Consider the following 72,089-nt stretch of genomic DNA (forward strand, 5'->3'; position numbering starts at 1 on the left):
TCTATGGGTACCTGGATTCCTGGTATTCCTGATATTGAGACTGTAATCTTGACCCAACATCTGTGGTAGCTCATATAGTCATAAAATGTCCCTTCCTCAAATAATATGTACTTAAATTAGCATATTATGGATTAGTCTCCACAGTTCTATGCTAAGACCACTTCTACCCCTAGAGATAGTCATCTTAGCTTTTCATAAGTCATGTTTTCTGCTCATCAATCTTAAACAGCAGGGTATACAAGCTACAGACAATAGAATGCTACTGGCCTTGCTCTCTTTGCCCTGTCTGCCCCAAGTATCAGGTTCAGAATTAGAAAGGAATGGGCATTGGAGAGTAGCCTAAGTGATATCGTGGGACTTTAAAAGTGTGTGACAGCACAGGGCAAAGCCTTGCTCTGTAACTAACAGTGAGAGGGTACACACATCCTCGCCAATGTGTGCACATCTGTGCACCACCAGGAGTGCTCATGTGTGCTAAGACAAGAAGAGTTTCTTCCCCTCAATGTCAGTTCTTGGTTGGGAAGCTGAATCTCCATATCCTATGTCTACTGCCATATAAGTCACTCTATGTTTATTGGCTCCCTCTTCCAGAGTAGACACTCAGAAAATAATTTGTTGTGGCCTGAATTCAACCATTGATCACAGTGTCCCATGTCTATTTCCTGAACTAAATCTTCTTTTGCTATGGTTCCTTGATAGTTACTGTCTTGACCCTGCTTGTAAGATCTCTAATTTACTTTTGATCACTCTTCCTCAAATTGTCAAAGTTTTATACTCTTTCCCTCAGCTTACCCAAAATACATTTTTTGGATAGTCTTCCCATTGGGGTGTCTGGCACATTATGCTGAGTAATCTGCCTGACCAGATAAACAACAGTTAAGCAAATAATGACTTTTATGCCAGTGTGAAGAACTTCAGTTTTCCCCTTCTTGGAAGCTGATAATTAATGTTATATTTGAAGACATTTAGTTTGGGGTCCAAGAAGTATGGTAACATTGTATTTTGGTCAATGATCTTCAAAACTATTTGCTATTTCTTTGATATCAATGTATGTTGTACATTTGAATAAATCCCCAATGCCAGTTGCTAAAAATCACAAACTGTATTTTATGATCCCTTGAAAATGAAAAATGCTTGCATGTGTGAATGTGGCAAACTCATACTTCATCATTTTCAACCATTAAGCTTTTTCTGTGGAGGATTTTCCCAGGCAGAGTTTCAGCTTTCTCTGTAAGAATATTGATTTAACAAAGGGGGAGAAAGGTTGGCATTTTTAGTCAGTGCTTTCCACTTGAAGACTGATCACTGGCGGATAGTGATCCCCCTGAGCCTAGCATGTCTGGACTTATTTAAATAAGCAAAGCCAGGGTCGGAGGATTGCAGCCCTAGACACAATCTGCTGTTTTAATAACACAATTTTCCTTGCCACTTCCCTAAATCAAAATTAAGCGAAAAGTGTAGATAATGATTAAAGTTTAAGAATGAATTTAAAGCAAAGGATTTCTATTTAAGTTTTATAGAAGATTTTGCATTGTTGATCAACTTTGTCTAAATGGTTTTCAAGCTCTAGTCAGCCAATTCTGATTTTACTAATATAAAAATTCTTTTCAAAGGTCCTGAAAAGAAAATTGATAGGAGTTTAGCATGAGAAAATTATCTCACTAAAGTATAAATGACAGTATTTGATAATATTTGTTGTTTGGTTTTAAGAACAGTGATAATTGTAATGAAATTTTCATAAATATTCCCTTACTGATTCTTTGGGAAATGACTTGTTTCTAGATTATTTGCTCACTTTGAAGAAATCATTTTTTATTTATTTTATTTTATTGTTGTGCTGGGTAGGGGGACATTGTGACATTTACAAAAGTTCCTACAATACATTGAATATATAAAGTATTGTTTCTAGATTTAAATTGCTATTTAATAAAGATTCAGAAAAAACCTTCAAAATACACAATATGGAAATAGACAAATGTCTTAAAAAGCCATTTGAATTGGCTGAGTGATTCTGATAAGGTATACAAATGACCACTATTCTTTTTTGTTTTGGTTTAAGATTTAAAAACAAGCTGGGAATGAACAATAGCACACTATTTCCAGTGAAGTGTATCAAAGCAATAAGAAACCAAGACAAGTAGTAAAATATAATACTGCTTAATGTTCCAGAAAAAAAGATAAGCCAGATTGGGAATTCTTTACCTTGCTTGGATATATTATATCACACAATAAGAAATCTGCTGTGAATGAAATAATACAGAAAAGCCATTTAAGCCTGTGTATTGTTGTAAGCATATAACAAATGAACTTTTATTGTATCCTCCCTTCAAGGTGGTCCAGGAATAATAGTATAAGAAGAGCGTGTCAATACCAATGGCACATCATTTATCTTCACTTGGAGAAAGAGGATAAAAAATCTACATAATAGATGTATTTTAACAATGTAGTACTTTTATATCCCAATTCTCTTAGGCCATTTGGTCCCAACACAACACAAATAAGAATTAGTTGGCAGCTATCCTATGAATTTAGGTTTTACAAAAAGCTGATCTGGATTAATTGAGGTAAAAACTGGATTTTCCCTAAAGAAATTGAAGTATAGGTAAATTTATGAAGAGAGTTACTTCTCCCTTCCTCTGGTTCAGGCAACGGTGTCCCTTGTGAAAGGCAGACTGCTCTCATCATATCTTAGTAGGAATATTTGAACCGAGGTGCTCATTATGTGTATAGCCTTCAGCAACTTCTTTGAGATGCAGCTTTCCCATGAGTAAAGACATAACTCTTTTGAGATTGTTGTGAAGCTCAGACATTACTTATGCTATTTTATGCAAATTAATCTGTAATTTTATATTCTAGGCAGAGAATACCTAGAACATATTAGCAACTAGGTATAAGAGAGTGAAAATAAATACAGATGTTGATAGATAGCTAGACAAATAAAGGCATAGATCACAGTGGCTATAGCATGTTTGTTATTGAAACTTAAAATATTTCATCCAATTTGGAAGTTCAACTGTAACTTAAGGGTACGATTTTATTAATGCCCACATGAATAGTACTACATCTCAAATTGCATGGCTTTTAAAACCCAACTTTGAGGGCTGCAATTGTATCTCAAGGATAGAGTATTTTCCTAGTACACATGAGACCCTGAGTTTCATCCCTAGTACTTCAAAATAAATAAGTAAATAAATAAATAAATAAATAAAAAATTTAAAATCCAAGTTTCCATTTATTTGATATATTTCTGGGTAAGTACACCCATATTTCAAGAAAGATAGGCTGTGTTAAAGGCAGCCATCCATATAGTCCAATAAAAGAGTCAACTTTAGCCAGTCATAAATCTAGTCAAAAGCCCAAGAATTAATGTGCAAATCTGTCCAGTGTAAAGTACAGAAAAGGGTATGCAGTTTAGCACTGAAAGACATTTTTTCCTTAGTCTTTGCATTGATAGGAATGGGATGAATGTCTGTATGTGATTTGGCAGCTACTGACTATACAAACAACCAAATTACACATATTCATTATGTATACTTTAAAGCAGAATAGTAACTGATGCTTTTATCAATATTTTCCTCCCTCTCAATTTTTCTCCACTTGTCTTATCTCCTCTGCTTCCCAATATCTCAAAACTGTAACAGAGTGATGGTGTCCCTTATTCTTTCTACAAAGAATATTCAGTATGCACATTTGAGTGGTCTGAACTTCAGCTCATACTTAGCAAGTGGAATTTACCAACAAAGTGACCTTTGAAACTTGGGCAATGATTTTCACTGCCATACACAACACAATCAAATGATCTCTTGAACAAGCATTCAGAGTATACTTGCTTTCCATCATCTCACTTTTCTTCAGGGCTTAACTTCAAGACCTTGCCCCTTTTAGGCTGTACTGACTCACTGTACTTGATCAGGCTTGACTTGGGTAATAAATGTCTAATATGCTAAAGATGTGTGCTCTTTCTAACACAAAATGGTTAATGATATAACTAGACTGAAGCCCTCCCAAAGTCCCTCTAACTGAATCCCAAATTCTTTGCATGAATAAAGAAGTAATGGGCAATTTATAATGAAACAAGAAAAATACAGAATTTGTCTTGGCTCTTCACTAATTTTCAAAACATCTTTTTTAAAGAGGAGAAGGAGTGTTTTTGTTTAGGTAGTAGGACACATTCATGAAAGCCCCCCTCTCAGGAATTGCTGGGAGCTGCTGAGTACAGAACTCAGAAACTTTAGCAGATGCTAAATCTTAAATAATGACTTCAAGTCATATTTAGTAATTTTGTCTATCTACCTTTGATTTAAATGCCAAGATGTTTTCATTATGTTAAAGAACAATGTGATATGGACACAAACTTGCTATGGTTTGCTATGCTTCTGATAAAGCCTAGATATTTTCTTTACCAAAAAAACCACTGACATCAATTCTTCACTTGAAAGCATGTCATAGGATGAATTTGTAGGATTGATGAATCTTTTATCAGATTTTAATATTTGTTCAAGGATTTAACTTCACAAGTAGAAAAAATACATCTTGTTCAAAAATCATATTCACCTTGCACTACTTTTATCTTCACTCTGTCATCTTCATTATTTCATAGATTATACATCAAAGTTACTTTAAACATTAATTTTTATTGATCTTTATTCACTAGCATAATCTACACCTTACAAAAACACATGGCAAGCAGAATATAAGAAATGTATGTTCTGCATTAACTATGAGTGGTTTTAGAAGTAGCAGCTCCCTTGCAAGGTATAAAGAAGAAGAACAGATCCTAAGCCATTTGACACAGCTACACATTTCCTTGGGTATGGAACAAAGGCTCTGAATATAAATCTACTTGATTTCCTAGTACATCCAGAATTTCTTGATTGTTATAGCTTTCATGAGAAGCAGTTTGACTATTGGTTTAAGTCTGGATTTAAAAATTCTTAAATGAGATGCTATGGGATCTAAGATGTTCTGAAATCCTAGGCATGGACTCTAGAAAGTATTAACCACTCAGCATGAATTCTGTTTTCCCATAAAAAGCAGCTTAAATACATCACTGATCGAGCCATCAATATCTTAGTATTTGTTCAAATCTTCTCCATCTAGAGAGTCAGAAATTTAGAGTTTGTCTTTACCAGATAACCTGGAATTAAATGTAATGAAAGGGTTTAAATCATGAAAGATCAAAATAATCCAAATTAAACATCATTCATTGTGACACAGTGAAGATGATCAACTAAAATGCATATACATATTCAAGGGCATTGAAGCCTTGAAACATTCTCTCTCTCTCTCTCTCTTTCTCTGTCTCTCTCTCTCTCTCTCTGTTTCTTACCTGCAATATTAAGGATCGAACCCAGTATACTGTACTACTTGAACAAGGTCCCCAGCCCTACTGAAACCTTTAACAGATACTTAAAGAACACGTCCTTTTAATTCATGTGCTAGTGTAGAAGAGTTCCTGAGAAATTGCCAATGAAAAGAAGAAAAACCACAATGTGAAAATGGATCAGCTATTTTTACTTCTGCCAAAAATATTTATTTCCTCATAGCTACCCTCCAATAAATCAAACTTTTGGCCAATTGCTCCCACAAAGACTACCTCCCCAAGTAGTGCTGCCTAATACTTTAATTGAACCCAGATGCTATTCTTTTAGGTTTCTTTGTGTTGCCAAGCATGCTTCATAAAATTATTGAATGAATACTTTAATTCGGTGAAGTTGCCCTTTAACTTCATAGGCAACAATTTTCCTATCATGTTTAATAATAACAGAATCCTTTTACTTTTAGAACAGTACCACTTGTGCAATTCTACCATCCCCTCCTTGTCCACTGCATCATCTTTTCAGAGACCATGAAAGTTAGGAAACCAAAGAAAAACTCAATGTTCACAGAGTATCCTCAGGACTTATATTAATTTCCTTTTTCAATTAGGCTGTATTAGAAATGATTTAGAAAATGATTGAGATCTGACTAAAATCAAGTTGTCAGATTTAGTTTGGACGCAAAGATTTGTCAAAAGGATTTCCAATATTATCTAAAGTTGAGGCAAAATAAGTTTCTCAAATTTATGCTGTAGTTACTATGATTCAATTTTGTGTGCTGTGTTGGGGTAACCATTTTGATTTGGTGGTAAGCAGAATAATGCTTGCCTTCCACCAAAGATTCCCTTGCCTTACTTCCTACAACCAAAGAATACATTTGGGTACTATTATTACTTGCATCTTGAATGTTCCCAAAAGATCTATGTATTAAAGACTTCATCCCTATCCTGTGGTGCTATTGAGAGGTGGTGGAATCTTTAGGAGGAAGGGCATAGTGACAGGAAGTTAGGTCATTGGGGGAATAAACTCAAGGAATATATTTGAACCTTAGCTCCTCCCTCTTTCTCTTTACTTCCCTGCCATCATGACTTGAGCAGCTCCTCTGCCATGTGATCATGGCATGATATACTGTCCACTGCTACAGACCCAAAGCAATATTGTAGAGCAAGCATTGACCAAAACCAAGAAACAAAATAGATTTTTTTCTCCAATTAAGTCGATTTTCTCAGGCATTTTGTCACAGCAATGGGAAGCCTTTATTACACAGGTATGTAATAAAGGACATTGAAAGTTACAAGGGGACTTAAAATTTATAATCATTGACCTTGAAATAGGAGATTATCCTGTATCATTCAGGTTGTGTTGACAAGAATACTTAACGAAACAGGGATGCATAAAAAGAATCAGAGTAATACCATGTGAGAAGGATCATGGTCACATCATAGCTGATTTTTAAGGGAAACATAAGTCAAGGAAAGTGGGATCTATTTAGAAGCTGAGAAACCATGGAAATGTTTATTTTTTTCTAGGATTCCATAAAAGAACAAAGCTTGATTTTATCCCATGAAAGAATTTCAGACTCTGACTTCCAAAACTGTAAGATAATAAATTCATGTAGTTTTAAGCCATTAAAATTGTAAAAACCAGCCAAAATCTTGTAGCTCAGTTCTACAATGTTATATAATTATGTCCTACATTATTGGTATAGTGGGTGTCAAAATAGTGTGGCATGGTACAGTGGTAGCCATTCCTATAAAATTCTATGAAATGTTAGCTTAGAAGAAGATCATGTCATTTAAGGAGCTGTCTCCTTGAAATTGTTCTGTTTCTACATTCCTTTTAAAGATTTACTATGGCAACAGATTAATATCACATAAAATGTCATTTAATTTTGGTTTCATCCAAAAAAAGACTCTAATTTTAAATATATTATTTTAATGTTTTTTTCTTTTTACAAAATAAGAAAGTATTTCCATATACCATTTTAATAAAATAAAGTGCCATTTTAAACTCTTTTTCTGTTGCAGATTCATCTACAAAATGTGTGTCATAAAAACCTGCATTTATATACTATAAGTAATTTTCCTTGTAACTGTCTCTCACTTTATATATTAAACTTCTTTCTGGTTTTGTTTTAACCAATTTATAAAAGAATAGAGAACCCTGTGTTTCTACTTCTGAGTTAACTGACTTTTTATGGATTCTGTGTATGATTTATTACCTTAGTTTAAATATCTGAAGACTTATCTTAAAAGAGATGTACTTATTCTGAAGGTTTTGCAATTTTAGTCTCTGGAAACCTGAATTATAGGATTGGAGAATAATTGAGAATTCACTAACTTCTCTTTATGTAGACATCTCCATTAATGCTCCAGATAGATATTGTCTCTCTCTTTTTTTTTACATCTTCCTGTTTTCCTGGGAAGATATTTTCACAGCACATTAAAATAATGTGAAGTTGTATTTCAAATACATTGCACTCTGCTTTGTTATGTCCTATCTAAGTTCCTCCTGATCCATTTTAAATCTACCTATTTACCTCCTATTCTGGTCTTAATAGCATGTGACAGCGCTGTATCTCTTAAGTCATCCTCTTTTATTTATACTTTCTATCTTAAGGAGTAATACTCATCTACTCATAGTTTTGTTCTTTCTAGGCTTACTAGAGGCTAAAGTGTTTTCCCAAATGGTAAGGAAAATTTAAGTTAATCACATCACCATTTCTCCTTGGATGCACAATCCTAGACCTATTGTGGAACCCAAATGAGGTAATACATCCTAGTTCAATTGTAACCATTAAGAAATTGAATGATAATAAAATGTATCAGTTGGTATCATCTGTGTCATTGTCACATTTCTTACAATATTATTAAACTAAGGACTCAGCTTAACTCATGGCTTCCACAGCCTGGTTTTCTAAGAAAATTAAAATCAAACTCTATTTCTACCCAGAAACTAACTTACTTGCCCTTCATTAAAGAAAAAATAGACCAAAAACTAATGAACTCTTTACGAGACTCTTCTTTTTAGTTGGGCCTCAGTTTACTCTGTAGAACTAGACAATTGAAGTAAAGAAATATACAGTCTGATGTTTTGTTTCTGGGATATTTTCAGGTTAACTGGTATATATTTGCTCCACATGGATCTCATGAACAAAAATATTACAATGATTGCTTTTATTTGCTACTTTGTCTCACAAAAGCTATTGTGTGAGTCTATTAAAACTAATGAAGTTAGTATAAATAATCATAAATCTAGTGTCCTATACACTATAATCTTCTAGTCATTTAATTTTTTTATTTGATCCTCAGAAGTTGTAACTCATGTGTCTAACCTCTTAATTTCTCAGGATATTTTTCTTATAACTTAGAGACAGATTTTAAATTTATTAGTTGTGTGAAAATATCTATCTGAACTTCCATAAATGACTCAAGAAGATATATAATACACATGTATATATGTTCATTGTGATATTATCCATACTTAGGAAAAATGGAAATTAATATATTTTAGACAAGGTGAAATATTAGATAATCCATAAAACAAATGTGAGGAAGTGTTAGGAATAAGAAGAAATGTTTAAAATATAATGTGAAGATAAACTAAAGCAAGGTAAAAGTGTCTAAATATTTTTTGATGCACTATTAAAAGTATAATAAACATATTTGTTAAATATATTAAAAGAAGAAATGATAATTTGTACTAGCACATATCCTTTTTGCCTTTAATTATACTATCTGTTTGAAATTATTATAGCTAATAACCTAAAGGACCTCAACAATGCTTAAATAATAATAATGGAAAAATATTTTATGACATGAAGTTGAGATAGCTCAGTGTATTTAGCTAAGCAGAGTCAATGTTTCCTCCCCAGAATGCTCATCTTAGCTAGTCCCAACCTACTGAAATATGCAGTGCTAAGTTTAGGGTTAATAATTATGTCTTGGAGTAGTTTAAATTATATCACTTTAATCTATTTATTTCTTTACTTTCCTTCCACATATATTTTGCTGCCTTAGAGATGACATAATGGTGGTTTTCCAACAGTAGTTAAAATTGGCTACAGTTATATCCCAGAACATGATTTCTTTCAAGGAAATTTGTCTCTCTTAGCAATTGCATTCCTTTTCAAAGAGAACACCCTAAAGGTTCAGTAGTAGTAATTGATGAAGAATGAAATGATTTTAGCTAGCAAAATTTACTTCTGGTTACAAGATTTAATTAAATATAGTTTGTACCTCTTCAACTATTTGTATCCAATACTCATAATATCAGCACTCATTCCACTAACAATTGTCAACCCATTTGTGCTAAAGTGGGTAAACAAAAGTGGAAGGTTCTTTTGTGAATTAGGGAATCAACACATAAGAAGTGTATATACACGTAAGTAAATATTTTGTTTCTTTGAGCAATGGTGGCTCTATATCATTCACTATCGTTTACTACTTGATAAATTAAGAGATTCTTTTTGGTTATTCTCAAATGCAATTGCATCTGAAAATTGCCAATATAGTATATTAGCATATAAGTGATGAAGTAGCTACTGACAAATTCAAAAGACTTTGTTCCAGGATATATAGTTGAGTAATTGAAAGATATGATCATCTTTCTTCACTCCCAGTTTGCATGAAAATTGTTTCAGAAAAAAAAAATGGGCTTACATATAATGGTGCCTGTCAGAGTATTCCCATGGGAAGTATGGATTCTCAGTGACACACTGATAGTGAGGAGACATGGAGATGGATTGCAGTCAGATCTTGAACTTCAAATTAGTGGACAATGGCTCTGTGGAGATACCAACTAATTTTCTCCCTACAGGAATACTATGCAGGCTGACAGGCCAGTATCATCCATTATTTTTAATTGGAGAGAAAAATGACACAGTTAGAGTGACATACCACATAGTCATGGCCTAACTTCATGATGGGTAGGATATTTGCTAGCAAAGTGGACTTTCATTTTGCATTCAGCTCCTTTTCACACCAACAGGAAGAGGTGAGGGGAGAAATGTCTAAATGTCAGACAGTCAGTGAGAAGGAGGCTGCTGGTTCTCAGGAAAGGTAATTAGGTGGACCTTTCTCAACCCTGGACTAGAGAGTGAAGGCTCTTTCCAAGTAACAGTGCCCTTTGTTCTGTTTTCAAGAGTCACAGAGTGATGTGTGCTCTTATAAAAGAGCTTTCTCTCTGTGATTAAATATTTATCACAGCCAGAAGCTAGCAGTAGGTCTAAGTGCCTCCAATTAACCACAACAGAAGGTTGTAAGTGACTATGGAACAAGTATCAATATTTGAAAAGGGAGGGGCAGGTCAGATCATTGAAGTTGCCAATCTTTGTTTCCCCCTGTAAGCCCATTGCAAAGAATATTGTGTATGACTGAACATGAGTACTCATTAGCTTTCTACTCTACTAGGGAGAGGTTTTCTTGATGAGTCTGTCTCTCTATGTCAATTAGAATTCACTTTAGTCTAAACTCTCTTGGTTTCCAGATAGCCTTATAAGCAAAAGAAGCCTCCTAAGATGAATGTGAATGTTAAAGTAAGAAGAAAGTTAGGTTTGGGCACAGATAAGCTCCTTAAAGGTAGAGTCTGTCTTTTCTATGGGTTCCATAAATACTCATGGTTTGAATGAACCAGTGTTTTCCCTGCAGGGAAATCAAATAAGAAGCCATCTTTATATTCTTCCAAAATACAAAAGTAATAGAAATATAACAAAATGAATAGATCATATCCAGAGAAAAATGAATATAACATAAAGCCCCTGAAAGAAAGATGACAATTTAATCATATTACATTTCAGAGTTAGGGTGCAACAGTGTTTACATGATATGAAGTCAATGAAGACATTTTTAGTGAGAAATACAGATGTTTCATATCACATGTCAAAAGATTTTGAACTGAACCTTACAGTATAATTAATAAAGTATAATCTTAGAGTATAATTATTTGATGCTGAGTAAGTAAGTGTATCTAGTTAAAGTCATAGTGTTTCATCATTCATAAACATGAGAAAAATATGCCCCACCTCAAATACATAGTCTGAGCAACAAAACAGATAATACATGCTATCACAAGTACCCCACCTCTACCATAATCATCTAATGAAGCTGTGTTTTCTCTCTGTCTCCTTCCTTAAGCTCAGATTTGCTTGCTTGGATTGCTGGTTTATTATGATTATTGTTCTATAAAAATAGCTAACATAAGTGACATGCCCTCTAATTGCCAAAATATCTGCATGACAATTTATCCTAATGTGATAAGTCAGTACATAATTTCTGTTTCCTGAACTTTTGGATATAATGCTGGGCCTGCTGTAACCAAATTAGAAACAAGAACTCACTTTTTCATCATCATCATCATCCTAAGTTTTATAAATGCTCAACCTTTATTAAAGTGTGTATGCTTTAATAATATTTATAAGAATCCTGGCCATTTGAATTTCTTCTTTTGAGAAAGTTCTGTTTAGTTCACATGCCCATTTCTTTATTGGTTCATTAGTTTTGGGAGAATTTAGTTTTTTAAGTTCCCTGTATATTCTGGTTATCAGTCCTTTGTCTGATGTATAATTGGCAAATATTTTCTCCCACTCTGTGGGTGTTCTCTTCAGTTTAGAGACCATTTCTTTTGATGAACAGAAGCTTTTTAGTTTTATGAGGTCCCATTTATCTATGCTATCTCTTAGTTGCTGTGCTGCTGGGGTTTCATTGAGAAAGTTCTTACCTATACCTACTAACTCCAGAGTATTTCCTACTCTTTCTTGTATCAACTTAAGAGTTTGGGGTCTGATATTAAGATCCTTGAAGAAGAACGAAATGTTATCATTCGCTGGTAAATGGATGGAATTGGACAACATCATTCTGAGTGAGGTTAGCCTGGCTCAAAAGACCAAAAATCGTATGTTCTCCCTCATATGTGGACATTAGATCAAGGGCAAACACAACAAGGGGATTGGACTATGAGCACATGATAAAAGCGAGAGCACACAAGGGAGGGGTGAGGAAAGGTAAGACACCTAAAAAACTAGCTAGCATTTGTTGCCCTTAATGCAGAGAAACTAAAGCAGATACCTTAAAGCAACTGAGGCCAATAGGAAAAGGGGACCAGGAACTAGAGAAAAGGTTAGATTAAAAAGAATTAACCTAGAAGGTAACACCCACGCACAGGAAATCAATGTGAGTCAATGCCCTGTATAGCTATCCTTATCTCAACCAGCAAAACCCCTTGTTCCTTCCTATTATTGCTTATACTCTCTCTACAACAAAATTAGAGATAAGGGCAAAATAGTTTCTGCTGGGTATTGAAGGGGGGAGCGGGAGGGGGTGGAGTGGGTGGTAAGGGAGGGGGTGGGGGCAGGGGGGAGAAATAAACCAAGCCTTGTATGCACATATGAATAATAAAAGAAAAATGAAAAGAAAAAAAAAAAAAAAAAAAAGAATCCTGAATCCACCACACTTTCTTTTTACTATCATCTCATTATTTACAACAAAGACAAAACGAAACAAAAAACTAGTCTTTTCAATGATTCTTGAACCAGCCTTGATGCTTTTTAGCTTTTTATCTGTGTTTAGAATCTTTTTCTTCACTGTAAGACCAGCTTTCCTCTTCTATGCATGTTAACGCCTCCTTAAGTGTAAGTTTCATGATACCGTACAAACTCGGTTCAAATTTAAATAGAAAAAGTTGTTACTGACTGTTCAGCTGCATTTACAATCACCTAATTTCAGTTCCCAATAGTAGCTGACACTATAGTCTTGTGCCATATTCCCTTTTATTATGTTGTAATTCAAGATCAATTTTGTTATGACTAACAACAACCAGAAGAGTAGGTTGCTTTGCCATTGTACTGAAACAAAACATGAAGATATTCACATTTTAAGGAAGTTAATTTTTATTTATTTTCACTCTAATATACTTTTTATAAGTGAGATGGCAATTCCAGGCTATGTTCTACATAGACCAAAAATGCAAATTTTCTATTTGAGTTTGTTACATTTATTGAATAATTTAGGTTAAAGTAGCTGAGCATTTAACATGTCACTATAAAAATATGTTAAATAAATGTGCTAAAGAGAGACATGTCAGTTAATACTAATCTAGACTACAGAGTTAGTTATTGTTCTTAGTGGTGAATGTGTCTGAAGAATGGTCATGCATTTGAGGTACAATTCTATGTGCATAGAAACAATTCTACTACAAACTGCAGAGCAGTTTCATGACTCCTATGTGACTGGTATCAATACATTTGGGAAAATTTGTAATGAGAGGTCCTTTATAACATTCTTCCTTCCTCCTTTTAACCCTGTAGAGTTTATAAGTGTCTATAAAAGCAGAACAAACAAAAATAAAACCAATCCTGATATCAGCTGAATGGTCAAACTGTTTGTTTGTAACACAGACAAATACATGTTTCCTAATTATGATTACTCATGAAAGTTTTATCCTGCTTATCCTTTGTAAAGAGCATCACAAATATGGTTACAAAAGAAAAGTTAATATTTGTCCTGTTTAATTGACACCACAGTATGCTTCAAATCGTTCCAACAAGCATGCCTGTAAATGTGTACTTGGCAGCAAGGCAGTGAGTAGAGGAGGGGCCACATAACTAAACTGCTGCATCCAGGGGGCACATCAAAGGGACAGTAGCTACAGGACAGAATCTGAAATAGTTCTTGCTACCAGTCCAGAAGTACTTCTTGTGATTCCTGGAAGAGTAGATGATACTGAAGTGGAGATATCCTTCAAGGAAAGATGTACAATTAAAATAAATTTGATTAAGAATGATCTTCTCAAAGTCACAATACAGTCCATTTAACAAAAAAGTCATCACTGACTAAAAAACAAATGATTATATATGTAGTATTTCAAAAAGTATATAAATTGAACTGGAACTGCAAATATTTATTATCTCCAATGGTGCAGGTTGGGATAAACCTGTAATATTTCACATGTTCCCTGGTTATTTGAAAATGTGAAGGATTCATATGAGTTATAAGATGAGTTCTCAGGCAATTCACATAGCAACAAACTACAGTCACTGTCAGAAGATCATTCATATGGCAACTCTCTCATTCTGTTAGTGCAATATCTAGAAATTTTTTATATTCATTGTATCTGAACAAATTTTTAAAGTAAGTAACAATGCTTGAATTTAGGGACACAATCAAAGTCATATGAGTAAAAGAATAGCTGAAAGACTGTAATAGAATGTAAAAAGTGGAATTTGTTGTGTATGCATATGTCCTTTGACTGGGTGGCCCCATAATAAACCATGCAAGACCTGTGTAAGGCTGTTCCCAAAGATCAATGCCATGACTGTGGCCATCCATCATCTCTAACACAGGCAGGATGCAATCAATGGTAATCCATCTCTTTCCCATTGGATAATTGATTTTTTTTTAAATTTGTGGAATTGATCTTTTTTCATTTTAAGAAACTGTCATTGCGTAATACAGTAGTCTGAAGGGTAGAAGGAAAAACGGATCTTAGTTGTTGCAATAAAATTCTAATGGCATTAGATTTAATCATACTCATATTCACAGTTATCCCTGGGAAAAATTATGAAGCTTTTGTCTTTGGTATTTTCCTGTGTTCCCATCTGGGCTATTTTCTCTACTTTTGAAAATAAGCATAACTCTTTTTAGGTACTGAACAAAGTCCATTTGAATTAACTCATGTTAAATTTATTAACACAATCAAATAGATGTGTTAGTTGACACTAAACCACACTATAGACTTAGTCATTATTCTTAAATTTTGGTTGCCCCTTGAAGGCAACATATGTGTACATATACACACACAAGACAATAAAAATTTATCTATATAAATATATTTATGGTACAGGGCATAGAACTCAGGCCTTGCACATTTTATCTAATTTCCCAGTGTTTAAGGTTTTTCTAGAATCTTATTTTTTGATAATTTATTTTTTAATGCATTACAAACCAGAGAGCATATTCTGTAAGATGGCAAAATTTGAAAATCATTAAGACCTTTTTATGGTAAGCATACTACAAAGAAACAAATGTTGAGCTATACCCATAGCCAAAAAAGGAAGATTTATATATATTATACTACCTAGTGAGGCTTCTCACTGTCTCTTTCCATTTTATTTTCCTAGCACTCAAAAGCATGCCTCATATTCATGTGTTCACTCATTCCAGAAATTTCAATTTCATATCTTGAATGTGCTAGACACTGTTCAATTCACTGGATATACTTTAATTGAACACAAACCATGCTCCCCTAAGAACTTACAATAGAAAGAGAAACAAAAACAAGATGTATACTTATATTCTAGTGTTTAATAGATTATCTATATAAGATATTAAAACTCCTCCAGTCTCAGAGTGACTGGAGACTGCTCTGGTTAGAATCACTTTGAAAGGCCAATTAATGGAGGTAACACTAAAAACGTAAACAGAAAATTCCAAGGTATTATTTAAAAAAAAGTAATTTGAAAGAGAGATAGTTCTGTTGTGGGAAGCTGTTGCTTATATATTTAATATTTAGGCATTTCTCTCTCTCTCTCTCTCTCTCTCTCTCTCTCTCACACACACACACACACACACACACACACACACACACACACACACTTACACACAGTCCAGTGAGTGACTTCTGGCATGGCACAACCAACAGCAACATATCTTTAACACCTACTTGATTATATTTCCCATGCAGAATTGAGACAAGTAATTAAATCATGCTCACAGACACCTCCCAGCCTGATGTCCTATGTTAGGGTCAAACTGAATTTACCATAATAAACACTAACATCTATGAAACTTATTCTTCACAGTGTTAATTTTCACCAAGCAGCAAACACTAATTTTCACAGGAAAAATCACAAAATCAGAGTCTTACATCCTTTGCGAGGGCTGTAAATATATTGACTGACTTTAACCTTTGAATAAGAAGGGTATTTTCTTAAGATACAGAAGTAGAGAAATATTCACCTGCAATACTTTTCCTTTTCTTATAATGTCCTTGTCAGGGTTTGGTAATGGAGTTATGCTTACCTCCTTGGAAAATATTCTATTCTCCTCTTTTTTGTGCAAATGTTTGGGTAATATTGGTCCCTTTCTTTTTAAATGTTTAGTGGAATTATGTTAGACTGAGTCTGAAGTTTTCTTTCTGGGTACTATTTTTACATTAACTAAATTTCTTGAAAAAATATGGCTTCTTATCTGTTTCCATGAGTATCAATTCCAGTAGATTGTTCTCCACTCCCCTTATTTGCTTGTTTGTTTATATATTTTGGATTTTGGAGAGACAGGGTTACTATGCATACCAGGCTGGCCTCAAATTTATGATCCACCTACCTCAGTCTCCTGAGTGCTGAGATTATAGGCATGGATCACCATGCTAAGCTAAATACTTATTTTTATTTTTATAAGATTTGTGTTTGTCATTGTGACAAAATACCCAAGAAAATCAACTTAAAAGGAAGAAAGAATTATTTTGGCTCATGGTTTCAAAAGTTTCTGTTTATAGTCACTAGTAACCATTGATAAAGGCTTGTGTTGAAGTATAGCATCATGGTAAGATGGGTGGGGTGGAATAAAGCCGCATGATAATCCAAGAAGCAGGGAGAGGAAGGAGGCAGAGACAAGAGGTACATCACTAGGGCAAGACCTACTGACCTGACCTGTTTCTCCAAGGCCCCACCTCCTAATTTCCACCACCTTCCAATAATGGCATCAAATTATGAATCCATCAGTGCATGAATCCTCTGAGAAGATTAGAGCCCTCATGATTTAATGACTTCCCAAAAGCCCACCAATTAGCAATCATGCATATAACACTTGAGCTTTGGGGGCCATTTTAGATTCAAACCATAGCAAGATTGTTTTTAATAGTCCTTTATAATTCTGTAACAACTCTAAAATCAGTTCTATCTCCTTTCTTTTTTAATCTTAGCATTAGTGATTTGCTTTTTTCATGACCTTTTTTCCTCCTTTCATTTTATCATTTTTACATTGACTTACATGTGTATACATTGTACACATATATCCCCCCCCACACACGGGCTTCAATCTGTTCTTTTGTTCTTCAATTTTGTTGAAGAGAAAACATAAGAGATAACAATAAAGACATAGCATTTTTGCTAGATTAGGATAAAGATAGCTATACAGAGAGATTCCTAGCGCTGCTTCCATGCACTTGTGTATTGCAATCCACATTCGTTCATCTCTACCAGATCCCTTCACTACTTCTTGGTCCCCTTCTCATAGTGGCCTCTGCTAATTTAAAATTATGTTATTCACTCCTCAACAGAGAGCACATCAACCACATTCAAGTTTTAGATTTCCTTCCCTTTCACTATTCCTCACATGTGTGTTCTCCCCTTAGTGTGTGACCCATGTCCAATAATATTACTGCATTTGTTTTAGGTCTATAATCTGCATATGAAGGAGAACATGTGATTTTTTTTTGCCTTCTTAGCCTGGATAACTTTACTTAAGATGATGTTCTCCAGCTCCATTCATTTACTTGCGAGTTATAAATTTTCATTCTTCTTTGTGGCTGAGTAAAATTCCATTGTGTATAAATACCACATTTTCTTGACCCATTCATCAGTTGTGGGACATCTTGGCTATTTCCATAGCTTGGCTATTCTAAATGGTGCTGCAATAAACATGGATTATACAGGTGCTTTTGTTATTCCTTTGGGTATATCCATAGGAGTGGTATTGCTGGATCATATGGCAGATCTATGTTTAGTTTTTTAAGGAGCCTCCATATTGTTTTCCATAGTGGTTGTACTAGCTTACATTCCCAGCAGCAGTATATGAAGGTTCCTTTTTGCCCGTATCCTTGCCAGCATTTGTTGGTGGTGGTTTTCTTTATGATAAGTGTCCTAACAGGGGTGAGGGGAATCTTTATGTGGTTTTGATTTGCACTTCCTTTATGGTCAAGAATGGTGAGCATTTTTTCATGTGTTTTTCTTTTTTAATCCTAGCATTCATTAGTGATTTTCTTTTTCATGACCTTTTTCTATAACAAAAAAATCCTTGGTATTACTTATTTTGATAGTTATTTCAAAGACTTCCTTTAGTATTTTTTTAGTGTGACCTTATAGGTGGATGACACATTCCTTCATTTTTTTGTGTATCAGAAAATGGCTAGTTAGAGAATTTGGGATTAAAAAGTTTGAGCACCAATATGTTTACTCTATTATTTTTCTGAATTCTTTTCCATTGATTTCTGCTCTTTACTATTTTTTAATCTACATATTTTGGGTTAAGTTTTGCTCCTTTTCTTAGCTTTTGAAGGTGAAAATGTATGCCATTCATATAAATTTTCTTCAATATTTAAACATATAACTTTCTTGTAACCATTTATATGTCTGCATCCCACAAATTGCTCAGCTGCCCTTTCTTTAGCATTCAGTGTGAAATAATTTTAATACCTTTCTGATTTCTCTTTTCTCCCATGAGTTGTTTAAAATTGTGTCATCCAATTTCAGAATATTGGGAGTTTTTCTATATATATTATTGTTCATAATTTCTATTTTAATACATGGTTTAATACAGGTTAGAGAGCATACTCTGTAAGACTGCAATATTTAAAAATTAGTAAGACCTATTTTTTGGTCCAAAATATAGTTTTTCATGGCAAATATAGCACAAAGAAACAAGTTTTCATTCAACTATAATTGGGTATAAAAGTTCTGTAAATGACAATTAGTCAAGTTGGTTGATTAGATTCTTACTATCATTCATATCCCTCTTGCTATTTGTCTATTTTTGCTATTTTGTCTGTGTGTTACTGATCGGAGTTTCTTAAATTTTCTGCCAAATAATTGGAGATTTGTTTCTTTTACCCATTATGTCTTCCTTTTTTCTACATACATTTACAATGCTATTATTTGTTGCATGAACATTTATCATTGTTGTAGCTTTTTTATCATTCTGAATTTTTCCATTTTATCCTACTAATACACCTTTTCATGAAGCTATCTGAAATTAATACAGCCACCTCATCTTCTGTATGCATAGCATTTAAATTATATTTTTCCTTTATTTTACTTTTAGTATACCTGGGTTTGCATATCTAATATGCTTCACTTTTATAAAAGATTTAATTAGTCTTATTTTTTAGTCAGGCTAAAAACTCAATTCTATTCTATTGAATTTTTCTGGGATGTTGTATATATTAAATTATAGGGAATCTGGATCATAATGTATTCCTTTATCAAGTTTTTTCTTCTGACAAATTGCTAATGGATATTCTTGATCCAGTTAGGCTGTGTCTTATTCTTTCTTTGGCCATTTATAGCTATATCTTATTTTGTACTAGGGTATACATCTTTCTCTAGATAGCAAACCTTACAAAATTTGCCTTTTGAATTGCACAATTCAATGCCCAGTGTACACAGTGTGAAATTTATATTGTGACTGAGCTGAACATTCCAAAACATCCTAACATGATGTGACTTTAGGCATGCCCTTTTTATTTTGCATTTCTGTAACACTTTGCAAACTAATTTAAACCTCAGCCAGATACCCAAGACATATCTTTACATGGATATTTCCTTCTTTCTCCACAGTTGCATTTTTCTCTGGTACCCTTTCAGGGATCTCCATAGTCTAAAGTCTGATTCTTGCCTACTTAGCATAATTGGATCCCAGATTTCTCCTTAGACTCAATATTCCTGTGCCATAGCCGAGAACATTTTGCAAGGAAGAAACCTCTGTATTAATTTACTGGCCATTGGGGGCAAGACTATAGTTATAATAGCTGCTAAAAGATAAAAATTCTCTGTAAGTGTTCTGGGCTTTGATTACTTCAGCATAGATTTGGGAAGAAATATTACAACCCTTGGAGGGGAGATATAACTGTTGTATATTTAATATGTATCATATATAAATATATACATTTATTTATAAATATACACATGCATGTATGTATGTATGCATAAACGGGAAGATCTTTGTACACCATATATCAGATACATATATGTCTATATTTTTACATTTCAGATCAAATACATATATATGTAATGCTTAGATTATTATATTTTATTTGCATGTGGTTTGTAAGGTAAGGATAATAAAAATGGGTAGGATATCTTGAATAACCTACAAGGCGTTTGTTTATCTGAGTATAAACAAAAGTCCTGAGGGCTTTGTTGACCACCAACTTGAATCTACTGTGTTGATTATGTATATTAAACTCCTCAAATTTAATTGGAACAATCAAAGCATACTTTTGGGATTGAAAGTTGGGAACCTCTTACCCTGAAGCAGTGATGCCTGAAAGAATTTGAGTACTGTTACAAGTGAGGGTATAGGTGTTGACTTGACTACTATGTCTACTTCAAAGTATTATGGATAAGTTTGTCTTCATATTAAAAATTTGATGATGTAAAAGTGTGGCACTACTGTGAGAGATGAGGGAGAAAAACATTATTGCTGCTTTACGCATTAAAAATAAATAAAATTGTGCTGGATTCAGTAGTACATGCATGTAATCCCAACTACTCTAGAGATGGAACTAGGAGAATCATGATCCCAACCCTGCCCAGGTAAAAGTCCAAGATCCTTTCTGAAAAAAAAAAAACACAAAATTAAGAGGTGGGGGCAGAGCTCAAGTGGTAAAGTGTTTGCCTAGCAAGCACAAGGTCCTGAGTTCAATCTTCAGTATTGGCATTTAACTATAAAATGGCAAATACTGTTAAATACAATATTTTGGTTAATATGTTTAAATGCCCATTTATAACCACCATGAATCACAGAAGGAAAATAATTGCTAACGAAGATTACATTGTTATAGGTGTTTCTGAATTCTTGCAAACAAGATTAATGTTTGTACTATTATAGAAAATACAATGGCATTCATGGTCTCCCCTTTGGGAGAATTCATTTTCAGGTTTTATTCTGCTCAGGAAATTATTTCACTGCCAAAAATAGTGGAGTCTACTTCCATTTTAGCTCCAGGGGCAGAATACAAATGTATTAGGTCAGAAAGCAAACATAGGCACACAGAAATGAGGTAAGATAGTCAAAGATTTTCAGTATGAAACAAAGAGACATGGAAATCCTTCCATAGACGCTAAGCATAGTAGACATTCAACAAAGTAGAAAACATTCTGGAGGGAAAAAAAACTTCCTGAGAAATACAATGAGGATGTATAAACTTTGAACATACTTGTTAACAAATATTGAGAATTTTATGTAAATAGAATAAGGAATGTGACCTGGCAAACTGCAGAACCCAAACACAAGAACAAGCTGCTTAGAATAGTTGTGGTTTGGGGATGTCAAATGATTGAATATTATAGACTGTTGCTTTAGCAAATGTATTTCATTTTCAATTTGTTATTCATTAAAATTAAATAGCTAGAATCTTATAATTCTTAAAGTGAATCTGTTATGGCGAGATTATTCATACATATGTGTATAAATACACTCACTTCCAAATATCATTCCAATAAAGAATTTATTCAATATCTCTAAGCACACATTTCATAAGAAGGATTAGTCAGCTAATTGCTATACATAGAGGAATAACTCCACTGATAATTCAAAATTCAGACATCTTAAATGCTCCAAAATTTGAAATTTTTGAGGACTGACATGTTGCCCCAAGTGGAAAATTTTACACCTGACCTTATGCAATGGGTTGTAGTCAAGACACAAGTTCACCAAAAATACTACATAAAATTACTTTCTGGATATGTTTATGAAACATAAATGAATTCGTTTCATGTTTAAACTTGGGTATCCTCCCCAAGATATCTTATTACATATGTGCAAATATTTAAAGATCTTTTTTAAAAAAAACCCTCAAATCAAAAACATTTATTATACCACATATTTTGGGTATGGGATAATCAATCTATACTAGATCCATTGAGATTCATAGTTATCCAGAAGCTTATAGATACTAACATTATCATTTTTCATTGCAATTATATTTTGAGTTTCCATTTTGAACCTATTTTGAATATTTTCATAATTCCAAGTATCTTTTGGGCCCTGAGGACCTGTAAGATACTCTCTACTCTGCCAAGAAGCTGTATAGTTCTGTTGATGAGCCCTAGATGTTAGTCATCCATTCAGTAGCTGAACCTACTTCTAACCCAGCTGACACCATTCTTCCCTATAAGCATTCATGGTCTTCCTGTGGGAATATTATAGAGGACTTTGTTTAGAAAACAATTGGCATCACTTGTTCAAATATTTAGATCTGTTTAACTCTGGGGGAAAATCTCTTAACACTCTAACTCCACTACTAACTAGTTGACATTAACTTTAACTCTGTTCTCAATTCTGTGTTGGAATTTGAGAAAACCTATCCAAATTCTCTATCTACTGTCCTATACAGTTTTCTTAAAGTCCACAGTTGTGTGACTTCTAAAAGATAGTTGTTAGGCATTCTTTCTCATTTGAGAAATAAAAATAATTTACCTACTTTATAAGGTGTTTCAAAGAAATTAACACATAAAGCCTTACAAATGTTACCAGTCCTATAATAAGTACTTAACAGGGATTGGTGAAGTGGTCATATTAATTATTATACAAATAGAAATGACTTTGAGGGTACAGGGTTACTATTAATAATACACAGGAGCAGCAGACGTACAGTGGAACCACCTAGAACAAAATGTGGATAGATTGTCATTCTAATTATTGCTATTTTTAGCCAAGAAATCATACCCTGTCTTCTAATACAGTGCTTACAATTTAGTACTCCTGATACATTCCCTAAAACCTATGTTCTTTTTCAGTACAAACACTCATAAATGGTAATCTTTTTTGCTTAGCGATGAACCTACTGTAAATGTACATCTATAACATTAACGACCATTATTAGTTGGGGTCATTAAGGTCTCAGGAGTTGTCATCCCCAGAGTTTTCCATCTATAAACAACATCCTCATGAATGCTTGTCTCTCTCAATCTCCCTTCTTTGTGTGATTTAACAAAATCTAAGCCTTAATTTGAACACTCACATCTACATCCTTAAGTGAGTAAATACTCAATGCCCATTGTCACCCATGGCTAATTCCAGTAGATACATAAATGGAAGAGGTATGAGCCAGAAACAAAGCCTCTTCCAATCCCAAAACTTTAAACATACTCTACCAGATCAAACTGTGAAAACTCAAATTTACCACTCCTTCTAATCTACTCTTCCAACTCCCACACTAAGGATCTCCAGAACTCTTGCTTGTTTCAAATTATCTGTAGTTTTCTTAATCTAGTCCCATATGTTTCACAGTTTCTTTATTTATACCTTCTAAGTTGGATATCCCTTCAGCCCACTATCTTGAATCATCAAAATTGAGAATGCATTGCCCTTTTGTCCCCAATCATAAAGAATATTGATGCTATTCCTACATAGCAAAACTTTAGACAAGAGGTAAGAAATCACTGAAACTTGAAGCAGCTGTGGAAAAGATTGGACATAGAGTGATCCTTCAAGGCTGGGCAAACTTTCAACATGTTGAGGGTAAAGAGAAGCATTCCTAGAAAACAGTGTCTTATCAGTTTGATAACAGCATATGTTGTATAGAGTGGAAAATAGACTGGTAAGAATAAATTCTGTATTAGTGAGTCAAGGATATAGGTTTACCTAAGTAAAGTGAAGTCCAATTACAAAAGGACTTAAAAAACTGAATGAGATGGTTCAAGATTTAGTGACAAAGGAGCATGAGGTCTGCGAGTTTTGACTTGGAGAGCAATATCATAACTATGTTCTAAAAATTTTTGTCACTCTATAAGAAGGCAATGATTCACACAAAAATTCTGTTTCTTATTAATAAAGCAATTTGTTATCTCAAATCTTGAATCAAGGATGTTTAACACAATTATCCTGTGCATTTTTTCATAATCTACTTTCTATTTGCTTTCAGCTGGTTATTCCCAGGTTATCCTTTGTGTTTATTTTCATGTGTCCTATAAATTTATATAACACACATTGTGTACTTAGTCTTCTTAGTGCTGAGTGTTCATGTCAGGGAACAGTGATAGAAATAAAAATGGTAATTTTATAAGTCAAATGTAGCTATTTCTTCAATATTCAATTTAGGTAGAGGATTTTAAACAGAAGTACTAATTGAATATCCATCTGGCATGTCTTTAGCATTGATATCTAATTTCTTTCCACTGTGTGTGTAGCTGTGGAGACACCTCGGGGACTGTTCCTACAACATTGTTGCTTCAGGCCATGGAAAATTCTGTGCACTGCTTTCCATACATGTTTGGTTACAGCTGCTTCTGGTTTGTGTGTTTTGGGGTTTTCCAATGCAATTATTGCCTATTTCATATACACCAAATGGCTGTGCCTCTTACCGTTTCAACTGAAAGCTATTAAACTGATGTTTGAAATGTGAAGAGTAATTAAAAATGTTTTAAAATGACCAAATAGACTGGGAGAAACTCAGAAAGTCATATGGAATCTCAGTGCAAGGTTTCTTCATGCAAGAACTATGCAAGGAAAATATTTTTTAAAACCTTTCTTTTCTATATTCAAGGTCCTATTAGAATCTTTTGTGAGTGTACTTTTGTTTTGAGTGTTTCACTGGAGAGAATAATTATTTCCTTTTTCTGTGGAAAGAATTTTCTCACCAAGAGCATGATGTATTCTGCCTGGACCTGACAGATCCATCCAACTCCTACTAGATCGATATGGGTCTCAGTCTTGCAGTCACTGTGGCTTTTGTTCGATCTCAGTGATTCTCAGATTGACTAACCACAAATGCAGTGAGGAGGAGCCAATTACCTGCACAGTCACAGGCTTGTTATTGCCATACACAATTATTGGAAGAGAGGTGTGCAGCATAACCCCAGGGATGGTACAAAGAAGGAATGGCTTTTTCATCATTATAGTCTCAATAAAATCAGATATTATTCCATCAACTGGCTTTTTAAATGAAGGTTTACATCACTTTCCTGAAAAAATGTGTGAAATGCATGGCTATTGACAGAGGATGTCTGTGCCTCCCATGCATGCAAGTAAAACATTTTATGTATTAACACTACTCTCCTTTATGCTGAAGATGTTGCTGACAGTAAGGGAAATAATACCCTAATGTATTGGCCCTTTCAACGCTATTGAAGTAACACCTGTAAATGTGTTGATGGATTTATGCATGGCATACATTCTGTAGTATTTTCTGACATGCATGCGTTTAGCACAAGTGAATGCTAAATACATGCTTAGTGTGTAAGAGAGATCCTATCTTTGAGTTAATAATATGATAACTATATAGCAGGCATTTAACTCACAGATTTGAAAATGAATATATCAATTTAATATTAAGACAAAAATACCTTTGAAATAAGAGAAATATAAATGACAGAAATTTAAAGCATTTCTTCAGGATCCATTTATTCTTGATGAAATTGAATTGAGGAATGGGCTATGACTATTCTCATGGGAAAGAGCTGTAGACTAGGGAAGCAATAGAAGGGAAACTCAGCAGAATTCTATGGATATTTTTCAACAAAGTATCTGGAGGCTTTCAGGTGTGTGTGTGTGTGTGTTGTGAACGATCTTGGCAGAAGCATTCAGGTTACGGACATGACAAAGACAGAATTCTGAGGGAGGACATCCAAGTCCCATCAGGGACTCCGAAAGTAATTCTGGTTCTGTACATACCATCCCTAGGGGTTGTGGAGTTACTTATCACCTATTTACACCTGGTTTGGCTTATCATCCCAGGCAAACATAGAAACTCCACCAAGGCTAGCTTTGGATGAAAAAAGGAAAAGAAAGAACAGGAAAAGAAAAACAGATATCATACTACTACAGAGAAGAAATATTTTAGTACAAGAAAGAAACATATCACTGTGTTTGCCTTTTATTAGGTTTCTTCCCTTCCCTCTCTGCTTCTCCAACTTGCTGGATCTGAATAGAGGAATACTATATTAATTCCAAACTTCTTTCACACTTCTTATATCACCTAGGACTGAATCAGGAAATGACTCTCACTGATTTATGCAAAACCTAACTAAAAACCTAAGAGAATAAAATAAATATTTTTAAGGTGACTATTTAATTCTATGAAACTAAGAGCTCCTGCAATTAAAGAACTTTAAGTACATGGTAGAATCAGTGGCAATTTCAAAAAATTAAAATCACATTTTATTCCATATATTCACAAGAAAATAAATCCAAGGTAGTTTGAAACATTATATATTGAAAAACACCACAATGAAATACCAGGGAGAAAAGGTAGATTCACACGTAATTTGAAGGAGACTAATCTTTTGTTAAGTATAAAAGTGAAAATAGACACTCATTTATATGAAAAATAAAATATCTTTATGTGTATAAATATATGTGTGTATATATATGTGTGTGTGTATATGTGTGTATATATATATGTGTGTGAACATATATGTGTGTATATATGAGTGTGTGTGTGTTATGTATATGTGTGTATATGATTGTAACTGTAAATGCCAAAGATTATCTTTTCTTCTAATAAAGAAATATTTTCAATATTTGTGATGATAAAACAAGTGATTCCATCTCTCTCTCTCTCTCTCTCTCTCTCTCTATATATATATGTTAAGTGAAGTAAGTCAGGCTCAGAAAGACAATGGCTAGAAGCTTTCTTTCATATGTGGGAGACAGACCTAAAATAAATACAAGAAATATTATGAAAAATCAGTCACACTAAGGGGAAATCACTAACAGGAGAGGGAGGGTAAAAGAAGGAACTTAAAAAGGTGAATATGGGTGATGTACTTTCTCTACAAGAATAAATATAGAATTTTTAAACCTGTTGAAACAACCATAAGAAGGGGACTAAGGGTAGAAAGGAGAAAAATAGAGGGCATGAACCAATTCAGCTATAATACACATATACATGGAAATGTCACAATGAAATTCCCTGTATAGCTACCCGAAATAAATAAAAATGCCTTTTTTTCAAAAGCAGAAAACAGAAAGGTTTTTGTCTAGGGAGTTGATAGAGTGGGAGAGGGGACCATATAAGGAAAGGGTGTAGGAGGGTGAATATAGTGAAAATATGTACTCATGTGTGAAGTGGAAAAATGAGACCTGTTGAAACAATTCCAGGATTAGAGAGAGGGGAGATAAAGGAGTATGTTGGAGGGAGTCAATTCAAGAATGATATATTCGATATATTGTAAGGACTTTTGTAAATGCCACAATTTACTCCCAGTACAATAATTTTTTTAAAAAAAGAAAATTTATGGTCATTAGAATTTGGTATAATGTTTCATATTACCAAAACTAGTTTATGAAATTTTCCATTTTCATGCATAAGTACATAATATTTTCACTATATTCACCCTCCTCCACCTTTTCCTTATATCATCCCCCATCCCACCATACCAACTCCCTAGATAGGACCTGTTTTCTGCTCTTGAAAAAAGGCATTTTTATTTGTTTAAAGTAGCAGGTTAAATAAAGCACACTATTAAAATTATCTTCACTTTTGTTTTTCTTTCTTTCATATGGCTACCAGAAAATGTAAAAAAAAAAAATACCTTTGTAGCTTCCATTACATTTTTGGTGAATATTGTGACCAGAACATCCTGCTATTCTCTACTGACCTTTCACCTCTCTCTAGTACCATCCTATCAAATTTGGCCTTGTGCCTTAAAGTAGCTTTGGCCTCAGGACAGGTTCTACAGATTAGGAGAGTGACACAGGGAATTGGAAAGGCAAGAGGTTTTTGTTGTTGTTTCAGTACTGGGTATTGAACTCAGGGCTTCAAAAACACTCTACCACTTGAGCAATGCCACCTGCTCTTTTTATTTGTATTTTGTTTTGGAGATAGGGTATCACTAACTTTTCCTGGGCAAGCCTCAAACTCAAGATCATCCTAACACCTCCTCCTCTTAACTTGGGGTTACAGGTATACACTACCACTTGGCTAGGAATTTTAAAAATTACTTTTAAGACATTTTTACCCTCTGACCTGAAAAATAGAAATGTTGTTTTAGGAAGAACTTGCTCAAGAAAATACCAAGAAAAAAATATTGGAACAGAGAAATAGTGCTAACTGTACCTCTACAGGAAACATCCATTCTAGGTAATTTTATTAGTTTTACCCTTTAATAAAACTGGTGCTGGGAAAGTCATGATGACTTGGGCTCAGTTCTTTTCAGCTCTAAGAGGAGTAAAAACCTCATAGTCTGTAAGAGGAAACAATAAAATTCACAAAGTTGTTTTAAATGTTTAAATGTGCCTAACACATGCTTAAAATTAATATATGACACCAATTAAAATTTGTTAAATATATGAATAATATTTGTAGAAAAAAATGAAAAGATTAGTCAGTTCAAAATTTAAGAACATGTCTAGCTGATCAGAGAAACAACCTAGAAAAGTAGATAATACTACAGGCTGGGAAATTAGACCCACTGGCTCCAAAACTGTCTCTGACTCAACAGTTTTATCTCTGGCAAGTTAGGTAAAATCTATGTACTTAGTCTTCTGTTCTGTAAAATAGAGTAGTACAACTTTGGAAAAATGAATAAATGAACTTAAAATATTTAGGTCAGTGCCTTGAATAGTTAAATACTTTAAAAATGTTATCTGTCATTATTACCATTATGGAGAAAGTTGCTAACTCTTTGGATAAAACCTCCCATACCTTTGGATAAAACAAACAAAAATTAAAAAATACTTTGAAGTATCATATACTGTATCTCCAAAGTGAAAGTCTCGAGGTTAATGACTTTGATTAACTGCTTAGAGCAGTGGTTCTCATGCTTCACAATAAGCAGATGAGTGACCTGAAGCCTTGTTAAAATGCAGACTCCGACTGAGCAGGTCTGGGGTGGGGTCTAATTGAGATTCCTCATATTTAATAAGCCCCGATGTGATGTTGTTGCTCTCAGAGAACCCATGGCTAAAGCAGTATTGTCTGCATTGACAGCAGAAGTAATTAAGGTGCAAGATCAGTGTAAGTGCACCAAACAACAATCCTTTCAGTTTTTCACGTTGACTACTCACACCAGGATAGATTAGCTTCTTTCTCCTTTAATTGAATTCATCTCGTTAAGTTAGACAGGGTCAGACACCATCTTCTTTTAGAGATTATGATGCCTTAGCACATGCAATTCATGACATTTGCTCTGAGTTTCATGACAAATGCATCATAAAGAATAAGTGGGCTTTGTGTTATGTAGTTTCAGAATAAACAATTGTCCTGACACTGTACTTTTAATGGATACTTCTTTACCAAGGTTTTTGAGGACACCATTCACTTAGTTAGGAGAATTCTGTTTTAATATTAGTGAGTAAAGAATTCTAATTGTAAAAGAGCAAAGAGTTATATCAGATGCTTCTCTGCAGCTGTGTGTTTTCCCCTTTAATCTTTCAATGTGGAGAGTCAGATTTATAAGTTTTGTAATACTAAGCCCTCCTTGCATTCTTTGGCAAATTTCAATTTGGTCACAATATGTTTGTGTTACATTTTGTTAGCCAGTATTTTGTTTGATCTGCAATCTATTTTTTTTTTTGGTTTTGATATCAAGATTACAAAAACCTTGCAGAATTATTTAGATATATTTCCACAATTCCTATTCCTGGATAAGTTTCTATAGGACTATTTTTCCTGCGTGTCACCTTTTCTGTGCATTTCTCAACACAGGAGCTTCTTCAATACCTTAGAATACTCTGAAGTTCATAGACTCTTTCTAGGTTCCCCACGTCTATAGAAATTACATTTCTGATAAATTTCAGCTGAAATTCTGTGTCAAGTGCAATAAAAGTTTAAGTCAGGAGTTAGCATTATCTCATGGACTGTGAGTACATGTGTTTCACTATTAGATAAATGCAAAGTGTGTGTCCTGTGTAGTAATTTATAATCATAGAGTTCAAGTCACCATGATTCTGTTAATTTATTGTTTGAAAGCACATGAATGCTGATCTGTCCCCTTGTGGATGTTGAATGCCTGTGCTGTGTCTTAAACACACTATGGCTGGGAGACTCCTATATCCCAATGAACCAGGAGTGCCAGTCCTCAGTGGAAGAAATATCCCTGGAGTCCATGTTCCGAGGGCCTTCTAGTGCAAACATATTTACCGTTATTTATTACGTTGGCAATGACCCTCAGAAATTATACTCATTAATTATCTTATTTAATCCTCACCATTACACCAAAAGAAACCATTTTCATTCCCATTTTACCTAAAGTTCTACTTCAGCAGGGAAATTTTATAGGATTGACGAGTATGGGTAAAGGAGTCAAGCTTCCAACTCAAATGCCTGACTACAAAATACACACACTTTTCACAGTGGTATCCTCTGTTTTGTCATTTTAGTACCCAAAGCAGTGCAGAACTTTCCTTATTATTCTCCAAGAAGTCTAAGCTCCTATCCTGTCCCAGATTCTGGGTCTAAAAGGTCATGAGTTGTAATTTTTCTCAAGCCTCTTCATTCTTCATCTTCATTGTTCAGCTCAGTGTTCTTATAATTAGTTTCCTGATGATTACAAACATAAATAAACAAAGGAATCATAGCAATAGCAATAATCAGGACTATCAGTTTGCTCATTTATTGATGCATTTACTTAGTTGTTCATTTAAACACTTGTATCTGACAAATTTAAAGCTTAAATCTGGACGTCCTTCTCCTTTGATCATATTTAAAACTGTTAAAGCTGAAAAAATGTGTTCCTCTGCCAAAAATAACAGCTATATATAAAATGGTGAAAAAGTAGCATTAGACAACAAAAATAATTTCAAGTATATAAGACTCATTTAAAATATAAGCTTGATCAAAAAGAACAAAGATATTGGTTCTTACCAAGAAAAATGTCTTTGAACACCACAAATATTTAACATGCTTCCTCAGTAATGTGCCTTCTAATTTCAAACACCATTGCATTTGTATTCCAGCCAATTTCCATACTATAAATGTCAGTCAACATAGGCTGATTATTCCTAAGAATGATTTAAAAAGAACCCTAACAACAGTAAAAGTCATGTCCGCATTTTCATTATGCATCTGAGCCTTTGGATTGTAAATATTCCCTCTGAGCTAATATTTTAGAATTCAAGGTCATATACAGGGGATTTTTTTCCTTGCTAATTAGAAAATAGATTACTCCACTTGAAATTATGTAAGTAGAAATTCTTCCCGAAGGAATTTATCTCTTTCAGATGTGTTTGATCATGTTCAATATTTTTTAACTATATTATATTTGCTTTTCCCCTCTCACTGTTCTGATGCACAGAGTGCTTGAGGACTTGATTTATTATTCTGACATTAGTAATAAAGTTATATTAAAAATAACGTACTAGAAGTCCTTCACCTGCATACAATTTTCCTTATTAGATTTGCTTATTATTTCACTTGTCAGACTTCACAACGTCTAATGTCCTTCTGTATATTTATAAAAAGTACTTTGTTGCAGATGAGTCTAATCACTATGTAAATTAGGTAATTATTTGGTGAATATTAACATTCTTTCCTATACAAAATAATACATATATTTTTGAATCTTTTTTCTTTGCTTTTTGGGGGATATAGCAATTAAAATAGTTATTGAATTCTTATTTGCATGCAAATGAGGAATGAAGTAACATATCAGAATATACAAAAGTGTATTTAATTTTCAATTTCAGATGCATTTCTTATTAAGCTGAAGCATTTTCAGTGTAATTTTCTTCTGGCATTTTAGGATCATGTATCATAAAAAAGCCTTTTTGGTAACTACTTGCTTGTATTACTAGGCTTTTAATTTTTCCAGGTACTTTTATATCAAGACACAATAAATTTCCTTTCAGGAAAAAAAACAACATGTTGATCTGATTAATAACCAAATGGCATAGAGTAAGCATTTAATATAGGATTGAATGGATGGTTTGAAAAGTTATGCTTATATTATTGTAAAGAGAAATGCTGATGATCTTTCTACCAAACAATCATAAAAACATCTATCATAGATCTTGATCTAAAAGAAAATAATAGACATTCTCCTGGGCAAATTTCAAGCAGGTAATAACAAACTAAAGCCTTTCTTATAAGGATGGAAACTCGTGTCATTGATAATTCTATAGACGTTAATGACGTACAGACAGTAAACAAATATTTACACTCCAAATGTTATATCTGAAGAAGACTGAGGATACTTGACATCTAAAGAGAGCAGTTATATCAGAAAGAATTTAAAATACCACAACAATAAATGACTGAATGTCATTTTTTTCTTTTACAAAATTGGAGAGCAGGAGTGTGGAACAGGTTCTGTCTGGGAGATTGGTACCAGTGGGGAAAGGGTGCAGGAGGGTGAGTGTGGTGCAAATACTGTGTACACATGTATATAAATGGAAAAATGAGACCTGTTAAAACTACTCCATGAGTGGGGGTAGGGGGAAATTAAGGAGAGTGGTGGAAAGGATAATTGAAGTATGATATACATTGATATGATATACATGTGATATACATTGTAAGAACTTTTGTGAATGCCACAATGTACCCCCACCTAGCACAACAATAAAAAATGAAAAAATAAATGAGTGATGAATTAAGGAATGTCATAACCCAAAATATAGTGAATAGCAACATATGTAACATGGGTGAGATTGTTAGATTTAGCTTTTCATAAATAGTTACTTAGGGAAGGCTTAGGTATGAGTTTAACTCTTTATTGTCATTGGTATCACACACATTCTGATTTAATTACCTTGAGTCTCTGTGAATCCTTAAATCTGAATTCTCCATTCATTTTTGGATACCTGGTTTATAACAGGAAGTCCCTCAACTGATCACAGCCTAGCTAAAAACCCCTACTGTTCATGTCTTCCCATCAGGGACCATAGGGCCTATTGGATCTAAGTTGTATGTGAGGTTTCCAAGCACTGTCTGAAATATATGTTTATGGTAGAGACTCTATCACCTTTTCTTTGTACATTTTTGTTTGCATTTAATCTCACCATGTGGTAATTGAAAAGAAAGGTAATATTGGCATGTTAATTAGCTTTATGAATTATTCAACATTATAGGAAGTTTAATTGAATATCTAGTCAAATTTCCACATAGGACATAGCATGATTTATTTAAAGTATATGACATCTTAATGTCTCTAATTCCTCTCAAAAAAGTCAGGCTCTCTATTGCTGGTTCTCATTGTACCTTCTACCTTTCCAAGTTGCACTTCTTAGGATTGCAATTTTATAGTCTATTTTAATTGATATTTTAGTGTTCATATGTTTCTATCACTTGATTCTGTTCAAAGATAGAGATGTGAGTGGGGCAAGGTGGCACAAACAATGTATACACATGTATGTAAATGTAAAAATGATAAAATAAAAGGAGAAAAAAACCTTCATTTTTACTCCATTAAAAAAAAATTAAATGAATGAGATAGTGTCTGACACCTAGTACATACTCAATAAATAATTCACAATGGAATGCTATGCAACCACTAAAATTCATCTTAGAAAAAAAAGAGATACTGCCTCTTTTTGCTCACCATTAGCATACAGTCAATGTTGAATAAGTGAATGAATAAATGAAGGTTTTTGAATCTACAAAATAAAATATTGTTGAATGAGTGAATGAATAAATGGTTTGGATCTACAAAATAAAATTAGGTTTAAATTTGGTTAAGCTGTGTGATTCTGAACAAGTCATATAACTACCTATGGCTGTATCTCACTTTGCAAAGTTATTCTGAAGAACAACAAAAAGTGCACACCAGAAAGCAATATGCAGATATTCACTATCACTTTAATTACATAGTATTAATGCAGAATATAAAATTTATTGTGAAAGTAAAAGTAATCAAATACAATTTATTTATTTTTGCTTGGTCTTTATATCACATAGCCTCTTTCTCTTGGCACAATGAATTTGAAGAACTATAAACATTAACTGGCTACATACCATGTGTTTAGGCCTGTACTAACTAACAGGACGTTCAAAGGGAAGGTTAAGTGACTGACAAAGCAACCACTCTTGTTTCTTGCTATTGCATGATAAAGACACTGCTTTATCATGCAATATGGACACTATGAGCATGAGTGGAGCAAATAAAAAATTTCATCTCCTACATGGGTACTGCATAGGGCCCAATATATAAATCCACAATTGAAAAGCTAATTATTGTGGAAGGACAATGGATGTGCTATGACAGAGAGCTTATTAAAAATAGCAACAAACCTACACCTTGAGGCAGGAGTCCAAAACTGAGATTTTAAAAACAGGTTGTCCTGGACAGGAAAGTAGAAAGTAATAAAAATCTTTGAGACTGCTTTTGGGCTTTTTCCCAAAATTTTCTGTTCAATAACTAAGTGTGGAAAGTTCAGGGGCAAGTAAGAAAGAGCTAACTTGAGAGGGTGGAGAGAAAATAAGAATGTTTCCTGAAACAAAGAGCCCATAGCAAGCCAGTTGCGGTGGTTCATACCTGCTATCCTAGCTGCTCAGGAGGCAGAGATCAGAGGGATCATGGTTCAAAGCCAGACTAGGCAAATAGTTCATGAGACCCTATCTCAAAAATACCTAACACAGAAAGGGCTGGTGGAGTGTCTCAAGGTGTAAGCCCTGAGTTCAAGCCCCAGTACCTCAAAAAAAAATGGCAGAAAATAACAAATGTGAACAGAAATGTTTTAGACTGAATTGTGTCCTCTCAAACCATATATTGAAGCTATAACCCCAGTACTAGAGTTTGTGACTATATTTGAATATAGAGGCCTTTCAATGAGGTAACTAAGGTTAAATTTGGTCATGAGTGTGATCCTAATCTGATAAGACCTTTGTCCTTATAAGAAGAGACATCAGAGATTACATTCTATTTCTCTCTCTCTCTCTTTCTCTCTCTCTCTCTCTCTCTCTCTCTCTCCATGCATACCAAGGAAGATACAACCACGTGAGTGAGAAGTTGAGAAGTTGACCACCTCATAAACCGAGAAGAGAGGTCTTTCCAGAAACTAATCTTGATGGCTCCTTGATCTTGGACTTCTAGCCTACAGAATTTTGAGAAAATGCACTTCTGTTGTTTAAGTCATTCAGTCTATAGTATTCTTTTATGGCAGCCCTGGCTGACTATATAGGAAAATATAATTTAATTTTTTAAGTTTAAAGAAGAAAAATTCAGGTTTCTGAATAATTCACTAATTATTCTTATTTCCAGTGAAAGTAGGTAATTGAGGTACTATTTTTCAAACCATTTTGTTTAATAATAAAACAATACAATATTAGAGGAAATAGGATTTCTTAAAATATTGAGCAAATATATTTTCCTGATAAGAAGTACAGCTCAATCATTTCACAAAGACTTTAATATAAACTCCCAAGATGCAATAAATTGCTAATCCACAACTAGAGATCTATTCCAATTTTTCACATAATTTAACAGTCATGGTGATATCATTTACCTTTCTGGGTCTGTTTCCATATTTTGAGAGTAATTGAATTTAATTAACATTATCATGTCAATGGGTGAATGAATTTTCTGCCAATAAAATAGCAATAAAAGTCCATGATTACATTGACAAAACTCCAAGAAGAGGATGAAGCAAGTAGTATTCATCAAGTGTGTTTTTACCTAACAACATTGGAAAGCAATGGCTGCTTACTGTGTTTACCCCAACTCTGAAATTATGAGATAGTTTCTTTAACCCTGATATACACAGATACATAAAGAACTCTGCTTGTAAATGGATGGAACTGGAGAACATCATCTTAAGTGATGTTAACCGGTTCAGAAGATGAAAAGCAACATGTTTTCTCTCATTTGTGAAATAAAAGCCTAATATAAATACAGCAATATTGTGTAAAACAGGTCATACTAAGGGGAGGTCATATATGCGAAGCGCAGAGTAAAAGAACGAAGCTAAGAAGGTGAATATCGTTGATGTACTCTCTATACAAGAATGAATATAGACTTTTAAAACAAGTCAAAACCACCATAAGAAAAGGATTAAGGTAGAAAGAAGAAAAATGGAGGAGATGAACCAAATCAGGCTATAGTACACAAACAAATGAAAGTGCCACAAGGAAACTCCCTGTGTAGCTATCTTAAAAGGGCAGAAATGTCTTTTACAAAATTGTAGAACATGAGAGTGAAACATCCTGTCTGGGGGCAGGGGTTACCAGTGGGAGGGGGAAGATGGGAGGGCGAATATGGTGCAGAAACTGCACACATGCATGTAAATGGAAAAAATGAGACCTGTTGAAAGTATTCCAGGAATGGGAAGAGGGGGAACCAAGGATGAGGATGATAGAGAGGGTGAATTCAAATATGATGTATTTGATATATTATAAGAACTTTTGTGAATGCCACAATGTACCCCCACTCAGCACAACAATAAAAAATAAATTTAAAAAAAGAACTCTGCTTATGGTTCTTTGGTTTTTAATACACTGAGAAAGATAAATAATCTAAGGTCAGTTATGATGTTTACCCCCCAGCAAAAATATTTGAAGGAAACACACCTATGTCATGCCCAGTTTTAAGGAAGAGTTGGTAAGAATTTGATGTTATTTTCACACTATAATTTCCATTCACAAGAAACTTTTCTATTATCCCCTAGAGCAACTCATGTTTCAATCAGCTGGTTTTAACATTCCTCCTTTGTAAACATATATTTTATGTCTTAGTCCTGCCTCACTGCCATAATGAAATAAAATAAACTTGGTGCCTTACAAATATCAGAAATATCATTTATTTCTTTTCCTGAAGGCTGGAAAAGTCTGAGATCAAGGTGCCAGTTTGGTGTTTGATGAGGCTCCACTGCTCTCTGGTTTAAGGACAGTAGCTTCTACTTGTTTAGGGGGGCGGGGGAATAAGAGCTCCCTGAAATCTTTTTTGTAAAAGCACTAATACCATTCATGGACAATCCACTCTCCTGACCTGACCATTTCCCAAATGCCCTACCTCCTGATACTATCACTTTAGAGTTAGTTTTCAGCATATGAATTTTGGAGAAACATAAATGTTCAGACCACAGAAATGAGCTTTTTGTTCTGTGTTGGTTTTATTGTTCTTTATCGTGGAAAAGTAAACTCATGTGTACCATGACCTGAAAACAAATGAATATGACAGTGGGCAAGTAACTATTTATAAATAGGAATTCACTAGGATTATCCAAGAGGCAGCTGTGGCACAGTGAGAATTCCCAAGCATCATGAACAGTGTTCTATCAGAGGAATAATTATTGACTTACATCCTCATTCTCATCACAGATGTACTGTGCAGCCATCAATTACTTCTTTAGGATTATTGCTGTGCAGTATAATACAGCTGACTTTATTTAATCTGTATTAAATGGTACACAATTTGCTGGATTTTCTTATATTTTCTTTTGTTAACCTTACTAGCTACCACCTCAGATGCATTGACCATCAATCATAAATCAGCCCTTTATTGGTGAAGAGGTGAGATGGGTTAACAATGGATTTACTTGTAAATTGAGAAGAGATAAATCTTTGCTCCCTCAAGGATAGCCCTGTATTTATAGGTTGGAAGGCAGTACCGCTTTTCAAAAAGCACTTTACAGGAAGGTAAAGTCTTCAAGACCTTGGTGTTTATGATCTGAAGCTTGTGTATCTGCAGAATTGTTGTAAAATACACTAATAAAATAAAATAGGATGTTGCTTTATATTTGCCTGTGTAACCACTTGAAGTACTTGTATGGGTAGAATAGAGGCTCTGTAAAGTAAACTCACAGCTGAAATTGAATTCTTTTGAAAAATCTCTTTTTATTTACAGGTCTATAAGCTTAGCAGATAAAAATAACTAAGAGAAAATATTGCAGATATATTTCATATCACTCTACAATCAAGGTCCCTGAAAGGTCTGTAAACGTTTCCATCCCATAAAACTGTCCAGCAATCATTGTGGACTTGAATTTGTGGAATTAATCTTTTCACTGGCAATAGCCAAAATCTATTTATGAACTAAGAAAAACATGGTATAGGTATAGTCTTTACCTGGTTTATGATTATATTATGATGCCAGAAGTGTCTTCTTGACTCCAAGTTACATAATAATATTTTAGAAAATTGCTATATGTAAATGAAACAAATTTGGCAGATAAAATGGTAGTGAAGATTTCAGAGCAATATTCAAATCTGAATTGGATTTTTAAAGACATGGAAAGTTTCTACTAATAAAGAGCCCATGAACTTAGACAGGTTTAGAAAGCCAAAGGCTACATTTTTTCTCTCATATGTGGGAGATAGACCCAATACGAATACAAGCAATATTGTGAAAAAACAGTAACACTAAGGGGAGGTCACTCCCCTTCTTTTCCAAGGGTAAAAGAAGGAAGTTAAGAAGCTAAATCTGGTTTATGCACTTCCTATATAAGAACGAATACAGAACTTTTAAACCTGTTGAAATCACCACAAGAAGAAGACTGACATAGAAAGAAGAAAAATATAGGAGATGAAACAATTTGGGTTATACATGAAAATATCACAATGAAGCTCCCTGTATAGCTATCTTATACAAACAAAATGTGTTTTTTTTAATAAGTATAAAAGCACTTATTGTTATTTAATATTAATTATAAATTCATCTTCTAAATACTTGACATTATTTGAGAATAGGACATGAAAAAACTTAAATTATATTCTTCAATAGTCTATACATAAAAATTCAAAATGAAAAAATTCAATAATACCATAACAAATAATGTGAAACCTTCTTCTCTAATTTCCTTACCCTTGAACATATGAAACCTTTGACATATTCTTTTCAACATTTATTTTTTTTATTCATTTATTCACCTGTGCATACATTGTTTGGGTCATTTCTCCACCCTGCCCCCCTCCCCCTCAATTCCAAGCAGGTCCTGTTCTGCCTTTATCACTAATTTTGTTGAAGAAAAGACACAAGCAAAATAAGGAAGACAAGCATTTTTGCTAGTTGAGTTAAGGATAGCTATACAGAAAGATTCCTAGCATTGCTTTCATTTACAAATGTGTTACAACCCATGTTGATTCCTCTCTAACTGATCTTTGCACTGACTCCTGATCCCCTTCTCGTGTTGACCTCTGTCACTTTAAGGTTTCTGTATCAGTTCCTCTGAAATGGGGACATCAAACGCTTTCATGTTTTGGGTTTCCTACTTATCCCCATATCTCCCGTATGTGCTCTGCCCTTATCATGTGTCCAAGTCTAACCACATTGCTGCATTTGCCCTAGATCTAAAGTCCACATATGAGGGAGAACATACGAGTTTTGGTCTTCTGAGCCTGACTGACCTTGCTCAGAATAATATTCTCCAGTTCCATCCATTTACCTGTAAATGATAAGATCTCATTCTTTTTCAAGGCTGAGTAAAATTCCATTGTGTACAAATACCACACTTTCTTTATCCATTCATCAATAGTGGGGCATCTTGGCTGTTTCCATAACTTGGCTATTGTGAATAGTGCTGCAATGAACATGGGTGTGCAGCTGCCTTTGGAGTAACCTGTGCTGCATTCCTTTGGGTATATTCCCAAGAGCGGGATTGCTGGGTCTAAACATAGATCTGCCATATAAACAAGAAAGTCCTTCTGGAAGAACTGTATAGAAATGTGGATTTTTAGGATATGTTCTTAAATAGGGTTTTTCAATAGAACTCACAAAAATACTATAGGGGACAAAATATTAATAGTGTACATTGATGGACATAACTATCCTGGTGCAACCAGAAGAAGGGAATATAGGTCTTCTGACTCTCAGTTCTTTGTACCTGTACTGGTTAAGAAGCATGCACTATGCAGTTGTTCAGATCTACATTTCTAGGGAGTTTTAGCACAGGTTTGATCTTCAGTTGAGATAACCTTCCAACCAATTAATGTTTTTACAAACCAGTTTTAAGAGAGTTACAATGGCTCATATCTATAATCTCAGTTACTTGGAGTCAGAGACTGGGAGGATCATGGTTTGAAGCCAGCCTGGGCAAAAGGCCTGTGAAACACCTCCTCATCACAAAAAACTAGTTGAATGTGGTGATGCAAGCCTATGATCCTAGCTGTATGGGAGGGGGAGGCATGAGTAAAAAATATTTTTCCCAATCCATAGATTCTTTCTTCACTCTATCGTTTCCTTTTTTGTGCAGAAGCTTTTTAGTTTGATATAATCCGAGCTAGGTATTTTGGGATCTGCTGCCTGTAATTTAAGGTCAAAAGTAAAAGGATCATGGCTGGGCTGGGTGTGGTGACCCACATGTGTAATTACACATACACAAGAAATAAAGGTAGGGGGATTGTGGTCTAAGGTTACTTTAAAAAAGAATGAGAGACCCTATCTGCAAAACTGTTAAAGCAAAAAGGGTTGGGGCATGGCTTGAGTGGTAGAGTACCTGTCTAGCAAGCCTGATGCTCTGAGGTCAAACCCCAGTACTGTGAAAGAAAGGAATGAAGGAAGGGAGGGAAGGAGGAAGAAAGGTAGGAAGAGTGGAAGGAAAGAGAAAGAAAGAAAGACAAAAAAGAAAAAGAAAAGAGAAGAAATATGATTCCAAAGTGGATGGCATTTGAAGTGTCCATTAATTTTCCCCATGTCCAGATCTTTATACCTTTTTTCTTCTCTGTACTTTCTTTCAGATGCATTGTAAGTAAAAGAAAGTAGAAAAGAGGAAGAACGAAAGAAGACAAGAAAGAAAGAAAGAAAGAGATATCTAACAAATATTTTTTATAAAGGCTTGCTTCTATTGGACAATTGTAAAGAATTTATTTCTGGTATTATGATTTTCCATGAAAAATCTGTCTTCTTTTTAAAGCACTTTTATGAATGATATGTGCAGCATTCTTTTTAAATTAAATAGTATTTATTATTGCAGAAGCCTCAAACCATCTATTTTGTTGGCAGCTACTATATGCCCAGTGTTCTCTCTAGTTAACACTGACTGAACTTGGTTTTAAACCAAATGAAACTACTTAACAAATGAATAAGAGGATAACCTGAGAAAGACAATTCCTATTTCTTTTATCTTTAATGAGTTTTTCCTGATGAGTCTAAAAATTCTGACCTAATTTAATCTTAAAATCATTTATATTCTATTCTGTCTATATGTTGCCAAACATCTGGAATGAAAACTGGAAAAAATTACCCATTCACTCTTTCTCTTCAATTCAGAAGACTAGCACTTTACAAACAAAATTCCAAATAAAATGCAGGAAATTCAAACATATTTGTCAGGTTCTGTACAGATTGTCATCTTAGAATGAAATAGCAAAGCAGTTGTGATGATTTATTTCGTGTGTTATCTTGACTGGAACATAGTGTGCACTGAGAGTTGGTTAAACATTAGTTTTGGATGTATTTGTAAGACATCCTAATGACATGAACACACAAATCTATGGAATAAGTAAAGATTGCCCTCCCTACGTGGCTAAGTAAGAAAGAATTCTGTCTCACTGTCTTTGAGCTGGCACACAGTATTCTCCTACTTTTAGACTTGGACTCAAACTGGTGCTTATACTACTTTTTCTGCCCCTCCTCAGATCGTCACCACTTGAACTGTAACTATACTATTCTGGGTCTAGACTTTTCAGCTTTCGTTAAAGTGCGAGTTGATTTCTCTGAGATACATATATATATATATATCACCACATATATATTGCACGGCATATATAATACATTCACTGGAGAGTCCTAATACATCAATGCAGAGAAAATACATGTGATTTACTGCATTAATGAGACTACTATGTGATTCTGTAGTAATCAATCCCCAAATATCAATACTTTACAACAGTAGCTTCTCTTGACCACTATACATGTCTATCATGGCTTAGCTGAGATTTTGCTTCACAAATTCTCAGTTTTGAAATTCCATAAAGTTAGCCTCTACTTGCTTGTGTTGACGTCATGGGTAAAGAAAAGAAATGAGAGGAGACTACACCATCGCTCTTAAAGTTTCCGTGAGAAGCTGTGTATGTTAGATTCACTGACATTTCACCAGCTGAAGCAAGGGATATGGTCAAGACTGACCTCCATATCTCAAAATGATAATTCTCTCACAAAAAAGGAAGTTAATAGTGGGGGTCATTAATTAATTAATTGGATATACCCCACATTTTAGAAGTTAATGATTATGATTATGGCTTCATGTTTATAAATGGACTTGGAGTGAGTTTCTGTCCTTCAGCTGAATCAGAGAAGTGGGTTCAAATAATTGTGCTACTCCTAAATAATTAGTTAATGATTAGAAATTAAAATTTAGCCTAGGTCTAGTACATTCCATTTAATATCAGCACTTCCAACAAACATATACATATTTCATAGATGACAATACTGAGACTTTGAGATTGCATTAATTATCCAAGGAAATGCAGAAAAATGCATAGTCTCAGATTATACCCAAGCAGCCTACATAATCTGAACTTTAGAAAGTCATGTAACCAGTAAAATAAAGATGCTGAGACAGATAATACCTGAATTTTCATCTGAATTATATTCCTACCGTATTCACAATACATACATATTGTTTTTATTTTAATAATTTTTTGCAGTGCTGGGGATGGAACCCATTGTCTTGTGAGTGGTAAAAAATATTCTACCACTGAGCAACATGCCAGGACTCATATTGTTTTTTAAATGGATGACTATTGAATATATACATGAAATATGTCTCTAGATAATGGCAAATGCAAAAGGTTAAACTGCTGAATCTGCAATGATGCTTATATGCAAACTGCATTAGTGAGAAACTAGCCTAGAGCACTAATAAATGAATAGTCAAAGAAAAATCAAATTATTAAGATGAATATCAATAGCTTTTAGTTTGGAACAACCCCTTTTGTCTATATTTGCTTTTGTTTCAGGTGCTTTTGGAATCTTGTCCAAAAAAATCCGTACTCATTGCAATATCCCAAAGAGTTTCCCCTATGTTTTCTTCTAAAAGTTTCAGAGTTTCAAGTCTTGTTTGTACTAATCCATTTTCAGTTTAGTGTTATAGCTGGTGAGAGACAGGGGTCTAACTTCATTTTTGGACCAATACTATTTATGACAAAGGTGCAAATGTAATTCAATTGAGAATGTATAGCATTTTCAACAAAAGTTGCTGAAACAATTGGATATACACCAGAGAAAAACATCTGACCCTCAGTGTAAGTTTCAAACTTTGCAAATTTTAACAAAAGGAGAACACAAAAATAAATATAAATTGTAAGGTTATAATGCTTTTAGAAGAACATAGATAATCTTCAGTATCCATGGTTAGCAATAACTTCTTACATTTGACAACAAAAGCTTGGTCCAGAAAAGGAAAAAAATGCAGATGGGTTTCCTAAAAATTTCACTAAGAACAAAAACATTCCAGTTAAGCAAAAAAGTAATTGGTATAAACATACCAATTGAAAGGAAAAGATTGTCAGATTATATAATAGGGTGAAACCCAGCTACTGTGTGTCTTCCAGAAAGCTACTGAAAAGGCAAATGCACAAACAAATTTATGATTAAGATAGAAAAGTTGGGCCATTCTAATACTAATCAAACAAAACTGCAGAGACTTTAATACCACCAAGCAAAGTACATGTCAGAGTAAAGAATAGAAATATATTTCATAATGATCAGAGTCACTTTATCAAGAAGACATAAAACTCTGAAGGGCAATGTAGCTAATAAGAACTCTTCAAAATATATAAAGTCAAAACCAGTATAAATACAAAGGACATTTAAAAATCCATATTTCTATTACAAAGAAGTATATTCTGATAATATATTAATAAGTTATTTCAATATACATCTTCCAATAAATGATTGAGTTGGTAGAAAATCAGTAAAATCAGTTGGATGCAGAGTATTAGTCAAATACTATCAATAAAATTGACTTACTATTTACAAAATACTCTAACCTTTATTTTTACTGATTTATTTAATTTGCTTTATTTTACTGATTATTTACCAAAAAAACCTTATTCTGAACCACAAAATAAGCAAGTTAGATCTAACATGACAAAACATTTTCTTTAACCACATAAGAATAACTCTAAAACACAGTAGGAAAGATACTGAAGTATCAGTAAGTCAGAAAGAAAAAATGAAAAAGTAAAAACAGAAAATATTTTGTATTGGATTCAAATGAAGACAATGCATCAAAATATGCTGTGTGTCACTACAAAAATATTTTGGAAAATTTTATATGTCAGTGTTAGGAAAAGTATCAGTATAATCATTGCATTTTTACACTAAATAAAAATTTTAAAAGGAGCAAATTCAACCTAATGTTCCCAGAGTTGATGAAAAATATATCAAAATAAAAACAAAACAGAATCATGATAACAAAAGAGAAACAAAAAGCTATTTTATTTGGAACATGAATGAGAATGGTAAACTTCTAGCCAGTCTGATCAAAACCAAAGATCAAAATTACTGATACCTGGAATGAATGAGGTGCTATCACTGTAGATTCTGAAGATTTTAAAAGAATATTAAGGGAATTTTATAAATAATTTTATGCAAATATTTAAAAATTTTTAAGTACATCAGCTAATTTACTTCCAATCATAGCATTTTTACTGATGTAACAGATAATCTGAATATCCTTATATCTAATATAGAACCTGCATATGTAGCAAAAAATATTTGCACAGAAAACTGGGGAATCAGATGGGCCTGATGTTGTATTTTACCAAATAGTTATAGAAACAGAAACATGATAAGAAAATTACAATCTTCATAAACATAAATTTGTCAAAAATTTGTAAATGGAATCACACAACATATATTTGCACAATAGACAGAGACACAGAAACAAAGAGACAGACAATGGACAGAGAGGCAAAGAGAGAGTAAGACAGAGACAATGAAGATAATACATCAAAGGAGGTATAGCCAAGGAATGCAAGATTTAGTGAATATTAGAAAATCAACTATACAATAATAATAATTCACTATGCTAACATATTCCAAAGAAAATCTATGGGATAATCTCAATAGATACAGAGAAGTGTTTCACAAAATCCAACATGCATCCTGATTTTAAAAGTTCTAAGCAAATCACAAATTAAAGGAAAATCCTCCCTTATAAGGATATTTATGTAAAACCTTCAACTAACATATTTATTGGAGAAATATTAAATATATTTGGTTATAGATCAGAAACATCAGTAAGAAAAATCAGAACTTGAATATAAAATAAATTTAATACAGCATTAAGATAACTGTATATAGAAACAATAAATTTATTTTTAGATGTAACAAATGCATACACTAAAACTACAAAATATTTTTGAAAAATTAAGTCATCAAATAAATGGAAATTCAATATTTTTAAGTTGCATTAAAATCAATAAAGTATGATGAAAATTCATTAATTGAACATTAAAATTTTTTTAAATTGCTTTTTTGAAACATAATCATAAAATTAAGTTACTGTCCAAAGCCTGGAAGAAAATATTTGTTAACAACATATCTGATGAAGGATTCATTTGGATATATGCCCAGATGTGGTTTTGCTGGATTGTGTAGTAGGTCTGTTTTTGTTTTTTTTGTGTAACCTCAATACTGCTTGGAGTAATTTACTTTCCCACCACAAGTGTGTAAATGTTTGTTTTTTCCATGTCCTCACCAACATTTGTTGTTTTTTGTGTTGTTTGATGATAGCTAATCTGACTAGAGTAAGGTGAAATCTCAATGTAATTTTGATTTGCAATTCCTTTATAGTCAAATGTGTTGAGCTGTTCTTCACATATTTATTGGCCATTTGTACTTCTTTATTTGAAAATTATTCAGTTCATTTGTCAATTGAGGAGGAGTTTAGTTTTTAGTTCCCAATAAATCTGGTTATTAGCCTCTGGTCAGATGTATAGCTGGCAAAGATTTTCTCCCATTCTGAATGAACTGTTTCTTCAATCAAGTGACTGTTACTTTTGCTGTGCAGAAATGTTTTAGAGGATGCAGTTCCATTTGTCAATCTAATGTCTTACTTGCTGAGCTACTGAAGTTCTATTCAAGAAGTTATTGCTTGTGTCTATATATTCCAGTGTTTTCCCTATTTCTTATAGTAGTTTCAAAGTTTTAGGTCTTACATTGAGATCTGTGATCCACTTTGAATTAATATTAGTACTCAGTGATAGACAGGGATCCAGTATGAGTCTTCTACATGGGATTATCCAGTTTTCCAAGTAGCATTTGTTGAAGAGGCTGTCTTTTTTCAACATATTTTTGGGATCCTTTGTAGAAAATTAAATGTCTGTAGCTGCAAGTATTAATCTCTGAATCTTCTGTTCTGTTCCACTGGTCTTTTGTCTAATTTTGCACCAGTACGATGCTATTTTTATTGGTATGGTTTTATAGTGTAGTCTGAACACAAGTATTATGATACACCTCCTGTATTGCTGTTTTGGTTAGGACTGCTTTACTATTCAAGGTTTTTTGTGTTTCCATATGTACTTTAGGATTGATTTTTCTATCTCTGTGAAGAATGTAATTGGAATTTCAATAGGGATTGCATTGAACATGTTGAGTTGCTTTTGGTAGTATATCCTTTTTTCAATGTGATTGTGGTGTTCTTGTGTTTCCTTTATTAAATATATTCCTAGATATTTCATTTTTTTTGATAATGGGATTGTTTTACTGATTTATTTTTCAGTCTGTTCATTGTTGGTATATAGAAAATCTACTGATTTTTGTGTATTGATTTTGTATCCTGCTACTTTTCTGAAAGAGTTTATCATACATAAAAGTTTTGTGGTGGAGATTTTAGGGTCTTTTAGGTATAAGATCATATCATCTTCAAATGAGGAATAATTTGATTTCATCTTATCCTACTTGAATTGCTTTTCTTTCTTCTACCTGTCTTATTGCTTTGGCTAGGAATTCTAAAACTATATTGAATAAGAGTAGGGAGAGTGTACATTTTTGTCTCATTACTGACTTTAGAGCAAATGGTTTCAATTTTTTTTCCTATTTAGGATGATGTTGGATATAAGTTTGTTACATACAGCTTTTATTATGTTGAGGTAGGTTCCTTCTATTCTTAGTTTCTTCAGAGATTTTATCATGTGAGGATGTTGAATTTTGTTAAAGACTCTGCATCTATTGATCTGATCAGATGATTGTTGTCCTTGACTCTGTTTATATGCTGTATTAGCTTTATCAGCTTAGGTGGTTTATATCATCTTGGTTCAATTTTGGTTTTTTAAATGCATCTAGAAATTTGCCCATTTCTTCCAGATTTTCCAGGTTTTTTGAGCACAGGTTTTTGAAGTTTTCTCTAATGATTATATGCTTTTCTTTGTTATAATATTATACTTTTTATCTCTAATTTTATTAATTAAGGTCTTTTTTCCTCTTAGATTTGCTAAGGGTTTTTAAATCTTATTTTATGTTTTTTAAAGAACCAACATTTTTCTTCATTGATTCTTTGTATATATAGTTTATTTTTTTGTCTCAATTTTATTGATTTGGCCTAGACTTTTCTTATTTCTTACCATCTGCTAGTTTGGGGTTTAGCTTGTTCTTATTTTTCTAAAAGTTTAAAGTACATCATTAGATTATTTATATGTGATCTCTCTGTTTTTTTCAGTATATGTACTCAAAGCCATAAACTTTCACCCTGACACGGCTTTTCTTGTATCTCAAAGTTTCTGCTAGTTTGCATTTTATTTTCATTAAATTCTAGCAAATTTTTAACTTCCCCCATATTTCTTCAATGACCCACTAGTTATTCAACAATGAGTTTTTCAGTCCCTATGTCTTGAAATTTTTCTGTAGTTTCTTTTTCTGATCAGTTCTAGTTTTACTTGGTTGTAGTCTGATAGAACACAGGGAGTTATTTCAACTTTCTTACGTTTGTTAACTTTTTGTGTCCTACAGTATAATCTATTTTGGAGAAAGCACATGGGCTGCTGAGGAGAAGGTATATTGTGCAGTGGCTGGATGAAATACTCTATAGATTTCTGTTCAATCCATTTGATCGATGGTGCTATTTAATTCTAAGGTTTCTTTTTGATTCTTTTGGGTATGGATGACCCATCTATTGATGGTAGTAGGACATTGAAGTCTCCAACTATCATTGTTGGGGTCTGCCTATGCTTTTAAACCCAGTGTTTGTTTAATGAAGTTGGGTGCACTCACATTGGGAGCATATACATAAACAATTGTTATTTCCTCCTGATATATTTTTCCTTTTAATTACCATGGAATGATCTTCTCTATCTCTTCTGATTAATTTAGGTTTGAATTCTACTTTACCAAATATAAGTACAGTAATTTCTGTCTGTTTCAGGGATTCATTTGTTTGGGAAATCTTTTTCTATTCTTTCACCCTAAGACAATGTCTGTTTTTGTCAGTGAGGTACATTTCTTATTAAAAAAAAATGGTTGGGTCTTGCTTTTTAATCCAATTTGCAATTCCACGTCTTTTGATTAGAGAACTGAGGGCATCCACATTCAGTGTTGTTTTTGCAAGTTTTATAGTATTTTTTGTCACTTTGTTGTTTTTCTGATGTTTACTTTCCCCATTCCCTGTTTGCAAATCTACTTGGTTAGTGGTGTTTATTTTTTCTTTCATTTTTCTGTATAGGATTCCTTTAAGTATTTTCTGTAATGCTAGTTTGGTGGCAATGAGTTTGTTTAGTTTTTATTTATTGTGGAATGTTGTTATTGTTCTTTCAATTTTGGAGGATAATTTTGCTGGCTATACCAGTCTATGTTGACAATTGTTTTCTTTCAGGAATTGAAATTTATCATTCCATGCCCCACTTGCATTTTTCTTGAGAAATTGGCTGTTATTGTGATTCTTTTTATATGTGACTGTTATTTCTCTTTTGCAGCTTTCAAAATTCTTTCTTTGCTCTGTATATTTAGTGGTTTACTTACAATATGGTTGGAAATGCTTCTTTTTTGATACTGACTGTTTGGTGCTCTTAGGTCTCCCATACCTGGATGACACTCCCTTTCTTGAGAGTGTAGAAGTTTCTGCTGTTATGTTTTTGAATAAGCTATCTATGCTTTTAGTTTATATCTCTTCTCTTTTTTCTATACCCATGATTCAGAGATTTGTTTTTATGGTGTCCCAGAGGTCTTACATATTCCATTCATATTCTCTTAGCAGTTTTTCTTTATCTTTGACTGATCTAATTCTTCTATTGTTCTTCCTTTCCTGATACTCTATTTTTCAACTCATTCTACTCTGTTAGCCAGGTTTTCTGTTGTGGATTTTATCTGGGATATTGAGCGTTTCATTTCAAAGATATCAATTTTATTTTTTTCATGATTTCCATATCTTTGTTGAATGTTTCTTTCATATCTTGCATTATCTTCTTCATTTCATTTATCTGTTTGCTGAATTATCTTTGAGTTTATTTGTTTATTTGTATTCTGTTTGAATTCATTCCTTTGCTTATACATATTTCTTTTGAATTCATTCATCATTTTTATCTTTTTATTTTGTAGTCATTGTTTAACAATTCCTTCCTCATCACTAGAGTTTGAGGCTTTTATTGTGGAGTTGTTGGCTTTTCTGGGAGAGCTGTTGCCTTGTTCCTTCATGTTTGTACATTGGGATTTATACATTGGGGTTGTTTTTTGTTGGAGGTTCCAATTTCTGTGTCCCTTTAGTTGGTGCTTTTTCAAAGATAATTTAGGATTAGGTAGTGACTAGGTTGTAGTATATATTCTTGTCTCTAGTCTGGAGGTGTGTGGCTCTATAGCTAAATATTCACCTTCTGTTTTCAAGACGCTGGGTGCCACTACCTACTTCACATAGGGAGAGGAAGCTTAGCTGCTAAAGCTATCACAGTTGATAAACCACAGCCTTTATACTGCAGCAACCCCTAAAGAAGATCAATCATTGTTGGTGCTCCAGTATTATTTGCATCCAGTTGAAGCAAATAAGAATCTTCATGATCTAGAACAACCCAAGGTAATAAGGTTTGTAATAGAAAGAAGATGAAGGGAATAATTCAAATGAATACTATAAGATAAATTGTTTTATAAAGCAGAGGGGGTAGCAGCTAAGATTAACGGAGGAGATTAATGAGAAAGTCAAGTAAAAAAGGTACAAAAGATCTAGCTAATATTGTGTTGAGGGAAAGAGAAGGAAGAGAAATGGAAAGAATTAAATAGACGGACAAACACACACAAGACCGGAAAAAGATCTAGTGATCTATTTTCCAGCTGAAAGTAAGTATAGGTAATAAAGGATTATGGGTGGGTAAACAGACAGAAGAAAATGTTAGCTACAGAGCAGTTCTAGTTGTGGATTGGGGATAGGGGAGAATAAACAGGAAAGTATGATGGGAAAGAAATGGGAAGAAAATGTTTATAGCTCTTCTATATTATCTGCAGGAAAAAGGGAGAAGGAAAAAAAGCAGAACTAGAGAGAAAATGGGAGAAAAAGAGTGAAAAGTTAAATTGATTGCACAAAGGAAAAAGAAAAAAAATCCAAAAACTGAACAAAAAAATACAAACACATAAAAATCAAAAGCTTAATAGTGACATAAACAAATTGGCATATAAGAAAATTTCTGAATTTGCTGTGCTCTTCTGAGTGGCTGTTTTCCCCTCTTCACCTCTTCAGTATCCAAGTCTTTCAGTCCAGTATGTGATAGTCTCATTGATACCTGACCCAGGAATGGTGGCAGTTTACCCCCTTCTTTTCCTTTTCCAATGTGAGAGAGAGAGGGAGAATTTGGATATCTGAATATTCTCTCCAGTGAAAGGTTCTAGAGTTTGGGTCTTCAATTTACCAGTCTCCTACTCTTCCAACTTCAATTGTAGCATTCCCCTCTTCCAAGCTCCTGAGGGCATATCTTTTGTTAGGTACCAATGCAGTGTGATGGGAAGCACAAAGAGGCAGCTCCCAACAAGAATACATTCCACTGTACTTTTTCAGATGTCTTTGTGTCTGGCAACTGTACTGCACAGATCCTAAGGACTCTATTTTTTGTCAGTGTGGGGATGATTCTGTTGATTATTGTTTCTTACTGGTTACTCTGACTCTTTGCAAACCATGCACTAGATGCACCATGTGTGAGCACCATGTGGGAACTTCTAGGCCCCCAGTGAATTCCCTGTGCACAGTGAGGGGTGCTGGGTCCTCTGAGCACTGGGGATCATATGCACAGCTGGGATGGTCTCAGCAGGACAGAGGCCCTTTGTGCTCAGGGGTAGGAATTTCTAGGTTGAGAGAGGGATTTTTGCCTGGGTGCCTTGCCTTGCCAGACTGGGGGCAGAACATGCTGGAGACAAGGGCTTTTGTGTGCCAAGGGTGCCTGCAGGGGATGCCAGGCCTTGGAGGGTCTGTGGGCTGAATGAGCTGGGTGTGGGCTTTTGTGCACTGGTTAGGAATTTCTGGGCACAGCAAAAGACCTTGCTCCATGATCTCCAAGTGCTAGGCTGGGGCTCTGGGACTGAGGATTATGGGTTCTTGCTGCTTGTGATTACCTTTGGCTCCTAGGATGCTGATTCTATCCAGTTCTGCAGGGAGTCAATTCTGTGAATTATCTTTCAGTAGGGAATGCCCTAAAGGAAGAATGCCAGGTGGTGTCACTCAGTCACCACCTTGCCACCTCCTCTCAGTTGATATCCTTTTAAATAACAAAAGTTTTAGATAAAATCAGGGCAAAATGATTTAAGGCTGGCAATGGAGTTTTAAAACAATGTTTACAATGTTTAATCCGATTTTCTGTATCTATATTCCAAATAATTAATAATTATATTTTAAAGAGACTACTGACATTGTTAAACTGTCACAGTAAATTACAACAAAAATTTAAATTCTAAAATATCTTGGAATATAAAATTCTATATTTAGTTCTAATTCACGTTTTAATCTCAAGAGAAATAGAAATGTACCCAAATTTCCTCACAAATATGCTTTTAAGTATCTTGGTAGTTACACTTTAGGATGGGTTTGAATTTGATAATGATCAATTCAAGTATGGAGAGGGGGCCACGTGAAAACTCAGTTTACCCTGGGTTTCAGAGTGCTATTTCTCACCTATGGCCGGTGCCATTTCTTTGTGTATTCAGACATGAAGCAACAATCTATCTGCACAAACTTTTGAGAAAAGTGGAAAGATGTTAGCCTGTATTGCCGCATTTCTTTCTTGAGGTGAATGTTAGAGTGATGTGTGGATATGATGCTTTTTCTGAGGTTTCTGGCAAGCATTACACCTCTAACTATGATCTCCACTGAAGGATTGAGCCAATTATTTCCCTGCTGATTTTTCTCCGGTAATACATGAGCTTATAGCAGACCTTAAATCACAGTTTTGCAATGTATTTAAAGCTATGACTTTGGTAGTCCTGAAATGCTCAGGTCTTGCTAGGAAGATAATGAAATAAACTGGCTAATAGCTACAGATTCTTCAAAACAGATGCTGGCAGAGGGTTTTTCTCACTGTACAACTCCAGGCAGAAAATTCACATGGAATATGTCTGAAAGTTGCCCCTGGAGTTGTGTAACCATGCAACTCTTGATGATTAGGATCAGATAAAGGAAAAAAAAAAACTTAGCTATATAAGAAGTCTGTGCCTAATATGTTACATTTATTCTGGAATTGTATGTTCTAGGAGTACAAATCAATTGTTGCTTATTCAAGACATGATTACAAAGGCTTTCCGATTGTTACTAATTTTTCTATCTGATTCTTTTGGTAAAATCATTGCCTAACAAGTTTGGGCACACATAAAATTTACTTTTCATAATCTTGAATATACTCAAAATCCTGCATGAGAAATCATGGAAATAAGTTTACATTTTGTGCCCATCAGTGTTACTACATTTTCTTCCTGTAGGTTTAAATATGAGTAATAAAACAAAGTAAATAAGACAAAATCAGCAGATGAGAACAAAGTTGCACGGTAAGGCAGGAGAAGATTTCAATATACTCCAACACATTTTCTCCCTTCTCAGCTCGTCCATCAGAGGGTCCTTAGCTGGTGGTGTGCCTGCATTTCTACAAGAGCACAAGAGAAGACTGTGAGTAGAGCAAGAGCCTCCTCTGGAACAACTGTCCCTGACTGAAACTTAGTAAACATCATTTTTATCTCCTCCATCACTTATTCCATATTTTTCTCACCTTCAGTTGCTTACCTTTGGTTTTGGTTGATTGGAACATTTAGTTTAACTATACCTGTACAGATGTGATTGTTGCAAACATTACTTTCCACTTATTACCAGGCACACAAAAACACCAAGAATCCCCTACATCTTACATACCTCTTCATGCACATACTGTGTGTAGTCCTAACTATGGTACTCAGATTCATCACTCATTAAGCTATCATGGTAATTGCAAAATCACTGGAGCATAAAATCCCTTATTTGTCTATTTGTACACTAGCATAGGAAATTCCACAGAAGCAGACAGGTTTTTTTAACCTTCAATTTTCTAGGCATTCTTTTTCTTCCACTCTCACCTGCAAGGTTTCATCTCCAGCAGAACTTCTGCTGCAAAAATGGGACCCACAGATTACAAAAATGAGTCCATTCAAATGATAGTGAGTGTGGTCAATCATACTTACATTCTTTAGTTCTCAGAAGCATGTGTTCTAGCCACTAGGGATATATTATAAATGCTCCAGTTATTTTTTAAGTTCAGTTTTATATACTGAACATGGGAGGAAAGTACTCAAACTCTGCAAAGTATTGCTCTCAAGCATACCATATAGCTGAAGTGAATTGGTTATTTTATGTTCCTATTAGACCTTAGTGTTAGGCAGTGTTTTGTGGGACCCCATATATTTAAATCTAGCTCCGTAAGTCTAAAGTGATGATTGCTGAAAACATTTAAAGGGCAGGAAATATCTAGAATAACTTGCAATTTAAGTGGAGTTGAATCACTGACTTTTTGAAGATACAAGTCATCTCACATAATCAACTGTCACTTACTGACTCTCAAGTTGGATGGTACCTAAACACACACACACACACACACACAACTTCCTGATCTTGAACTCAGGGCTTACTCCTTGAGTCACTCCACTAGCCTTTTTGTGTGTGTGTGTGTGTGTGTGTGTGATGGGTTTTTGAGATAGGGTCTCGGGAACTATTTTCCTAAGCTGGCTTTGAACTGCGATCCTCGTGATCTCTCCTTCTGAGTAGCTAGAATTACAGGCGTGAGTCACCAGAATGCCTGGCCCAACTGGACAATTTATTATCCATTCCCAAGATATCTATATCTTATTTTATCTAATTAAATTTCTTTATCTACATGAGGTAAAAAAAAAAGTGTACTGGAAGATTTCTCTAAACTACTCTCATTTAGAGCCAGCACAAGTGGGGCCAAGAGTGAGAGCAATTTATTTTCTAACAAAAATACATCAAACAATTGAGTTCTTCCCTTTGCTACTTGGTGGTTTGTAATTCCTAATGAAGCCATAGATGTAAATTAAGAGGGACGAGTCAGTATAACAAAAACAGTCAACATGGATGCTAGGCCACCTGTTTATACAATTTACTTGTACTCTCTAGATTTGTTTGGACCAGATCCCAGATATTATTTTTATCATGCAATGGGATTTTTCTGGGTCTGCCCAATCTATTGACTCAATGGATCTAATAATTTTCAGCTCATGATGGGAAGCTGTGGTTCTATGCTCACCTTCTATTTCATGATTAAGGACTCATTCTCTATGAAGGTGTAGTAACTATTTGTCAAATAGCAAGTGGGTCCCTGCCACAATATTCAATGTTCTAGAAGCCTAGACTTTTGTGCTGACACTATTATTGGAGATTTCAGTGACCACCATCCAGAATTCTTATATGCCATTAATACCTCTAGTCTTATTAAATCTGCTTGGCCACACAGTCCAAGTGTTATGGCAGCTTTAACCAAAGGCTGAATATTCTTCAGAGCTTACTCTTTCTCTGTGCCTCACTCCTGTAAGCTGATTTATTAAGATGCAGTTGCTAAGAAGAAATATGTACTATGGCTCAACATCTGTGAATGGAAGAAAGAAGCAAGATTGCTCAGAGCGAGTCAGAACTACATGTCAGGGCTGAAAACATTGTGATCAACCTTGTGAGGGCTTTCAGAAAAAAGATTGTCCACTAGAATTTCTTACCTAAAACTCAAATTTCTTTTACACCCTTATCTTGCTTCTCTGGAAAGTGTATGATCCCAAGCAAGGAGGCTCTCTGGAACTGAGGCTGCCTGTTGACCTCACTCCCAGCAGCGGAGCAGAAACTGTTTCCTGAAAGGGAATCTGGATGGCACATCTCTGTAACTACACCAGAAACATTGACCTACATTTCCTACATTTGGGAAGGAAGTACTTAAAGATTTTAATAGGCCTCTATCCCTAAAGGAAAAGGTAGAAGGAGGGTTATAGAATGAACCACAGTCCCCAAAGTTATAGTTGATCTTGGGGCTACAATTGACACTCATAAATTCCCACTTCTGCTCTCTGTTCTACACACTCCTTATTCTAAGTTATTATCTCTTCTGAACTTGGATAATTATCTGCTAGTATAATCCAGATTCATATCCCTGAGCAGTTTGAGTTCTTGGTTACTATACATACCTCAAGCCATTGTTTCTGTGACTGCCCATTTAAGGCCACAGATGGGACAAGAGAATAATAGGACATGTCCAAGTGGATGACCTGTGTTCCACACATATTCCTTTCCACCCCATTTTGTAATAAATTTCTGTCTCATCTTATTGACTCCTAACAAAATATTGACTCTTATTTTTAGGTCCCTGGACACACAAGATGCCTAATGTACACAAACCATAGTCAAAAGTTCTAACATAATGGAGCTCTTGCTAGACCACTGACTGAATGTGCACTCCCTTGGTGAACAAGATCTTAAACCCTTCAGATCCCAGAATTTTGATGATGTAAATTATCATTTCCTCTAGTGGATTTACTACTGTTTTAACTTCCTGAGTTCCTAAACCCATAATTTTTCTATGTGGGGCACAGAATGCACAGATGTTTCAGTTCAGTATATGTACTGTGTCCTAAAGGATGAAATCTCTATATTCCCAGACTATTTCTTTCAAGTTATCATATCAGTTATGCTTGTAGAAGGCCATTTCATTCTCAATATGTCAGGTTCTGAGTGTTCCAGTAAGTCATACAATTAATGCTTTGCATTGGGGCCACTTTCATACTTTCTTTACTGTACAATAGGTTCCCTGGACTAATATGATATTATATGTGACTCATGCTGAGCAGTGATACTGGAAAACAATTTGTACCAGCAAAATGAACTCCAAAAATGAAATTATGGAAAATTTTCCTTTCTGGGAAAGAAAAACTTAATGCCACCAATTGTCATCAAATGATGTCTTTGATGTATGACACTATATTGGAGGCTCCATGCTTAACTTTGCACTGAAAGGTTAGGTATTGAATATAAACAGTATGTAGATCAGCATTAGTACTTTGGTGCTCATGCTACTCAGCTCATATGATGCACTTTCTGCTACCATCCACATCCACTTGTTCCATGTGTTCATCATGGCAGCAGTGAGGTGTCTGATCACAGAATCTGGCTGTTGTGAACAGGTTATATGACATTTTCTATAGGTTTTAAAGTTTTTCTGTGGTGAATTTTCACATATATACATATATATGCATATTTATCATGCTGGAGTTGCATATATCTGTATATATATATATATATATATATATATATAATATATATATATATACACACAGATATATAGCGACCCCTGTGAAAAACAGGGCCTCAGCTTCAACTGTCATGTCCTTGAAACACTCCTTTCAATTTCCAAAGCTCTAGCTAAGCCAAGGGAGTAGTGGAAATGGTCCAGACAGGCCAGAATAAGAATGCCCAAATAAGGTAAACTGCTTACAGGCACATGAGAATTTAACAAACATATTATCTGTGGTAAGAAACTACTTCATGCCCATATGTTAAGTCAGCTATTTTTTGGAATGCTGATCATACAAGGACAAAATATGCTAGCAGGCTAATGATGTCACTGCATATGTAATCTAACCTATAAAACATCTCCCCCTGTGGTAAGGAGTGGGCAAAGGAACACTGAAGAGAGGAAAAGTGCCCTTGGTACAACTGGCCATCACAGTACCTCCTCTGGGGTTTAGTGCAAAGGGTATGTCCTCCTTGAGGACTTTCCAGGGTAGCAATATGGAAATAAGTGTTACTGGGGAGGTACCATGAGGCACAAAAGTGCTCTGTAATCCCAATTATGCAGGAGGTAGAGATGAAGTGAGACCTACCTGAAAAATAAACTGAAGGAAAAAGTGCTGGGGGCATAGGTCAAGCACAAGGATGAGTTCAAGCCCCAGCACAAAAGAAAAAAACATAGAAGACTGTAAAGTACTGAAGTTAGCATACTGTCTTTTAAAAAAATCATCTCAGGTCATCTCTAATATTCCCTCTATAAAGAATTTGGGGCTGTTGGCCTTTCAGCATCTCCAAAAACAATTAATTGATATACTATGCTAAATTTCTTTTAAAAATATTTAGTCAAAAATGCCAAAAGAAATAACAACTAATGCACAAAATCTACTTCAGGGGTTGAGGAGGCAAAATTTTGAATTGTACTCAGGGAATCCCATGGCTAAATTAACAGCACATAAATAAGTTTTAGAGAAAGGATTACAGGAAAATACTTGACTGTATTTTATCACATATACTCCTAATGCAATAAAAGAGAACATTTTCAAATTTCTTCATACATATCCGTTTGCTTTCCACTACAAAACTATTTTAGATGTGCTCCAGATTTATTGCATAGGACCCAGTTTGACAATTCCAATTTCCCATTTACTATTATTACAGCGTTCACATTGTGAATACTTGTAGGCATTCGAAGTAGGCACTGCTTAGGTTCCAGTAAACATTTGGGATGTAGTAATAGGGCTAGCATATATAAAGTGATTGCCGTTGCACTACTTTAGGATTGGGTATAATTTAATATTATCAGAAAAAGGTCATCAGGAAGTTTTTCTTTTTTGTGGAACTAAAGATCATATGTTCTCTCTAAATCTCACAACCAAAATTCTCTTTCTCACCTTCTAGATTCTATACAGTCTTGAAGATTGAACAAAAGTATCCTTCCTGTTAAAATTTATCTGAACTTCTAGCCTGGGTTGTATCACTACAACTCCAAGTTCCTATAGCATATTGACTTTGCCTCCATTATAAAGACAATGGCATTGTATAACACTTTTATGTATTCCCATAAAGCAGCATTTTTATGGCAATTAATGATGAAAAATATATTTGCCTGTCAGATGAAGCCGTGATTTAACATCTCGCTAAAGGCCTATATCTCACTTTAATCCTTAAATTGACTATTAATTTGTTAAGTCAGGGAGCTTTGATACTTGGTTTGGTTTCTGAAAGAATATCATTTTTTGGTAGTTGTTTCATTTTATTAAAAAGTTAAAAATGTTCTTGGTTACATAAATTCTATTGAGAATCTTGTGTGATGTTCATATGATGGTGATGTGGGAAGATAATCAAGTGGAGAATAAAGGAAGCTGTGTCTTGAATACATATTTAAGATGCAGACAAAAGCAGCCTTGCTAAGCTTAATTTGGAAATTGGAGTTATTAAAGTGGTTCCTAATCAATAGAGCTGATACACAAACCAAATAGTTTGTCCTAGAAAGCAAATGGACAACATGTATCAAGAGCTTTGAAAATGTTAATTCTGTTTGAGAGCACATAAATTGGCCTGTGTGACATTACTACGCTCTTAGTCCATTTATTCTTTATGTTTATTGACTAAGGGATACTCTTAATTCCTATCTTAGGCATGTTGCATGATACAATTCCATTTCTACACATGCAGTCTCTTTGAGGTTAGAATTAATTTCCATAAGACTGAGAATATCTACTTTGCTCACTATTGTACACATAGCGCTTGGTACAATGTATAGAATAACTTGCACCTACCTCTTTCCTTTAGTGTCATTTTCTGACCACTTTAAAGTGTAATTTTTAAAAACAGACAAATATTTAATGTTATGGTAACTTGGACAATCAACAAATATCTATAGTTGAAAAGTATTTCTTTACTTTTTACTGAGAAAGAAATTAAAACTAGTTATAAGTTTTGACACATTGATTAGTATAATTTTCTAACTTTAATAGTCTGGTGATGCATATGTTAATCAGCAAGGTTTAACAGTCTATAATTTATATACACTTCAAAATATGTTGCACAATATAAATACTTGCACTTTTACTTAACTTAAAAAGTAAAACATTTTAAAATAACAAAAATAAAAATAAAAATTGTAATCTATGAACCTGAGTATATTTCAATTATTTCCTATTTAATTTTGCCACTATTGACAAATGGATTAAGAAAATGTGGTATCATTAACAGAAGCAAAGACAAAAACCATATGATCATCTCAATAGATGCAGGAAAAAGCCTTCAATAAGATTCAATACCACTTCATGATAAAAATCTCTAAGAAAACTAGGAATAGAAGGAATGTACCTCAACATTATAAAGGATATATATGACAAACCTATAGCCAACATCATCCTTAATGGGGAAAACTGAAATCATTCCCCCTAAATTTGGGCACAAGACAAGAGTGCCCACTATCCCCACTCCTATTCAACATACTCCTAGAAATCCTAGCCAGAGCAATAAAACAAGTAAAAAAAAACAAAAGAAATACAAATAGGTAAAGAAATAGTCAAAGTATACCTGTTTGCAGACGACATGATCATATACCTCAAATACTCAAAAAACTTCTAGACACCATAAATAGCTTCAGCAAGTAGCAGGATACAAAATTAACTTACAAAAATCAGTAGTCTTTCTGTACACCAACAATGAACAAATTGAGAAAGAATACAGGAAAACAATTCCATTTACAAAAGCCTCAAAAAAAATTAAAGACATGAGAGTAAACTTAACAAAGGACGTAAATGACTTCTTCAAGGAGAACTACAAACCACTGAAGAAAGAGATCAAGGAAGACTACAGAAGATGGAAGGAAATATCTCCCATGCTCATGGATTGGTAGAATCAACATAGTAAAAATGGCTATACCATCAAAAGCAATCTACAAAATTCCAATGACAGTCATCACAGAGATTGAAAAATCTACACTAGAGTTCATTTGGAAACACAAGAGACCACGAACAGCCAAGGCAATACTGACAAAAAAGAGCAATGCTGGAGGTATCACAATATATGACTTCAAACTATATTACAAAGCCATAGCAATAAAAACAGCATGGTACTGGCACAAAAACAAATATGAAGACCAGTGGAACAGACTAGAGGACCCAGATATAAATCCACACAGCTGTGCCCACCTTATTTTTGACAAAGGTACCTAAAACATACAATGAAGAAAAGACAGCTTCTTCAACAAATGGTGCTAGGAAAAGCTGCTATCTGCTTGCAGAAAACTTAAACTAGATCCATGCCTGTCATCTGTACTAGCGTTAACTCTAAGTGGATTAAGGACCTTAATATGAGACCCCAAACCTTGCAGTTAGTACACAAAAGAGCAGGGAATACACTGAAAACAATAGGAATAGGCAAGCATTTCCTCAGTAAAACTCCATCAGCCCAGCAACTAAGAGAAAGGATGGGACAAATGGGACTACATGAAATTAAAAAGCTTCTGCACAGCAAAAGAAATGGTCTCTAAACTGAAGAGACCACCCAGAGAGTAGGAGAAAATATTTGCTAGCTATACATCAAAGAACTGATAACCAAAATGTACAAGAAGCCCAAAAAACGAAACTCCCCCCGAATCAGTGAACCAATAAATAAGTGGGCAACTGAACTAAACAGAATTTTTTCAAAGGAAGAAGTTCAAATGACTAAAAAAAACCACATGAAAAAATGGTCACCATCTCTGGCCATAAAGGAAATGTAAATCAAAAGCACAGTAAGATTCCACCTCATCCTTAATAGAATGGCTGCAATCAAGAACACCAACAACAACAAATGTTGGTGAGGATATGGGGAAAAAGGAACCCTCATACACTGCTGGTGGGAAAGCAAGCTAGTACAACCAGTTTGAAAAACAATATGAAGGCTTCTTAAAAAACTAAACATTGATCTGCCATATGATCCAGCAATCCCACTCCTAGGGTTGTAGCCAAAGGAATGTGACTCAGGTTATTACAAAAGCACCTGCACACCCATGTTTATTGTAGCTCTATTTACAATAGCCAAGCTATGGAAACAGCCTACATGCTCCACAACAGATGAATGGATTAAAAAATGTGGTATTTATGCACAATGGAATTTTATTCAGCCACAAAGCAGAATGAAATTTTGTCAATTACAAGTAAATGGTTGGAACTGGAGAACATCATGTTAAGTGAAGTTAGGCAGGCTCAGAAGACCAAAAATTACATGTTCTCCCTCATATGTGGATTATAGACCCAAAACAAATGCAGACATATTATTGTACATGGGCCACACATTAAGGGGAGAATGCACATAGGAGGGATAGGAAAGGGAAAGAAACCAAACACTTTATTGTATAGAAGTGAATATAGCAATCTTAAAGTGGCAGAGACCTCTATGGGATGGGGTCTAGGAAGCAGTGAAGAAGATTGGTGGAGATGAACTAATATGGCTTGTAAAACACATATGCATGGTAACAACAATAGGAATCTCAAACTAGCAAATTGCTATGTCTTTTTTATTATCCCTTATGTTTTCTCTTCAACAAAGTAGAGCAAGAGGGTGGACAGAACAGGTTCTGCCTAGAAACAGAGTGCGGGGAGAGATTGCCCAAATAATGTGTATAAATGTAAGTAAATGTAAAAACAATAAAATAAAGAAGAACAAGTAAAACATTTTAAAATAAAAAATAAAATAAGATAAATATTGTAATCTATGAACTTGAGTATATTTCAATTATTTCCTATTTAATTTTGCTTAAAAATATTTTAAGACTATGTGCAGTGGTATTCACTTACCAGAAACCCAGGTACTTGCAAGGTGGAGATAGGACAATCACTGATGCTGGTCTGGACAAAAGTCAGTGAGATCTCATCTTAAAAACAAGCCACACATGGTAGTGTGTGCCTGTAATCCCAGCTGTTCATAAAAGGGAGGTAGGAAGATCTTGGTTCAAGGCTGCCATGGGAAAAAGTGCTAGACCCTATGTGAAAACAAGCTCAAATCAAAAGTATTACTGATGTTGTTCAAGTGGTAGAGTAGTTGTCTAGAAAACACAAGGCCCGAAATTCAATATCCAGTAATGGCCCCCTCAAAATTTTTTGAATCCTCATAAGCCAGGTGGAAAAGTGAAAATGACCTGTTTTAAAAGCAGGAAATGATGGAAGTGATAGACAAAGGCAAAGGCTTGGTCTACACTTAAGAGACCTTCTAGTAGGTAGACGTGCATTTAAACATCAAGAGATAAGTGAACTCACAGAGAAATGATCCTGAATCACACATTTTGTTAGGGTGAATGGTTAAAACCAATGTAGGTTTTCTCTATAAACTGTAATTCTGTTTCTCCAAAGATAGCACACAAATGGCCAATAAGCACAAGAAAATATGCATCAGGAAACATATGAGAAGTGCGAATAAAAACCACACTGAGCCGTCACCTGCTCACTAGGATGTCCACTATCAAAAATACCAAAAATAAATGATGGCAATACTGTGGGGAAATGGGAACCTTGTTCACTATTAGTGAGATGTAAAATGGTACATCCACTTTGGAAAACAGTACGACTGTTACTCAAAAACTTAAATATAGAATCAGCATGTGATCCATAAATTGCAATTGTAGGTATATCAAACCAAATTAAAAGAAGATCTGAAAGAATATTTTCACCTCCATGTTCACAATTCCTAATAACCAAAAGGTGGAGTCAATGCCACTGCCCATTGTGTGTAAATGGATAAGCAAACAGTGGTGTGTGTATACAAAAACAATAGAATATTATTCAACCTTTGAAAAGAAATAAATTCTGATGCATGAATAAACTTTAGCAACATTATACTAAATGAAGTAAGTCAGTTAGGAAAATGGTTAGTTAGAGTGAGGAATGCAGAGGAGTCAAGTTCACAGAAACAAAAAATACAATGGTGTTTGGCAGAGGTGTAGAAAGAGGGAAATAAGGAGTTTTTGTTTAATAAATAGTTATTGACTTCCAGTTTTACAAGATAAAAGAGTTCTGAGGATTGGTTATAAAACAATGTTCACATACTTCAAAATTTTTTGAAGTATGAACTTCTAAGTGAACTGTACACTTAGAAGTTGTAAATGTGATAAATTTTATGCTCTGCATTTTTGCCACCATAGAACATTGAAAATGAGTGGGTGATCTTACTTCTTTGTGAACTGGGTGTCACCGAATAGTCACTAATGTGTGGAGAGGAAGCACATACATTTTCTTTCTTTTTTTTTTTTTTTTGGTGGACAATACACTGACTTTTTATTTTATGTTATTTTATTTATTTATTTATTTTATTTTATTATTCATATGTGCATACAAGGCTTGGGTCATTTCTCCCCCCTGCCCCCACCCCCTCCCTTACCGCCCACTCTGCCTCCTCCCTCTCCCCCCCACCCCCTAAATACCCAGCAGAAACTATTTTGCCCTTATCTCTAATTTTGTTGTAGAGAGAGTATAGCACATACATTTTCAATGAAGGTATATACTTGACAGGCAGAGAGAGACATTGAATATCATCAGATCTGCACAAAACATCTTTATTTTAATCATCCATCGTTTTCTCTCACACTCATCTTAATCTCTCTGAAGTTTCTGATCAGAATATCTTTTAGTAGAAGTATTTAATAGAAATAAATAAAAGGGACATGCTCCTTTGTAGTTTACCAAGTTTTAATAGGTAAAATTTTGCTTTTTAAAATACATAAAATATTTCGCTGAGCTTTATGAGAACAGAAAACATCAACATGTATATTGAAAACCCTTATTTAACATTCATAGAATAGAAACTCACTAAACATGTGCTGAGTTTAGGAATAGATGTTTCACAAGTATAATTAAAATAGATTTTCTATCAATAATCATTGTATTGGCTGATTGCCAATAATATAGCAATAAAGGTAAGAACAAATTAAGACATGGTTGTGAATATTATGAACTGATCATCAACCTCAATAGAACATAAATGCAGTCTAAAACAAATAAAGATATGATTCCAGGCTAGGCAAAAATCTAATTACTCTTTGCTACTAATAAGGATAAATAACCCCTTTTGAGGGCTGAGTGTGCTTTGCTTTTTACATACATCGTGCACTGAAATCTTGATGACCACCCCAGAATGAGTATTATTAGTCCTTAGGTACAGAGGCAACAAAACCCAAAGCCATTGACTGAAACATTCAGGGTTACATTGGTAAGAATTAAAGACAAATAGAGATGATTTTAAATTCCATACCTACAATAAATGCTATACTTTATTTCTTTAGTTCCTGTAACATAAAATACTTGCTAGTGAAAATAATAAAGCTTTATTGCTAAAGTCTTAACAGTGTTCTGAGATTTATTTCTGAATTAACTTCACTTAAAGTTTACTAGAATACTGTGATTGAAAATACCGCTCTCTCTGACTTACAGGTATGTAAAATAAAGCTCAAAGAAATAAAGCAAATTTGCTGAGTTTGACACCATTATTAATTGGTTGAGCTGGAATTAAAACAAAACTATACACCTATTACTCTTGAATACTATTCAGAATTTTTTAGTAGTAGTGGCTCTCAGTATCAACTAAGATACTAACAATAAATGACCTAAAGTAATTTTGAAATTCATGTTTAAATGATAACTGTTGGAGTACTCAAATTTTAGTTTCCACTGGAAAAGGAGGAGCTCAAAGTCATTCTTCTCCCACTCTCATAAAAAGAATAACCTAAGTAAATACAAAGCAAATGACTTTCTTAGATCTATTAGAATTGAGGTAACTGGACAAACCACCACCATAAAAAGTGGAGAAGGAGGCAAAATGCAAAGAATACAAACTGCATTCTGAAATAGAAGCCCTGGAACCAGTGACTTATAGGGATGCTTACACAATAACTTTGACAAGGCTAAATGTGGACTATTCCAATAGTGAGACCCTCCCAAGGGCCAGAAGAAGGAATCTCCACACTTACATGAATTTTACGTGGAGGAGCCTCACAAAGTTCTCATGGTAAAAGTTAGGGATAGGGTTGGAGGTGGGATGGAATAAGTAACCATTGTGAGATACCCTAAGAAGAAAGGTAACTATTTAAAAATTTTCCTGAGCATTCCCCAAACAAAAGCCTATCCAGCAAGGGAAACAACATTATCAGAGCTTTATCTGACTTGAGGAAATGGGTATTACCTAAATCTAGCCCCCTGGAACCTTACTTTCTTCCTACTTGGGGGGAAGAGTACTTGTGAAGGTCAGAGCCCAGGAGCATAAGCCCATTAAAAGACTGTGATCCAATCAAAAGATTACTTAATGCTTCTGCTCCCTGCTACTTTATCATTGCAGGGCTGCTGTATAATACTTGTGGGTTACAGCCAAAGGAGCTGCAAGGCTCAATATTTAAGAAAGAGATTCTAAGGAAACACAAAGCCAAAAAGAGAGACAAAAATAAGAACATTGAAGAAATTGAATTTCTTGCAGCTGTAGCTACAGAGAACTAAACACAGCCTACCTCTTAACCAAATAAATGTAAAACTTCACACTGAAGGCCTATATATCTCAATTCTAAAGAGGAAGAATGTCAGAAAATAAACAAAGGTAAATGAAATATTTCTTTTTCTTAACTGATCTAACAGTTACCTGTTCATTCAAACAAATAATGGAAACAATGTTGCATATATATAAACATGTTTCATTATCTATGTATAGCATATGAATAAGTGAACTAGATGGCACCAATGTTTTAAGGGATGGGAGGAAGAAACTTGAAAACTTGAACCTATTATACTCTTTGAAGCAGTATAAGATTATTAGAAAGTATGTGTGGGCATGGATAATGTGTTCATTGATGACACAACTATTTATGTAGAAAGCCATAAATACCCTCTCCAAATACTTCTACAATTAATAATTTTTATTGCAAAATCACAAAAGACAAGATTAATGTGGTAAAGTCAATTGCTTTCTTAAATGGCAGCAATGTTTAATAGAAATTTAGAATTTTAAATGGAAACCATTTACCTTAACACCAAAGTAGAGATAGAAGAGGCACATGTAGAAAAGATATACAAAAGATCCTCAATATATTAGAAGAGCACTCCACTACAGAACTCTGGTGAGCTGGGCACTGGTGGCTCATGCCTGTAATCCTAGCTACTTGAAGACCGAGATCTGGAGGATCCTTGTTGGAGGCCTGCCTACTCAGGGCAGGGAGTTTGCAAGAGCCCCATTGCAACCAATAGTTGGGCACAGTGGCTTGTCCCTGTCATCCCAAGCTACGTGATAGGCTGAGATCAGGAGGAAGGCAGCTCTAGACTGTGCAAATAGTAAGCAAGACTTTATTTCAATGGAAAAAAGCTGGGTGTGGTGGAACACACCTGTCATTCCAACAATGGTGGGAAGCTTAAAATAAAAGGATAGCTGTTCTGGCTGACCCTATCTCTAAAATAACCAAAACAAAAAGAGCTGAAGGTATGGCTTAAGTGGTAGAGCACCTGTCTAGCAAGTGCAAAGCCCTGAGTTCAAATCCTTGTACTGCCAAAAGAAAAAAAAATTCTCTGATGAGAGAAACCAAGAAAAATCTAAATAAGTGAAAATATATTCCATGTTTGTGAATAACTCTTAGGTCTAAATGCAGAACACGAAATTATAAAACCTCTACAAGATAACAGAAATAAATCTAGGTGACCTGGTGTGCCATTGTGCCTTTAGTTCCGTTCATTATAACAAATACACCAAATGAGTGCAAGATGCTGATAACAGGGAAACCTCTTTGTCTGGGATGCTCACACAAACTGTATATACTGCTGAATAGTTGGTAAATCTACGAAAATGCAAAAAAGTAAAGTCAATTATTTGCTTTTTAAAATGGCTGTATTTATTCCCTCAATCAAAGATGTTAAATTTAGAACATATACATAAGTCAAAGGAGAAAATATTTGAAATCATCTCTAATCCCTTTGTGGATAGATAAGCACTGTTAGTTTGTTATATATAGCTTTATTGTTTATCAATATGTGTGTTAAAAATAGATCTTTGTCATAAGCTAATGTGTATCATACTTTTTAATTCAGTAACATTTTGATAATTTTATCTATTTTTCTAAACAATATATTTTGAGCATCTATCTTGTTGCTCTTTTTATTCATAATGAAAACAATATACTGAGTTTGTGTGCAGCTATTTCCTACCCATCTTTCATTTTTTAATTTTATTTTGTCTTTGAATTAGCACACAATGACAATATGAAAAGATTTCACTGTGACAATTCCATACACACACACAGTATACTTTGAACAAACTCCCCCTTCAATGTATTTTCATTCCTCCCCCTTTTTACAAACAGTGTTCAGTGGGTTTCATTATGCTATCTTCATAAGGATATATGTACTTCCATTCTTTACATGACTCAGCATCCTCTTCTACTTCCCCATCTACTAATCACTCTTCCCACAGTCCCCCATTTGCATTCACCTCCCATTACTACTTGTATTATCATAATTATTTTAGATCTAGGTTCTGCAAAGGAGTGAGATCATGCAATATTTGGCCTTTTGAGCTTGGCTTATCTCACTCAGTGTGATGATCTTTAGTTCCATCCATTTTCTTCATGGCTAAGTAATATACCATTATATATAATATTTATTTACATATTTTCTTCAGATATTCATTGGTTTTGGGGCACCTTGGCTCTTTCTGCAGTTTGGCTATTGTGAAGAGAGTTGCAATAAACATGGGTATGTTGATCTACACTCCAGTGTAGATCACCCAACAGTGGTGGGTTCATAAGGTAAGTCTATTGCTAGTTTTTTGAGGAACTTCCACATTTATTTCCATAGTGGCTGTATTAATTTACTCCCACCAACAGTGTATAAAGTTTCCTTTTTCCCCACATTCTCACCTTCAGTTGCTGTGATTTTCTTGAGGATTGCTAGTCTAACCGGGGTAAATAGAATCTTAGTGTAGTTTGGATTTGCACTTCCTAAATAGCTAAGATAGGTAAGGAAGTTGAACATTTTTTCATGTTTTTCTCCAGAAAACTGTTCTCAATTCATTAGCCCACTTATTAATTGCAATATTTGTCCTTTTACTGTTTAGGTTTTTCTTGAGCTCCTTGTATATTCTGGATATCAAAAATCCTTTGTCTGTTGAATAGCTGGCAGAGATCTTTCCCCATTCTGTGGGTTGTCTCTTGATTATGGTAACTATTTTTTTTTTGACGTGCAGAAATGTTGCAATTTGATGCAGTCCCATTTGTCAATTCCCATTCTTATTTTCCAGTCAATTGGAGACTTATTCAGAAAATAACTGCCTATGCCCATATCTTCCAGAGTTTTTCATATTTTTTCCCGTAGTAGTTCCAAAGTTACATATGTTACATCAAAATCTTTGATCCCTTTGAAGTTCATTTTTGTACAGAGTGAAAGATAGGGGTCAAGTTTCAGTCTTCCGCATGTAGGTAGCCAGTTTTCCCAGCACCATTTGTTGTGGAAGCTGCCTTTTCTCTAGTATATCCTTTGCTCCTTTAGCAAAGATCAGTTGGCTGTAATTGTGTGGTTTTATTTCTGGGTCTTCTATTCTGTTCCATTGGTGTCCATGTCTGTTTTTGTGCCAGGACCCTGATGTTTATTTCCTTGGGTTAAGTAAGCAAGGAAATACATATTTCTAGAGATAGAATTGCTATATTTAATTGAATTTATAATTTATAGCTAGAATTTTAATTTCCTAAACTGATGTTAGCCAATAGACTGAGAAGATTTTTCACCTAATTTCCTATCAGTTACATCAACTTACAATTCATCAATAGTGAGTGAGAAATCAGTCACACTGATCTTTAATCAACACAGAATCTTCCCTTTTTGGAGACTTCTCTTTGATCTATGTAAAATGAAACCCTGAGAATTATGTTGTTATGTTGCTTGGTCAGTGTCTTCTCACTACAACCTTCAGGTAAATCTCTCCAAATGACTTGCTTTTGAATATGAAGCTCACTATTTTTACATCAAAAGTGTAACAGAAATATTGGCTTAGAGTGTTCCAACATTTAGCGGATATTTTCAGCCTTTAGGAGATGCAGAATTCAGCACATTTTTCTTTGTCAACTTGCTTTCTGATGTTGTTAACTTGATAACTTCTACTTTCTTTTACAAATAATTTTCCGTATTGACTGAAACTGTGTAAGTGAATATGCATTATTTATGGAGTGTCTAATAACTACCCTGTGCTCCACCTACTAACCTGACAGCAACCCACATTATCCCACAGTGATGTAAACCCATTAGGAAACACAGAGAAACTGGTGCTAAAAGTGAACAGATCTAATTAAAATTCACATTGGATTAAATCATAAACATGAAAGTGATAGCATGAAACTAAACCCTAGTCTTTAAGTTTTTCAGCAGGATTGAGAAGTTATATTGATACCAATAAAGAAGCCACAGGGTGAAAAATGGCAATTAATGAAATTCCCTTCCTACTAGAATTCTTCCTTTAAAAATTCAGTGGACAATATATGCATGCACGTGTAAACACACTCTCACATGCGTTGTCTCAAAATATCAAGCAGTTTGTTCATGAATTTTGTATTTCTTATTTAACAAAACTTTTTAAGATCAAGTCCTAGGACTTGGATAGTTATACTTGTGATAAACATTTTAAAGCTGTCATGAAGACCTCCATAACCATGCATTCTCCTATGTACTTAATAAAGATTTATTCTTTGAATTAATTTCTTTTTCCCAAGTTACCCTTTATTTTTATTCTGTGAATGTATGTTCATCCTCTACTTTTAGTAATCCATTCTGAAAATTCTATTATCAGTGAAATTGTAAGTAAGATGCTATGGATGATTGACTCAGAGGATTAAGGCTATCAAAAAACATGACTCTAATTACATTCCTTATGGAGAGTTGAATCTTTATATAGAAAGATTATTCTGTGTTTTCTATGATACAAAATCTTACAATATTTACTGAAAGTGGGCAGAAAAAAATTAATTAAAAAATATTTACATAGGTAAATATCTCACTTCATTATTCATGTTTCTAAGAGTTTTTTTATTGAAATTATACCTTGTGCATACATTGCAACTTCTCTGATTCCTTGGATATTTATATGTGGCTATAGCATTCTACTCCTTGTAAGGAACTTTTATCCTCAGGCTCCATTTATTGATCGACATTGAGGGAAAAGAAAACTGTGCAACTCTATCATTTACAGAACTAGTTAACCAGCATAGTAAGCTTAAATAGCCATGTGTTGTTGAACTTCAAGTACTTCAATAAGCAATTATCAGTGTCCTGTTTATAGTGTAAGCTAGTGATCTCATGAAGGACCTAATCCTTATGCAGATAAGAACTGCAAACCCTGGACACTGAAAACAATAAACAATTATAATATGGAATGAAAGATGGCAGACTCTGGCAGGAATAAAAACTTGGAAGTAAAGGTAGAATGGATTATTTTCTATTTTTGAGAGTTTTAGTCAAAGTTAGCTGCATACATACCAGGTAAAACTTTGAAAGAAAACTTGTCATTTCTGTGCCCTAAGCATAGGACAGAAGTTCAGTCAACCAACAGACTCTAAAGTGATGGAGAATTAAGTTAAAGTAGACTGAGAGGAAATGACCAAAATTTTGTTTGTAAATTGTGCCCAAACGCCTGCCTCACTCCTGAACCACATGTGTTTATGACAAGACTTCAGCAATGATAAACTGCCAGACTAAATTGAAATTCGAGATATAAGACTTTCAGCTGAGTTAGAAGACTTAATTGTCTTCTAAAACAATAAAAATGAGCGGCAAAATTAGCAATTTTTACAAATGAATAAAGCAGAATCCTAACTGATCATAGCTTGACTATGCTCATGCTGTCATCTAAAAATCAATGCATATACAAAGAAGCAAAAATATTTCTCCAGTTTGGAATAGAAAAGACCATTCTGAGAGAATGTGTATAGTACAATTAGTAGACAAGTGTTTTTGGCAGCAATTATACAAGTCTTCAAGGATGTACAATACATAATGCTTAAAATTAATAAGATGATAGAAAATATTAGCAAAGAAGCAAAAACCATACAAAGACTGAAATAGGTCCAGGTGCCAGTGGCTCAAGCTTGTAATCCTAGCTACTCAGGAGGCAGAGATCAGGAGAAGTCATCCCAGGCAAAATAGTTTACAAGACCCTATCTCGAAAATTCCCAACACAAAAAAAGGTCGGTGGAGTGGCTCAAGTGGAAGAGCACCTGTCTAGCAAGCATGAGTCCTGAGTTCAAACCCCAGTACTTTCAAAAAATATGAAACAAATATTATATAAGTAAAATGAATAAAAAAGAGTAATAGAGGATGTGAATATGATGAAAATCCATTGTATGCATGTGTGGAAATGTCATGTTAAAAGCCCTTAGTATGTATAATTTAATATATGCCAATAAAAGTAAATTAATTTTTTTTAAAAATTAAAAGAGACAGCTCTTAAATACTCTTGGGGCTGACAGTTAGCTTAGTGGTAAATTATGGCTTAGCATGTATAAAGCAACAGGTACAATCCACAACACAAAACAAACAATACAAAAAAAATGAAATTTATGGATCAGAGAAAATCATTGAACTTGAACATAAACCAAACAACTAACAGATAAAAAAAATTCATAAAAAATAACAGAGCCTCAAGAATGTGTGGAACTATATCAAGATATGTAACATAGATGAAATTCCCACAACAATACAAGGAGAAGACTGGGGAAGAAATGTATACTTGAACAAATAATGTCCAACAGTTTTTCCAAATCGTGAAATATTTAAAGTTTCATAACATTTGTTCAATAGGAGGGGTAAGGGAAAAT

This window comes from Castor canadensis, chromosome 8 (genome assembly GCF_047511655.1).
Source record: "Castor canadensis chromosome 8, mCasCan1.hap1v2, whole genome shotgun sequence".
NCBI lineage: Eukaryota > Metazoa > Chordata > Mammalia > Rodentia > Castoridae > Castor > Castor canadensis.